The 50590-nt window shown below is 71.5% G+C and overlaps 1 protein-coding gene across 5 annotated transcripts; it reads right to left on the bottom strand.

Moving 5' to 3' along the window:
* Positions 1–1400: 1400 nt before the first annotated feature.
* Positions 1401–43641, bottom strand: PLCH2 (phospholipase C eta 2). Of its 5 annotated transcripts, XM_016144413.2 has the most exons (23): positions 22069–22246; positions 20928–21074; positions 18948–19191; positions 18716–18845; positions 16738–16908; positions 16422–16515; positions 16094–16297; positions 15750–15870; positions 14005–14176; positions 13667–13774; positions 12136–12285; positions 9805–9891; positions 9371–9453; positions 8885–8982; positions 8620–8802; positions 8229–8336; positions 7375–7499; positions 7215–7299; positions 6783–6929; positions 6407–6486; positions 3817–4579; positions 3039–3066; positions 2782–2860 (listed from the first exon to the last, which is right to left on the bottom strand). In XM_016144413.2, exons 1-22 carry the CDS (start codon positions 22190–22192, stop codon positions 3056–3058), a joined length of 3435 nt encoding a protein of 1144 aa, XP_015999899.2. In that variant the 5' UTR covers positions 22193–22246; the 3' UTR covers positions 2782–2860; positions 3039–3055. The 5 variants fall into 5 exon arrangements, with proteins under 5 accessions (XP_015999901.2, XP_015999899.2, XP_036083693.1 ...); XM_016144415.2 differs by lacking the exon at positions 3039–3066 and having other exon boundaries at positions 1401–2860; positions 4282–4579; XM_036227800.1 differs by lacking the exons at positions 2782–2860; positions 3039–3066; positions 22069–22246 and adding an exon at positions 43612–43641 and having other exon boundaries at positions 3367–4579.
* Positions 43642–50590: the final 6949 nt, after the last annotated feature.

Below are 50590 nucleotides of genomic sequence, written 5' to 3'. Positions count from 1 at the left end.
GCCCAGGTGCCACTGCCAACTGCCTTCCATGTTCTCGTGTGGGGCCATGGCCGGTTCTGTAGCCTGCCAGACCCCCTCCTGGTGACCCGTGTGTCACGCCCCTGCTCCCACACCCACAGACCCCAACATGACCCCGCAGCCGCTGCTCAGGCGGCAGAGCAGGAGCCTGGCACTGCCTCAGGCAGCCACCAGGGGGCGCAGCCAGCCCGAGGCCCGGCCAGGCAGCCTCTGCCCAGGGTCTGGCCTGCACCGTGCCCCGCCCGCACCTCCACACGGCTCAACCTCGTGGCCGCCTTGTGGAGCCTCTCTGGCCCCTCCTCGCCCACCTGCCTTTTGTCCTCTGCTCCCCGGTGGTGGAGGGGTGCTGGCCTGCTGCGTCTTGGGGCTCCCAGTGTGGAGGGGCCCAGCCCAGCCCCGTGTCACGAGGCCCCATGGGGCTTCCTAGCTGCCCGGCCTGGCCCTTGTGAGGGAGCCGCACCACCGCGCCCCTGAGCATCGGCTGGGCAGGCCGGGGTGCCCGTGGCTCTGAGCACCGACTCCTGCACGGTCCTCCCCCACAGCCCCCTCCCGTGACAGACCCTTGTCCCTTATCCAGCCAGAGCAGAAGGATGCTGAGAACGGCCCCCGGGAGGTAGCTGTGTGGCAGGAGGCAGCGTCCGCCGAGGGGTGGACGAGGGTGGATCCCCATTTCTTAGGAGGCGGGGGACCATCCTGGGAGGCCCGGTAGCCAGGCCCCCAGCTGAGGACCCGCCCCCCGCCCCCTGTGGTCAGCACCCCACCCCTTTACTGCATCTGAGTCTAGGAGCACGCCCCACGCAGGTGCTCCCAGACCCCAGGAGGAAGGAGGGCCTGGCGGGTCCTGGGAGGCAATGGGTGAGCAACACCCCTCAGGCCTTCACCGAGTCCTCCCACAGTGAGGGAGAGCACCCCAGAACACCCCCACCAGCCACCCCCCGGCCACCGTGCCCCGAGAGGGGGTGCTTCTCCTGGCGGGGCCTGGGGCTGCCCCTTGTGGCCCAGCCAACACCCCAGATTCTCCTGGAACGTACGTTGGGACGAGTGGGGTCGTGGGTAGGGGGTCCCCGGCCAGGGCCAAGTTCTGCTCCTAAGAGTGGGGACTGGAAGGAGCAGGGGTTGTACGTGGGGGCCGCGGCTCCATCGAGGGGGGCCGGTCCGGCTGAGCCCTCTGCGAGCAGGTCAGGGCTCCCTCGGGGCCTTTCCGACACCAGGGACGCTTTGCACGAGGCCACGGACGGACGGGCGGGCGGGGGCCCCACACAGCGCAGGAAGAGCGTGCGCATCGGATTCACATTCGGGCGTTTACAGAGTGCGACGCACACGCGGCCCCCCGCACGCAGCCCTGTGGCTGGAGACCAAAGACTCACTCCTGCGACTCGGCACCGCTTTAATGTAGAAGTGTTGTCTCTAAAAATTTAAACGTCTATGTCTTAAAACACTGTGACGCGCCCAGCCACGGGGACGCACTGTGGTCCTCCCAGGAGGCAGCGCGGGGCAGAGAGCAGGGGTGCCCAGGACACGCAGCTCCGGGGACCAGCGCGCCCCACATCCTGAGCAAGCAGTGGGCCCCCCGGGGAGGGCACCCGTCAGAGTCTGAGCAGGAGGCCAGCCGCAGTCCTGGTGGGGGCGGGCGCGTCCCCGAAGCCGTCCTGGCCCTCTGAGCAGGCTCCCTCAGGGGCGCCGCGCTCCTCCGGGGGCCCCCACGGGCCTTGCAGCCGCTGCTGCCGCTCCTGGGCCTGGCGGGCCCGGCTGGCGATGGCCCGCACGCGGCTCCGGCTGCGGGAGGAGGAGCTGTGCGGGAAGCCCGGGCCCCCCGCCAAGTCCCCCACCTGGCCCCCACCCGGGCCCAGGCTGGTGGGCGACGTGATGTCTCCGGCCTGCTGGAACCCCGTGAGCCAGCGCAGCTGCTCAGTGAGGGCGTCCCGCCGCGGCCCCCGCCCCACCGGCCCCTGCCCCGTTGGGCCCAGGTGGCGGCCCAGGCGGCGGCCCAGGCCCTCATTTCGGGGGGCAAAGTCGTCTGCGGTCAGGTCCCCCAGGCTCTTGGACTTGGCGGCCACCGTGCAGTCCTGGAGGCTTGCCAGGGGGAGGCATTTGCAGGGCGGCCTAGGGGCCAGGGGCCGGGGCCGAGGCCCGGAGGAGGCCACAGGCGCAGGGCCCGCAGCCCGCAGGTTGGGGTTGGACTGGCTCTTGGTCACGGGGAGCAGGTCCGGCTGGGCGGCTGAGGCCAGGCAGGGCCGCAGCGACAGGCGTCCAGCCAGGGCCCCCGAGAGGCTCTTGCGGCCCAGGTTCAGGCCAGGCAGAGAGAGGTCAATGACCGTGTCACTGGACGACAGGCTGGAGGACGAGGACACGCTGCCGCCGTGGCCGCCTGGCTCCAGAGGCTGCCATAGCGGGTCCCCGCTGGTGGCGTCCAAATACCTGGCTGGCGGGGGCCTGGCCAGGGTCTGCCGCACACCCAGGGGTTCAGAGGGCACCAGCCCCTCACTCAAGGCCACTCTGACCATGGGCGGGTGGCCCTGGGCCCGGGGGTGGCCCCTGCTGTCCGTCTGGCTGCTGGGGGTGCCCTCGCACACCCCACTGGGGACCCCGCCATTGCACACCTGCTGCCTGCTGTTGGGGACCGGTTCAGTGTCTCTGCGGCTCCCGGTCCTGAGCTGGAGGAGCCCGGAGGCTCCCCGTGCCAACCCTGGAGGGCTCGGGGCTTCGGCATCGTGTCCCGGGCAGGGGCTAGGCGGGGCGGCCAGCAGAGGCTGGGGGCTGGGGCCCAGGGCTGGCTCCTCCACAGTGGTCTCTAGGCTGCACAGCGGGGGGGCCGACCTCTGCGTGGAGGAGGGGCGGGCAGCTGTGGGCAGAGGGCGGGGAGCGAGTCAGGGCCCCGCGCCCACACGGCTGCCCTGCACCCTGCCCGCCGGCCCCCCTGCTGCTCTGCCACAGGGCCCCGGGGCCCCGGTGACGGGCCAGGCCCGGGCCCTCCTGGGGCCGGGGGCGGCATTGGGCACACAGGGGCCGGGCCCCGTTACCTGGCACTTGGCTGCTCTCAGTTCCTAACTACGGAGGCAGCGTGGGGACAGAGAGAACAGGGTGGTCAGTGTGGGGGTGGGGCTGGCGGACGGACGGACGGACGGACAGCGAGGCTGGGCGGGGTGCAGCGGGGGAGCATGAGGAGGACGGCTCAGCTTCCACCCCTCCCCCCGGTCTGCGGTCCGCTCCCCATGGCGAGGCGCTCTGGGCTTCGGGAGCGGGGCTGCTCAGCGCCATTCAGGCCGTAAACGAGTCCCCGGAGCCGACATCAAGGGTCTGAGCACCGTGCACAGGTCTGGGCCAGCGGGGCCGTCCAGCGGGGAACCACCGACTACGGCCAACGTCCCGGAGGACTGCGGTGCAGGGCCAGGGGCCAGGACCCCCGTTGCTGGCCCTGGAGGGAGGCTGGGGGTGCCGGGGACAGGGGGAGAGCCGGGGTGAGGGCTGGGGGGGAGGGGACAGGGCACCAGAGCTGGTGTCCCCGGCTACTCTCTGCGCTCAAGTGTCAGGGGGCACAGCCTGGCCCCAGCCTCCACCGGGGTGGGGGTCCAGGGTGCCGTGACGGTGGCCAGACCTGCTCCCCCATCTCTGGCCCCAGCGGAGTCAGCTGAGGTCAGGTGGGAGCTGGGGCCGGGGCCCGAGAGGCAAGCCGACGGGGCAAAGGAGGATGCAGGTGACAGGCACACGGGGCTCCGGACACGGAGGTGCAGCGGGGACCTTGGCCAGGCCATGCCGAGGGACAGCGCGGGGGGCGCGGGGACGGGCGCCCGGTCTTACCGGTGGAGAGCACGGGAGATTTACTCCTGATCTCCTCCAGCTTTTGAACGAACAAGGCATTCATCTCCCTCTGCAGGGCCCCCGCCTGCCTGCGGGCGCCCTCGGGCCAGCGGGGGGCCACCTCGGGGCTGCCCGGGCTGCCGGAGTCCGAGGACGCGGAGCCGCTGCCGCCCGGACCCTGCCGCCGGGCCCCCGGGCCCTGGGGGGTCCCTCTGCTTCCCCCGGGGGCCGCCGGGGGGGCCCCCAGCAAGCCTGCCTGGGCACGGGGCTGCTGGCTGATGGCCGCGTGCCGGCCCTCGGGGCCCGGGCTGGGCGGCCGGCCCCTCTGCAGGCCCTCGGCGTCCTCACCGGTGCAGGAGGCCACCACGCACTTCATGCAGGTGGCGGCCACCCCGGCAGGCCCAGGGCCCTCGGGGGCACGAGGGAGCCGCCCCTGCACCGGGCTCCCATCCACCGGCGCCTTACCTCGGGGGCTGCGGCCTCCAGGCTCCTCCTGGGCCAGGGCCTCCGGAGCGGGGCAGGGGCTGGGGGGGTCCATGGCGCGGGCTTCGTCCTCAGAGCCCACGTCCTGCGTGCCCAGGGCCAGCTCCGGGAAGGCCTGGCGGCCTGGCTTCTGGCTCTTGGTCGGGGCGCTGGCCGTGCGCCTCAGGAGCCGCTGGCTAACGGAGGGCCGGGCCAGGGGCCGCCCAGCAGCATGACTGTCCAGGGAGCCGGGCTTTGAGCCGCGGGGAAATAAGCCCTTTAGGCCCAGAGCCTGCTTGACCTGCAAGAGAAGAAGCCCACGTAGCCGGCGGCCAGCACCGGGGTCCAGCGACCGCCCAGCCCAGTCCGCCAGCTGAGGTCCCCAACGGGCACGTTGGGGTCGGGCCGCTCAAGGCTGTGCGTAGGGACGACGGTCTCCAGGGTGCCAGGGGCAGCGGCCGCTACGCCCCTGGACGCACCCGGAGCGCACCCTGCCTGCACGGGCCAGAGCAGCGAGCAGGCGCGGGCAGGCGTCCGGCGGGCCCCCCGGGGTTCCCCCAAGCAGAGGCCTTGACACCTGGGCCCTGGGCCCCCACGCTGCCCCTGCCGCACCCCCACGGCCGCCAGCTCTGGCAGGTGGTGCCCACGGGGCAGTGCTGGTGTGCAGAGAACCAGGCGGACACGACCCCGCTCAGCTCACGGTGCCCGCCCTGGCACTGCGGGCATGGGCGGCGGTCTGCGGTCCATGCTGTGCCCGGCCCGGGCCCTGGGGCGCTGCCTTCTCAGACTCCCGCCAGGCAGTCTCCCCCAGCCTCACCCCACTGCCCAGGGGCAGGACCCATGCCAGCGGACGCCCCCGAGCCACGGCTGGCCCAGGGCCTTCCCGGACAGCGGGGCCCAGGCCATCCCTGTGACAGCTCTTCTAGCGGCCTCCCTGCCCGAGAAGGGCGGCCAGGCGGCCCCGGACCAGCTGGGGGTGCCGGGTCGGGCCGGAGGGGCCAGCAGCTGCACCTCCAGCGCGCAGAGGCCCGAAGGGCCCTCACATGCAGAGACCCCGGCAGCAGCCACCGCTCCCCGGGCCTGCGCTTGAATCGGCTGATTCAAGATCTCCAAGGCAGAGCGACTGGGTCAAAGTCGGCCGGAAAGTCATTTAGAAGAAGGTCCAGGATTCAAGCTCGGAGCTACTGGCCCCTGGGACCTCCCCACCCAGCAGTGGTAATCGGGGCACAGACGGAGTCAGAGGGTTGCGTGGGGGTGTGGATGGGGGAGGAGGGGAGTCGGGGTGCAGGGAAGGCGTGCAGCTCCCGGCGGACACGGGGGTGGGGTGAGGTGGGCACGCGGGAGGCCTGGACCTGCTTCATAAATGCTGCCCTGGGCCCGAGCACCCCATGTCACGTGAGCGGACAGTCTCCACGATGCTGCCAGGAGTCACGGATGCTGACGGGCAGGCCCGAGCATGCAGGCGCGGCCGGCGGCGACACCGCCCGGCACCGGGGTACCTGTGAGCCCCTAACGGGGCCGTGCTGCTAAGGGCGGACGTAGGGCAGGGGGAAGCCCACTGCAAGACCAAAGAGACAGAGCGGGCGTGAGGCGCCGAGGGTGGGGTGCGGGGCCCGTGGAGGCCGCAGACACACGGCAGGCAGACGGGAGGCCGCCGGACGGCAGAGAGCCTGGAGGCCAGCGGGGCCGCAGTCTGGCCGGGAGCTCCGCGCGGAGCGTGGCAGGAGACAGGCGGTCAGTGCAGGGCCCCGCTCGGGAGCCCGTGTGAGCCTCGCGGACTCCCAGGGGCTGGCCCTGCCCGGGCCCGACAGAGCCAGGGACCCCTGGGCCCTGCAGACTGGAGAAGTGGAGGGAGACGCCCCTCTTGGGGCAGCCACGGGGGTGCAGTGGGGCAAAGCCAGGCAGATGCCGTCGGAGGAGGCTGGGAAGTAGGGGGGGGGCGGGCTCAGGGGAGAGTCGGGGGCGGCCAGGGCGCCCGGGAAGGGCCGGACGTGCGTGTCCTGGTGCTCTGTCAGGAGGCCCCGCCGCTCAGTGCGCAGGCGCACGAGGGGGGGGGGGGCGGAGAAACAGGCCCCGCGAGGAAACCAGCAGGCGTCAGGGCCCTGGGGGCGGGGCGGGCGGCACTCACCTTACCACTGACGTCCCTGAGGGCGACGTGGACGAAGATGGAGGCCTCTTCCATCCCCTCCAGGTACACGTGCCGGTAGCCTGGGACGGTCGGGGTCACGGCTCACCCCAGCCCCCCACACTGCTCAGAGGTCTCAAGGCCCTGAGCATAACCCATAAGCCGGGTCCTGGGGACTCTTCCGCCTCCAGGAAGCCTCCCAGCAATGCTCTGGCCCACAGGGACCTCCTCCCCTTCCTGGGGGCCCTGCCGCCTGACACCCCACCCTGGACACAAAGTGCCCATGGCCTCGGCCCACCCCCGGCAGACGCCCCGCCCTGCCATGGACCCCTCGGCTGGCCCGCGGGGACGCTGCTCTCTGCAGGGGCCCCGAGCCCACCTGGCATCATGCTGCTGAGGGCCAGCGTCCTCTGGCCAATGAAGTCCCTCCCGATGGGGTCGTGGTCCCAGACGAGGAAGCGCACGAGGGCCAGCTCCGGCATGTGCACCATGAACACCAGCGTCTCCTCCCACATGGGGTTGAAGCCTGGGGGCCGGCGCAAGGGGTGTCGCCTCGCGCCCGGCTCCGGCCCGGAGGCCCCCCAGGCCCACACCCCGTCCTGGCGTCTCCCCCCCCCCTGCTGGCAGCCTGGCCACGGGGAGCAATGCCTGGGGGCCGGGGGCTGTCCCTGGGGGGCGTGGCCCAGACAGTGAGCCGGGGCGTGGGGGGTGGCCCTCGCCCCCTTCCCTGCCTGGACAGGCTGCTCGGCCAGTGTGGCAGCTGCGACGTGGCCCTGGGCACGGGGGCACGGGGGTCCGCTGGCCGCCTCACCGTTGTCGTCCACCACGCGGGTCTGCTCCTTGCCGCAGTCCACGGGGAGCCCGATGACCTCCACCTCCACGAACGGGTCGATGATCTGCGGGCAGGGCAGGTGGCACCGGGCCCGGCGGGCACTCGGCCTGCCCCGCCCGTGCCCGGGCGGCCCCCCTACCTCCCCGCGGTCCCCCAGCATCGAGTCCCGTGGCTTGGGGAGCTGCTGCCCACTGATGATCCGCAGCACCAGCTGCTTCTTGAGCTGCCCGGGCAGGGGGTCTTCGGAGTTGGGGTTGAAGACGCCTGGGGGGCAGGAAGCGAGGCTGAGTGGGGCAGGGCGAGCCCCCCCCAGCGCGGGGCACACAGCGCACCCACCACCCCCACTTAGCGGCCGAGGCCCAGCCCAGGAGGAGGAGGGAGGCGGGGACGCAGCGTGGGGGCCTGGATGCCGGCGCCTCTGAGCCCCCTGCGGTGCGCACGGCTCCTCCCCTCGCATGGGGGGCTCCAGCCGGTGTGTGAGCCCACCCGCCTCTGGGTGGGAGCGGTGGGGCCGGGCAGGGGGTGGGTCCCCGGCGAGGGGCAGCTGGGACTCGTGCCATGGACAAAGTGCACAAGAGAAGCCACGTGGGCGTGGACAGGCGTGGACAGGCGTGGATGGGTGTGGACGGGCGTGGATGGGTGTGGATGGGCGTGGATGGGTGTGGATGGGTGTGGATAGCCATGGGTGGGCCTGAATGGTTGTGGGCAGGCGTGGACGGGTGTGGACGGGCATGGACGAGGCTTAGGTCCCCTGCGAAGAAGCCCAGGCCTCCTCAGCACATCGGGAGGAATCGAGGAACCCCGTCTGGGAACAGGAAGTGGCTCCTACAAAGGCCTTGCCCAGACAGAAGCCCAGGCCTGGGGGCCGGGCCCCTAACTCACCCCCCGCAGGTCCTTACACTGCATCCCCTGGTGACCTGCCAGGTGGCCGGCGGCCGCTGCCTCCCGCGGTCCCGGGGGCCCCAGCCCCGTGTCCCGGGCCCCGGGCCTCACCCTGGCACATGCTCTGTGGCTTCAGCACGTAGCCGCAGTTGCCGTTGGCGCTGAACTTGGCCCGGTTCAGTTGCAGCATCCGGCCCTCCGACTGGTAGTTCAGGGCGACTGCAGGCAAGGGTGTGAGGTGGCCCGGTCGGCACGCGGCCGCGTCTCCCGCCAGCCCCGCGTGAGGCCCGTGGGCCTGGCGCTCGCCTCCGTGAACGGGGGGCCCACGGCTCGCCCGCGGGCACAAGCACGGCCACGCCTCCTGGCCAGCCGTCCCGGGGCCCTGCCCGGCTGACCCCCACGCACCCAGGGACGAAGGGCCCCACCCAGGGCCGGCGGGCAGGACGCCCCGGGGAGACGGAGCGCGGGCGCGGGTGCGGGGGCCGCGGCTCTGGGCGCCCACCCATCTGGCAGCCGGCGTTCCAGAAGGGCTGCGGGTTGCAGTTGCTCGAGTCCACGCGGTAGGGCGAGGGGTAGACGCGGGTCAGCTGCCGCTGGTTGAAGCGCAGGTACTGGGCCGGCTTCTGCTGCAGCGTCTGCTGGGCCTTGGCCTCGCTGAAGGACGACACCTGCCAGCCGGACGCCACTGCGGGCGGCGGCGGCGGCGTCAGGCGGCCCCGGGCGGCCGCCCGGCCCTCCCCGCGGCCCCCGAGTCGCGGCCCCCTCACCCTCGCTGTCCACGTCGTGGGTGCCCACGGACTTGGTGTACTTCACCAGGTCCGACAGCGCCCGTGACAGCTGCATGGTCTTCTTCTGCCGGGTCGCCCTGCGGGGCGCACGGGGCCGGGGTCAGGACCTGAGGTGAGCACCCCGCCCCGCTCGGGCCTGCGCAGGTGCCCTGGTCTGAGGGGCGGGCTCCCGGTCCGGCCGGGTTCACGGATTCACGGAGAACGTGCCTCGCGCGGGTGCCCCCTCTGCCCCACGTTCCAGGAGCCTGGACGGGCGGAGCACGTGCAGGGGACCCGCCGAGAGCTGACACTGGGGGCAGGGCGGGCGCCGAGCCCACCCGAGGACGCCTGCGACGTGCCGGCCCCGGGACGAGCCGGGGACCCGCCCAGGACGAGCCGGGGACCCGCCCCGGGCCTTCGCGCTGCTGCCGCCGGCGGGACGAGGCCTCGGCACGCCCCGCACCGCTGTCCGCCCGGGGCACTGACCCTCGGCTCGGGCCGCCCTGCGCGTCCAGGTCCCCGTCCACCTCCTCCACGCTGGCCACCTTCTTCAGCTTGCTGCCCTTTTTCTGCAGGAGGCAGCGGTGTGAGGGCCTGTGGAGCCCGGCCCGGCCGCTGCAGAGGCCGCGGGCAGGTGGGCTGCCCTTCCGGGGTCCCGGCGTCCACCTTGCCCAGTGCCCTGCGCGGCCGCGGCCCCGGGTGACCTGAGCTCAGGGCAGTGGCCAGTGTGGGTCAGGGGAGGGCCTTTGAGGCACCTGCTCCATCCAGCCCCGAGCAGGCTGCAACCCCAGCCCCTGCCGCTGCCGCCGGGACCCCCAAGGAAGGTGCTGGGCGGGGGGGCCCGGGGCCCGGGGGCTGGAGGAGACCCCCGCGCCAGCGGGCACGGGGACGGCCGGTGGGGGCGGGGAGCCCAGCTGGACCTTGCGCTTGGAGAAACGGCTCCCGGGAGGCCGGCTGCTCCGTCTGCTGGCTCCTGCGCCCTCCCCGGACTCCGCGTCCTCCTCGGCCTGCGGGGAGGGATGGACGCAGGATGAGCCGGTGTCAGGCCGGGCCGGGTAGGGGCCGGCAGGCGGCCTTCCCGGAGGAGGAGAAGCCGAGCGGGGCTGGTGCGAGGCGGGCGGCGGGGGGCCCGGCTGCTGCCCCGGCCCCGCGGGAGGCTCAGTCCACGGCCCGCCTGGGGCACGGAGGCGGCAGAGGCCCGAGCGGGGCGGGCAGGGCCCTGAGGGTGACGGCCCTCGCCCGCGTCGGCTGCTCGGCTGCTCGGCTGCTCCTGACGAGTCGTGAGCTCATCAAGTTCCCCGCCTGAGTGGCTTTTCCCCCCACTACGGTGGCTGCACAGTCAGGGCCGTCTGGAACGGTCCTCGCCGGGTCTGCTTACGTAACCAGCCGCGGGAGCCTGCGGCTGCGGGGCGCCGGCCTCCCTCTCCCAGCGGCCAAGGGCTCGGAGGATGGGGGCTGCGCGCCCCACAGCGCGGCCGTCCCCTGTTCACCCTCGGGGCTGCCGTGTGGCCTCCCGCCCCGTACTCGCCCGGGGCACCCGCCCCAGCTGCACCGCCGCCTGCCCGACCAGCGCGTGCCGGCATAGTGTCCCCGAGTGGCCGTGGCCGCGGCCAGAATCCACGGTCACCCTCGCACTGCGAGCTCGGCGAGCGACAGCGCCGTCCTTGGGGGCTGCGGACGCAGGGCTGCGGGCAGCGGAGGGCCGGCGCGCGCCCCTCGGAGCCCGGCACGCAGCCCGGGGCTCACGCAGCACCCACACCTCGGACGGACTGCAGCCGGCAGGGCCTCCGGACCGAGAAGGTCCAGTCCTGGCCGCGCTGGGGTCGGGGGGCTGGGCCCCCACAGCGGACAAGGCCTGTGTGACCCCTTCCCGGCCCGTCCACCTCTGCCCCGTGGAAGCCACTCCTGTCGCGCTCCACGCACCTGGGCTGCCCCACAGGGACCCCCGCTGGGACCCAGTGAGCGGGGCCCACGGCCTCTGGCCCAATGGCAGACAGGACGGAGGACAGACAGGCACGTGGGGCGTGTCCATGGCGGCCGCGCCCCGCCCGGGCCCCTCAGATGGCTCTGTGTTCCACCCGCTGGGGAGGGGCCCGGTGCTGCAGGTGGGCTGGGCTCTCCGCCCCCAGTCCCCATGCCTGGCAGCTCAGCCGGACTTCTGTCTGCCTCCTCCCTCAAGAAGCCTTCCCTGAGTGCCTACCCGCCGCCCCGCAGAAGGCGGCTCAGACGCAAGGTCCCGGGGCCTAGCTGCCCTGCCGTGCGCCCCCAGCTGAGGGAACGCGGGACCCCACATCGCCCCTGCCTGGCTGGGCAGCGCCGCGCCGGGCACCCTGCCCGCCTGCCCACTCGCTGGAGCCTCGGGCACTCTGCTTTCTCCACTTAGATGTCTGGAGACTGAAGATAATCGACCACCTGTCGGCAAGGGGCCTGTGACGGCCACCTGCACAGAGTAGCCCTCACGTTTACGTCGCTGCCAGCTGCACCTCGTACCCCGTGGGCGGGACGCGCACACCCTCAGCTAGACACACCGTGGGGGGCCCGACCGCTCACCCCAGCCTGCCTTCCCGCATGTTCCCAGGGCTCAGACGGTAGCGAGGTCTGTGACAGGGTGGGCACCCGCCACCCGCCAGAGCCCAGCGAGGCCTGCTGGGCCGGCCTGTGCCCCGCCCGCTCCCAAGGCGACTGCCCTGCCCACCGCACGCCCCGGGGCACCGCCACTGTTCCAGCCGAGGGGCCTGTCCTTCGAGGTTTGCTGTTCCCCTCCAGGACAGACCCCGACTGCTTGGCCTCCCCGACCCAGCCTGGCAGCCCCGACTTCACATCCGTGGGGGTTCTGGGCAGCTCCCCAGGACTGGCTGGGCTCTGAGACCCTAGGTAACCGCCCCTGCTAACCCTCCCTGTGAAACGCTCCCTGTCACTCAGGAGACCCGTCAGCAGCGGGGCCTCGGGCCCCCGGCGATGCCTAAGTTCCCTTTCACAGGACCCACGGGTGGGGGGTAGACCCGACGCCCCCAGGGGACAGGCTACGGTGGCCAGCCACACACAGAGCACACCTCCGCCCGGCTATACCCCCGGGATGTGACCAAGCCGTGGGTCCCATGCAGCTCTGGGTGCAGGTGTGCGTGTGCGCACGGGTTCGTGTGCATGTCTGCACACACACGTGGACGTGTGCACACGCGTGGACAGGTGTGCACAGACATGCTCTGGAGCCCCGCCTGGCCGCCGGTGGCCCCAGGGCCCATGCTGCTCACCGTCTTGCCCTCTGCCCTGCCCCCGGGCCTCCCCAGCGTGGACACTGTGAAGTCGTTGGGGTCCTCACAGTCTCGAATCTTCGACTCCTTGATCAGGGACTCCAGTTTCCTCTTGGCGATGTGTTCCACACGCTTCCGATGGGCGGAGGCCTGCAACAGCCAGGGCCGGGCTGGCATCGGTCCCCAGCCCTGCGGGCAGCAGCAGTGACGCACCCCAGGACCTGGGGCTGGGCCGCGGGCCTGCTGGGCGCCGGGCCAGCCCCGCCCGGGGGAGCCGCCGGCTGGGCCTCTCGCAGCGGCCCTGGCTGCAGCCTCCCTCCCGCGCCCCGGGGCTGTCCTTGCACCCACACGGCCCGCCTGTGGCGCCCGCCAGGCACGCGAGTCGCCCGGGCTGCAGACAGCGCCCAGCGGGCCTGAACCCCGCGCTGGAATGCAACCCAGCTCTAATGCCTCCTTCAGCGGCTCGACGCTGCCCGGGGGGACCCCGCCGAGCACCCACAGGGTACCCGGCCCACCGGGCCAAGGGGAGGGGGTCAGTGCCCCCGGCAGCCACTCTGGACTCTGAGAGCTGCTTGCCCAGCAGCTCCGGGTCTGGGGTCCCCAGTGGCCTCGGATGGGCAGGGGCGGGACAGTACCTGGCTGGCCAGGGCTAGGCGCCGGCCAGCATCGCCTCCAGGCTCCCTTCTGCCCGGAGCAGCCCCCAGAGTGGCCCTGACGAACTTGCACCCCCAGGGCCTGGGCCTTGGGCCTCTAAGCACCCTGGGCCCAGGCTGGAGCCGGTGCACGGAAGACCTCCCAGAAGCGGTTTGCCATCCCCCGGGGCCAAGCGTGGGCACCGCGCAGCAGGAGCAATCGCTGCCTCGGGGCTTTCTAAAACGATCTGCACAATTATCTTCACATCCTACGGCCCCTCGGGGGGAAGTGCGGCCTCCACAGCCTGCTAGCCTGGGCCGCCCAGAGCAGGGCCCCGAGGGGAAGGTGCTCACTACCGAGGCCCCTCCCGTCCCCCCTCCCACAGCAGAGCTGCAGTGAGGAGGAGCCGTGCTCTGGGGAGGTGATGGCCGGGACCCCAGCCGGACCAGGCCGGCTCCGGGCCGAGGCTGGCCGGGCAGGACCGCTGGGCCACCCTGAGGGGAGCTGGAGGCCAGAAAGGGGCTGTTCCGGGTCAGAGCCCCGGCGGGCGCAGGCGTGGGCGGGGCGGTGGGGTGCGCAGGAGGGCCCCTTCCACCAGCACTGCCCCCGCTTGCTGACGGGAGCCAGAGGAGCGGGCAGGCTGAGCAAACGGAGCCCCAGGAGCTGGCTCGGAAACGGGAACCCAGCCGGACCACCAGGGACCACCAGCGCTGTGTGCCGGGTGCACCAGGGTCCAGCACGGCAGCTGCAGCTCGAGGCTCGTGTCCGGGGGGCGGGCGACGTCCTCAGGCCGAGCGTGCGCGCAGCAGCCTGGTGGCTTAGCTAGCTGCCTGGGCGTCGGCCACAGTCACGCCCCCCGCCCCGGCCCCCCGGCCCCCCACCCCCCCGCCCCGCTCACATCCCCGTCAAGCAGCTTGCAGGCCTCGTCGATCTCGTCGGCGCTGTCCTCGTCAGACACCTCGCCCTCCTCCGCGTCCTCGCTGATGTTGGCCGGGAGCTTCTTGCCCTGCGGGAGGCCGTGGCCCAGGGGAGGCGTGCTGGCAGGCGGTACCCGGGGCGGCCGCAGAGCGAGGTGCCTTTCTCAGGCCAGCCCCCGCCTCCACGCTGTGGAGGTCCCCGGGTTGAGTGGCCACCACGGAGAGACCGAGACCAGGTCAGGGCCTAGGCTGACCGCTCCAATCTGCCAGCCCGTGGCCGGCCCCACGTCGGAGGCCCCGGGCGCGGGCCAGGGCTCACCTTCACCAAGATCTTGCCCTTGAGCATCTGCGGAGACGGCAGCATGGTGGCATCCTCGCTGCTCACCGACGACAAGTCCAGCTTGTCCCCGAGGATGTCGGTCAGATACTGGGCCATCTTCTTCTGCTGGACGACGCTGCAGTGGTTCTCGATGGACAGGATCACCGGGTACCTGGCAGCCAAGGCGGGAGGAGCAGGGTGAGGCCGGGGAGGGCCCCACGCGTGTCGGACCCCGGTGAACGAGGGGCGGTCTCCGCCAGGAGCCCAGGGCAGACGCGGCCGCCGGCCACTCCGGGAGCGGGACCGCCGACGGCTTCGAGAAGCAGCCGAGTGGGCGGGAAAGCAGCCGGGGGTCTTAGGGACGGGCGGAGGAGGCGCGCGCTTCCTCCCCGAGAGGAAAAACGACGACGATTAGAAACTCCAGGAAAACAAAAGGAAACAGCAGCGCAAGTCGGCAAACCACGGTTCACCCACGGTGCGCGGCCTGGGCTGGGGCGCTGCGTGGAGCGACGGAGAGGCCGCGAGGAAGGCGACCCCGTGCACCGCGACAGCAGAGGCCCCGTCCCGGGATGGCCCCGGGGTCCCAGCACCAGCCCTGCAGCTCAGGGGGCACCGCCTGGCACGCACCGCCTGGCACGCACCACCCGGCACGCACCGCCAGGCACGCGGCATGCACCGCCTGGCACGCACCGCCTGGCACGCACCGCCAGGCACGCGGCATGCACCGCCTGGCACGCACCGCCTGGCACGCACCGCCCGGCACACACCGCCTGGCACCACCAGCCCTGCAGCGCGGGGGGCACCGCCCGGCACGCACCGCCTGGCACGCACCGCCCGGCACGCACCGCCAGGCACGCGGCATGCACCACCTGGCACGCACCGCCCGGCACGCACCGCCTGGCAGACCGTGTCCCACAGTGGGGGCTGCGGACTGGGCTTTTCCTTACACGTTCCTCGGTTAGCCACGTGCACATTTTACTTGGATTTTTTTTGCCAAAAAGCAACGTGATCCTTTCAGAAAAAGTAGGTCACTCAGACCTAAAGGACACGGACCGGAGCAAGAGATGGCCAAGCCCTGGGATGCTGCGAGGCCAAGCCGGGCTGGGACGAGGCAGGGGAGCCCGCAGCCCGGCCTGGCCCTCGGGGGGAGCCCGTGCTGCGAAGACAGCGCTGGCCCCGGGCTCCTCGGCAGCTCCGGGAAACCTGGGTGCCCCGGGCCCCTGCCCCGAGGGGGGCCTCTGCTTCTGTGCCCCCGCCAACCTCACTCTCGCCCCTCCCTCATTAATCCGCTCTGTCCTCGGCTGCAGCCTCCTCCCGCCGGGATCGAAGGTCGCTGTCATGGTTCGGGGTGGTGGTCTATGTCCAGAGACGAAATCAGATTTCTTTCAACGGCAGCTATAGCCATAGCCGAGGGACCGCAGATCGGGTCTGGACACAGAGCAGCTCCTTGGGGGTAGATAGTGCCGGGCCCGCGGGCGCAGGGGCGCTGGCACCGGGGCTGGCACCGGCGTGTGTGGGGGCTGCTCGCACGTGTGCCCCGCGCAGCCCCGCCTGTCCCATCAGGCTGTCGGCTCCTGTGCCCGCCGCCCCCTCTCCCCCGGCCCCCACCCTCAGCGGCAGGCCTCGACCCCAGTCCTCGGCCACTCCAACTGCTGCCCCCAGGACATGGGGAGGGGCAGGAAGGGCCCCGAGCCCCCTCCGTGGCCCACCCCCTGGTCCCCGCCACCTGGGTCCCCACCACTCACTCGTTCTTGACAAAGGCGTATTTGTTGATGGTCTCGATGACGTCTTTGAAGAGGATCTTGGAGGTCAGGGTGTAGCCGTGGTGCACGATGGGCTCCCCGTCGGGCCCGTCCCAACAATCCACTGCGGGGGCCAGACCTCGGTCAGGTCCGGGGCTGGCCGCCAATGCCAGAGGCCCGCGGCCGTGGACCCCACCGGAATGGGGCCTCTCGCCGGGGGGGTGGCCTGCCCAGCCGCTGCCCAGCCGGGGCAGAGACCACGCCCCGACACCTCGGGGGGCTGCCCGGGGCCACGGCGCGGGAGACGCCGCCCCCAGCTTGGCCCGCACGCCCGGCCCGCCACGCACCCTCCACGCAGCGGCAGCCGGCTTGCAGCACGCGGGCATACATGCCCGCCCGCGACTGCGACGTGAGCTGGTCGCCCGCCAGGTAGGTGTTGTGGGACGAGCTGATGAAGTAGTGGCTGAGCGGCCGCGTCATGTCCTGGTGCACGGCGTGGTGCCCCGGGTTGAAGATGTCCCCGGCCGGGCTCCGCGTGTAGTTCGTGAAGCCTGCGGGGGGTCGGTGCGGGGCGGCTCAGCCCGGGGTCTGGCCCCACTCCGGGCTCCGCGCGGGACACGGGGGGCCCCGTCCAGGCCGCCCTGGCGCAGCGGGACCGAGGCGACACCCCCTCACCGTCGATGCCCAGCACCCCCTTCCGCTTGTTCTCCGGGCAGGGCTCGAACTGCGCGATGATGTCCTGGCAGCTTTCGAGGGTCACGCCCGTCATCTAGGCCGGGGACGGGGACAGGGCGTGAGCCCAGGCCGCCAGCGCCCTTCGCCTCTGCGGCCACGGCCCCAGCCCCGGCTCCCACCAGGGCTCAGCACTGTGGGGCTGGGGCTCTGCAGAGTGTGCCCCACGCTGGGGACCCTGAATGGCAGGCCCCCTCCTTCCCCAGGCCCTCGGCCATGGCCACGAGGCGACGGCTCCGGGCGCCCGAGGCCGCATCACCTTCTGCTCCACCTCCAGGAAGCGCTGGAGGTCGGCCGCGCCCAGGTGGTCCTTGTGGTCGCTGTAGGTCAGCATGAGCAGGTAGAGGTCCCGGCGCGTGGACATCATCTTGTAGAAGGCACAGAACTCCTCGAAGCCCAGAGTGCCCTGGTGGTCGTCGGTGTCTGCCTCCTGCAATGTCCCCGTGTGTCACTGCCTCCCGGCCTGGGCCGCACGTGGTCCTCCGGGCGCACCCCGCTCCTCAGTCGCCCCCGAACCTCAGTGCACCACCCACGTCGCGGCCTCACGGCTGCTCCCCGGGACCCTCACAGCAGTGACTTCCTGGGCTCCTGCGATGCCGACCATGGCCTCGGAGTGACCCCTTAACACAGACCTGACCCCGCCCCCCCCCAGGTCTTGCAGGGTTAACCTGGCCCTGGCACAGCTCCCCACGTGGGGCAGCCCACCCTGGGCTGTGGGTGGTCAGTACAATGGCCGTCCGTGGTGAGCAGAGCCCCAGGCAGAGCCCCGAAAGCGTGTGGGGGGGTCCTGGCTCTGCCCCCCCCAGCAGAGGTGAGAGGACCCTGATCTCAGCCCTGTGTTCTTTTTGCAGATGGAGCAGCTCACTCCATACCCCAAGGAACCCCAAGAAGCAAAGCCACCGGGGCCCCAACAAGACCACGGACTCCTTCACGAACCCCCTGGCTCAGGGAGCACCCTGAGGTGTCAGACCTTGGGGACGCCCAGGGCCAAGGCGCTGCTCTGCTCCCAGGGGCCCGAGCCCAGGGACAGACCGGAGGCCTGAGGTGGGACGTGGCGTGGATGCCTGGGAATGGGCAAGAACGAGGACCTCGGCAGTGCAGGAGACAGTTCCCAGCAGGATGGGGGGCTGCGTGACCTGACCACCTGCTTGGCGGCACTCCGGGCAGCGACACACAGGCCAGCACCGTGGACAGCGCCCCTCGCCAGCCCTGCAGGCCCCCTGGGTAGTCTGTCCTTACATGGCCCCACAGTCTGGGGTGGCCGAGGTACATGCCAGGTCATGGGACCCCCTCTGAACTAACAGCATCGCCGGTGAGGCGGGTGGCCACCGCCACCCCTCCGTGCCTGTCCCCAGTGGGCGTCGGGCTCCCAGGAGAGCAGGGCCCTGCCCTGTGCCCCGGCTGCTGCCTCGCCCAGCGCTGGGGCTGGGTGCTGGGCGGGTCCCGGCAAGGCCGCGGCGTCTCCACCCAGGACCCGGGGCCCACACAGGTGAGCACGTGTGTGCCTATGTGTGCATGTGTATGTCTGTGTGTGCACGTGTGCGTGCACCTGTGTGCGCGCGCGCGTGTGTGTGTGTACGTGTGTGTGTGCCCATGTGTGTGTGCGTATGCGTGCACCTGTGTGTGCGCGTGTGTGTGCGTGCGTGTGTGTGCGTGTGCGCGTGCGTGGCCTGGCCAGGCTCTGGTGTCCCTCTTTCCAGGCTGCAGCAGGACGAGTCCCACGGGCCGGGCCGGCCACCTGCCATCGCCGCTGTCCTGTCCCTGCCCGAACCGGGACCTGCCGGCTCCGTGTCCCTCCCCCGGCCCCAGCAGGTTGCGGAAGGAGAGGAACTAACTACAGCCGATAAGGGCCTCGCCCCGCGGGCGGATGCATCTCTGTAACTTCTATGCCGGTCGGGATGGGGAGGCTGTGCAGGAGGGCTGACCAGAGCTGCCGCCCGCGAGAGGGGCGCCCGGGACCCCGCCGAGGCCAGTGCACCCCACGAAGGCGGGGAGCTACAGGGAGGGACGGGGATGGGGTGCTGTCTTCCCCCTGGGCCCAACGCCCACCCCATGGGCCTAGTGCACCCCCGAGGGCGGCTGCAGCACTGGGCACCCGGCCACGCGTGCCTCCCGGGTCCAACGCCGCCGGCCAGGCCGCGTCCACCCACCGCGGCTCCCACGGCGCCCCGCGCCCCGCCCGTCCCGGGCACCTGCGGCCCCCGGCGCCTCGCGGGTGCGGCGCGCTGCCCGCCCACCTTGAACATCTGCTTGACCCTGTGCCGGGGCAAGTTCACGTTCAGCTTGTGCAGCAGCTGCAGGACCTCGCCGATGCTCAGGCTGCCGTCCCCGTTTTTGTCCGCTTCGTCGAACGTCTGCTTCAGCCACTTCGGGGCTGAGTTAGGGGCCACCACAGGTCCGACGGGGCCCGAGCGCCCCCTCCCTCCCGCCCGCCCCGGACGCGGGGTCCGCCTCCGCGCCCAAGGATATTGGTCCCTGGTCCGCTGGCGGCGGGCCAGGCTGTCCTCGTCGCTGATGCCAGCCATGAGGTAGCGGAGGCCCGTGACCCAGGTGCGCGCCTCGTCACCGCTGGGCGACACCAGCCCCAGCGACTGGCGGTGGCTGCCGTGGTAGATGCTGAAGCAGCAGTTGGGGTCGAAGCTGCTGTCCGGGTACCGCTGGAAGACCTCCGCCTGGCGGCCCTCGCTCACCTCCTGGATGGAGTCGATGGAGACTGCGGGGGAGGGGCGGGGGGGCACCAGTCACGGCCCTCCCCGAGGCGGGCGCCCCCACCACACCGGGCACGCGCGGCGAGGCCGGTCCCGCCTGGGGCTGGGGGTGGCTGGGCAGGGGAAGGTTTCAGGGGACCCTCGGGGCGGGAGGAGGACAAAGCGTGACTGTCCCCCGGAGGTCCCCGCTCCGCCCCGCCTCGCCCGTGAAGAAGGCACCCTGGAGGGCAGCCCCGAGTCCGGCCCCGCATCTGACCGAGGCTGCGGAGTGGCCAGGCGGCTCCGGCCGGCCAGCTCGTCTCCTCGTTCTCAGAGTGCAAGTGCTGGCCGCAGGGCCGTGACCTTGTGGCCACCTCGCAACGAGCTCTGGCACCAGCAGGGGAAGGGGTGCAGCGGTCCGGGGCTGCAGCGGGGTCTGGCTCAGCAGGTGCAGCTCAGTTTCCGCTGGGGATTTCACTACCGGCCGCTCGCCTGGGCCCGGAGCCGCCAGCGAGCACCAGTCCCGGGAGCTCCGAGGGTGTGCCAGGGTCCTCGCTCGTGTGCGCGCGGCCACAGGCCACCGGCGGCCAGCAGCCCCTCCGGGAGCCAGGCACCCTGGGCTCAGCACGGCACTCCCCGCCGCACCCCCCAGAGCCCCGCCCCCCAACACCACCGGCACCCGCTCCCACCGCTCCCGTGGGGCTGTGCCCCTCCGGCTGGTGTCTGTCCAGAGCAGGACGTGGGGGGCCTCACTCCCCACCCTCTGCCCTCAGCCGCCTGGGGGCTCCCACGGCTCCTGCCCTCGGCCTTCTCCAGCCCCCTGTGTGCGCATGTGCGTGTGGTGGGCAGGTGGTTCTGGGCCTCTCCACGGGGGGGCCTGACAGTCAGGGGACAGGTGCCCCTCCCCCCTGGGAACCCTTCCAAGGCCACGGTCAGCCTGGCCTGCAGGTCCCTGCCCCCCAGGGGTCTCCGCGAGCCCCCACTGCTCCCCTCCAGTTGCCATCCTGTGCTTTTCGCGTCCTCAGCAGGACATGAGACTGACCTATGGCTGGGTGGTGGTGCCCACGCCTAGTCGAAGGACAGTTTCTTGTGGGCCAGGTCCCCAGGATGCCCAATGCCAGGAGGAGTGCCTGTCACCGAGCGGGCGCGCTGGGGCGAGGGCAAGCCCCTCCCCCAGGGCACTCTCCCAGAGGGCCCCAGGTGCGGCTCTGCCCTGGGCCAGGGTGGCCATGGTGCCCTCGGCCACCGTGGGGCTCGGGCCCACCCAGTCACGCCTGGGTCTCTCCTAGCAGCAAAGCCAGAGGAAGGGCAGTAAACCCCCTTCCTTCTCCTGGTCTCTGGGGCTCTTACGTGTCCCTTCCTGACCCCTGGGACTCACGGCCCAGTCCTCGCCATGTCCCCTCAGAGAGTGGCCCTGCCCCTCCATGCCCTGCACGAACCTTCCCCCCAGGACCCCTCCTCGCCCCCCCACGGCAGCTTCTCACACCCAGGCTGCCTGGGCCAACTCGCGGCACCAAAGTCCCGCCCTCGTGTTGGGGGACGTCCCATCTCCCCTCCAGACGCAAGGGCCTCCTGCCCCTCAGCCCACCCGCCTCCAGCACGGGGCCCCAGGGAGCTGCGGCAGGCGGCAGCGGGCCCGGCCACGTCCCGCCCTGTGCGCACAGGTCCCCGCAGAACTCCAGGGCCGGCCGAGCCCGCGCGCGAGGCCCGGAGCCCCCTGAGACGCCCGGCGCGGGGGCCCCCGCCCCGGCGCCCCACTCACTCTTGGCCTTCTCGTTCTTGCGCGAGGGCCGCCAGCGGATGCAGGAGCGATGCTCGTCCAGGAAGTAGAAGCGCACCAGGCCCTTGGAGCCGCCTCGCAGCTTCACCATCTGGGTCCCCGCCTGCATGGCGCTCATGCACCGCTCCACTGGGCGAGCCGACAGACGCACGCACAGACAGACAGCGGACGGGAGCCGGTGAGCGCCGTGGCCGCCCCGCCGCCCGCTGCAGCCCGCTCCCCACCCCGCCTGCTCCAGCGTCGGCCCCCCCAGGGCTGCCTGCGACCCCCAGGCGCTGGCCTGGGTCGCATGCCAATGTGGGACCCTGTTCAGGGGCCAGGGGCAGAGAGGAAGCGCTCTGCCCAGCCAGCTCCTGCCGCCCTCCCCGAAGGCCCTGGGGCCTGGGGCCAGGTGAGGGCCCAGGACTGGCCACCTGCCCACGCCCCGCCCCCATCTGCCACCTGGAGCGGCCCCGGCGGCCACCCCCTCAGGACGCCCAGCCTTGCTCGCTGGCCCAGCCGCAGGCCGCGCCCGAGTGCGGCACCCGGCACGGCACGTCCAGGGAACCCTCGTCCTGTGTGCGGTGGCCCCGCGTGGCAGCGGCACACCTGCAGGCCACGGGGGGCGCACAGGTCCAGGGGGCGCAGCACCAGGATCAAGCTCCAAACCCAAACCCTCTCCCCCGGCCCCCTCCGCCCTGCCCCGCCTCCGTGCGCTGGGCCCCGTCTGCAGCCCCGTGCCTCCCAGGTCCCAGGGGAGGTGGTGCCGGCCGGGACAGCCGCTCCCTGGGGCCGGGTGGTGAGGTCCAGTGTAAGGGCCCTCGTGTCCGGCACCAGCTCGCCGCTCCCGAAAGTGCCAGGGAGCCGACCGCCAAGGCCTCACAGCCGCCCGAGTGCCCAGCCGGCCCCTCCGCAGGGGCTGTGCCCTCGGCTCCGTCTTCCCGCTGCTCACCCGTGGTTCAGCCTCCCGGCCCCGAGGGCGGGCTCAGCAGAGGGGGGTGCTGCTGGAGCCACGTGACCCCCAGAGGGGAACCCCAGGGGGCAGGAGGTGCCGGTTTGCAGGGTGGGGGCGCCCGCAGGCCTTTGGCACCGAGGGCTGGGCGGGGCTCTGGCCGGGCAGGAGCAGGCTGGCCTGCCCCCTTACCTAGTGGGCCAAGCTGCCACCATGGGGACATGGCCACGCTCCCTCCGACCCACAGCAGGGCCTCTGCCAGGCAGGCCACCGTTCCCTTGGTCCGGCTGGAGGTAGACGGCCAGGAGACGGACATCCCCAGACGATGGCCGGGGCGGCTCGCGGGGCCCCCAGCCCGTCGCGGCGGAGGTCAGGCGGTGCGGGTGGCTCAGGGGCTCCGCGAGGGCCCTCCCCCACTCTGCTCCCCCTCCTCCCCCTCGGCGCCCCCGGCGGCCCCCGCGAGGCTGCTCCCAGGCTCCTCCGGCACTGGCCCGTGGTTACCTGCTATCCCAGGAGGCCCTCAGGCCGCCCACCCACCCCCGGGGCCCTGGGCAGATCCCTGAAGGACCAGCCTGGCAGGGATGGCAGCGGGGGGGCCGAGCGCCTGCCCAATCCCTGCGCTAATCCGCGCCGGGATCCAGCCCAGCTGGCCAGAGGATTTAGGCCAAGGGGACTCCCAGCTGGGACCAGGAGGGGACTGGACGGGCAGCAGTGTTGTGTGAGGCCCCAGGCCACGAGCCCCCATGTGCCGCTGGGTAATGACAGGCAGGAAGGACAGCCCCCTCCCCTGGGGACAGCCGTAAGGCCTGGGGCGACGGCCCTCACAGAGGCACCCCCTGGGGCGCACCCTCGGGCCCTGCCCGTGCGGGACGCCCAAGCCTGCCGTCCACCCTCCGTCCTCGCCTGTGCCCCCTGTCACCCCGCCCCCCCAGGGCGGCCCGGAGGTGGCGCAGGGCAGGCGCCTCTCGTGCCCCAGTGCCCAGCCCTTTGTGGGCTGGAGACTGCAGCCGAGCAGGAGCAGGGCGACCCGCCCAGGCCTGTGACTCCCGGCACAGGCTGCAGGCTGCAGGTTCCCGAGGCTGGGTCTAGCTCTCCCCGCCGGCCTCGCCCAGCTCCAGGCCCCTGGCTGGGCAGCTGCCACCCCAAAGACCAGCCCCCAGCTTGACCTTTCTGGGTGGGGGCAGCCCATTGCCCAGGGCACCTTCGTCACTGCGAACCATCCCTGGAGGCTGGGCTGGCCTGAGCCTACTGCCCTCCTCATGCCCGACTGGGCCTGGGGAAGAGTCCGGGCCCAGGGAGCCCCTGCCCATCCGCCTGCCTGCTAACCGGACACAAGGCCACACCAGCGAAGGCCCAGATGGGTAGTTTCGGGCAGCCAAGCCCAGAAGGAGCCGACCACAGGCCGGGCAGCTCTGGGCCGTGAGGAGCAGCGGGCAAGCAGGAGAGACAGAGGAGCAATGGCTTCCTGGGCTGACCGCGGAGAACCGGGGCCACCGGCCAGACTCACGTGACCGACCCGGGCAGGGCGGAGCCCACTCAGAGCCTCGCAGGAGGCAGCAGCCCTCGCGGGAGGCCGTTCCCTGGGGGGCAGGGGAAGGGCCCTGAGCCTCCGGGACGGGCAGGGGGAGCCAGGCGAGGGAACCGGAAACCGCAGGGCCCATCGGGGCCAGAGCGAGCAGGGGCTGTCCAAGGCTCGGCCTGGACAAGGCCCGAGGGACTACGCACCCACAGCCTGGGCCGGCTGACGCTCCCGCCACTCCCCGCCTGCTGACCCTGCGGCCACCCCCGACTCCGGCAGCCACCCCTCCGTGGCCCCGGGCCACTCCCTCCTGCCCACAAGCCCACAGCGCCTCAAACCCAGGTCACAAGGGGCCGTGTCTGCCACTGCCGCCCCGCGCCTAACCTCGGCCAGGGACGCTGCCCCCTCCCGGCCCCCCGAAGCTGCCGTGCTGGCCACTCCCTACCCTCCTCGGGCACGCCCTTGGGCTCTCGGCCACTAGCCGATCAGTGGTCTCCTGTCATTGGGGGTTTGGCTGCCCCCATCCGCCTGGGCAGGGCTTCGGGGATGGGTACTGACCGAGTGGGCACCCCGCGGTCCCTGGGTCTTCTTCGGCACCCAGCCTCCTGCCCTCACCCAGGCCCCCAAAGGCCCAGGTGGGCGACGCCAGCCAGCACCCCAAGCCCCCACGAGGTCACCGAGCCAGCCCCAGCCTCCACTCCCGCGGAGTCGCGCGCCAGGCCCAGGTCCCAGGGCCTGAGAGACCCCCACCCAGCGCTGCCTGAGAGCAGACGCCGCCGACCTGGAGGGAGAAGGGCCCGGCTCCCACTGCGCCATAGCGGAGTCTGGGGGCCCCTGGGCGCCTTTCACCCCAGGACCAGGCTCACACCCCCACCTGGGGCCCACCCGCACGCTGCCGGCACCGCTGACCGGATGCAGACCCTCCGCTCCACGTCTCACAGGCCCCAGGCCTCAACACGGTCAGCCCGGCGCCTCCCGCCCCTGCCCGGCCTCGGGCCCAGACACCTGCCATGGCCGCCGGGGCCTCTGCCCTGCCCCAGCCCTGAGCCGCAGGCCGCGTGGCCGGCCAGCTCTCCGGGGCTCGGCCACCACCAGGCAGCACCGGCACCTCCAGCTGCGTCCCCGAGGAGCCCGGCGCACAGGGCTGGCAGGCAGGGCTCCGAGGCCTCCGGGCCTGCCGGGCCCCGACCCACACTGACCCGCCGGAGAGCCCGGCACGACCCTCCCGGGCTCAGCCCCGGCACCGAGGCTGAGCTGCCGACCGGGACGGCCCGACGCGGCCCCCGCCCGTCCCTGTGCCTCAGTGACCCCATCCGTCAGAAGCACCCGCCCCTCGGCCCCTCCGACCCCAGCCCCGCACAGGACAGGGCAGTGGCTGCCGCATAGAGGGGCGCTCGCCACGGGGGCCGGGAGCACACGCCACCTCTGTGTCTGTGGCAGAGAGCGATCGTGTCCTGACACAGGCAGCCAGTGACCAGCAGCCAGCATCTCTGCCTGTCCCCCAGGGACAGGCAGCTGAGTCTCCCGGCAACACCCTCAGAGACGCCCACAGAGACGCCCACGGCTTCCCGGTGCGAGCGTGCCCTCCCTCAGGCGGGCCCTGGAGGTGGCAGCCCCCCCGCCATGGCATGTCCCCTCACTGAGCAAACCCGTCAGGCTGGGCGTGGGGCCCAGCCCTGGCCCTCCCCCCGGACGCCCGCTGGCCCCTGCGGCCGGCCCTGCTCGTCCAGCTCCGGCCCCTCCTCCTCCCAACCTCCTGGCCTTCTCCAAGGACCTTTAGGTGGGCACGCCCAGCAGCCCCAGGAGCCCCCCGTGACTCCCGCAGCCCTGAGCGCCCCCCTCGCCGCCGCTCAGCTCTCCGCCGGCCCCGCTCTGCACGCAGTGGGCCTGGGCGGGGAAGAGGCGGATGAGGCCCCCCTGCTCCAGCCCCGTGGGGATCCGGCCCCTCGCGGGAGGGGGCACAGGCCCACACACATATGGCCGAGATGATTTAAACGTCTGAGAGGCAGCTCACCGCCCCCCACACCCCACGTGTCTGGGCGCCGCCTCCCACCTATTTTAATTTCATCAGAGTGTGAGTCGGCTCCTCGCACCCACCCCCCGTGGGACCCCAGGGGCCCTGTGCCCAGTGCTTGGGGGCACAGGAGCCGGGGCTGGCCCAAGGGGCTCGCGCCAGGCCAGCGGGGCCTGGGGGTCGCTTGGCAGGGTCAGCGAGGCCTCGGCTGGCCCCACACGAGCCTGAGGGGGAGGAAGGCCGGGGTGGGGACTGGAAGCCGCAGGGCAGGGGGCACACGGGAGCTGCTCGCCGGTGCCCTCAGAGCCCTGGCCGCAGGCCGGTGGCTCCGGCAGGCCCCGCCCCTACCTCGCCCAGAGGGGCTGGGACTGGTCAGCCAAGCTCTGCGCTGCCCTGGGGCTGCTCCTGGCCACCTGCCATTTCGTGGCCTGTGCACTAGAGTCCAGGGAGCCAGGGACGTGTGGAGTGTGCCAGAGGGCAGGGGCGGGCTCCCCCACCGCCAGCCCCGGGCCTGAGCCTGCACCTGCCCCTCCCCACAGAGGCCCCGGGGCGTCATTTTCTGGTGGGAGGCCCAGAGGGCCATCCCCGTCCTGTGGCCCAGCAGGGGTGACGGGACAGAGACATTTGTGACGGGCACGGCTGTCCACAGCTGGCCCAGGCTCCTGCAGCACTGGCCGTGCGTGGACAGGACATTTTGGAGGTTAGGGACGTCCAGTGCCTGGGGCCCTCCCCGGAGAAGGCGCTCCCAGTGCCGTGGTCCCCACACGGTCACCAAGCCTGCCGAGCGTCACAGGGGACCTGGGTCTCCGGCACAGTGGGGCCCTGCGCCCGCCTGCGCCTGGCCCCTCACGCCGGCCTCCGCGTGGGCCCCAGCAGCCCCCAGGCCAGCCTGCGGCTCTGGCACACGGAACAGTCCTGCGGGGCAGGCCTCTATGGACAGCCATGCACGGCCTGGGCTCGCTGGGGCTCCTGGCGGGGCTCCTGCCTCCCTTCCTGCACATGCACGGAGAGGAGGCAGATGGGGCTCGCGGGACGGCTGACGCGCACCCACCTTGGCCAGGGCACGCTGGAGGGAGGTGCCTGGCCGTGTGGGGCGGGTCCAGGGAGCCCTCAGGGAGCTGGAGAGCGAGAGAGGCTCGCAGCAGCGGCCAGGTCAGGTCAGGCGCTTTCCTGAAAAGTCAGCAGATGGAGCCCGGCCCGCCTGCGGGGAGGGGAGGAACCGCCTGCCGCATGGGGCCCGCAGAGCCCGGGGTTGGGGTCCTCACCCCCCGCAGCCCGGCAGCCAGTGGGGGAGGCTGCGCGGCAGCCGCGGGCAGAGCGGGCAGGCGGGCGCCGGGTCACGGAGCAGGCAGGAAGGCTGAGCCCGCGCCGTCCTGGCCACGGCTCGCCTGCCAGGCCAGCTTCCCCCGGGCCGGCACCACGGGGCTGTTCCAGGAACACGGCCTCCAAGTTGACTTCCCGAGGTTCCCAGGCCTCCGGTGGGACCCCCCGCCCCTGCTCCCCTGCCTGGGGCTGGGCCAGCCACCAGCCCCGAGCTGAGCTGGGGTCTCCCGACTCCTGCACATGGTGTCGGGCCGCTTGCGTGCTGCCGACCGGGCGGGAGCTCGGGAGGGCCACCCAATCGCAGACAGCGGTCACCTCCACCACGGGGTCCGCACTGAGGTGAGAGTCTGCAGACAAACCAGCTCGGCTAACAGGCCGGGCGCGTGGCCCGGCCACTCTCGAGGAAGGAGATCACTAGAGCCACTCGGAGACGCGTCTGCATGTCCCCGACCCCAGGACAGTGCGGCCCAATGTCCCCGAGCTGGGGGCCCCATCACGGCTCCTAAGAATGAGCCTGCTGCTGGGGCCTCTGCTAGGCGCCCGCCTGGGTGCCGCACCCCCGGACACTGAGCCTGAGGGGGCCTCGGGCAAGGGGATGGTCAGAGCCGCATACTGTACCCTTTGGCCAGCCACCCAGCACAACGCGAGGCCCCACCCTGGGGTCCCCCACACGCGGTGCCCCAGACGGGGGTGCCCTGTGCAGGGCCGCCCAGGCGGACCACTCCCCCGCCCCAGCTTCCCAGGGCCGGAGCAAACGTCCTGTCCTGGGGGTGCCCCCTGCCCCGCCGGGGGCCATAGCCACGGGCCTTTCCCACGCAGGAAGCCGGTCCAGCCAGCAGGAGCCGCATACACACCGCCTGGAAGACGACGTCCAGAGAGAAACGGCCCCTCCACGCGACCCCCCAGCGCAGAGCGGCTGGCAACAGACACGGCCCCCTGCGCCCCCCACGCCTGCCGCAGGAGGGGGTCGCCCCGGGCGGGGGCCCGCCCCCCGGCTCTTCAGGGGGAAGGTGCCAGGAGCAGCGAGACCCCGCCATCAGCTCATTAGCTTTGCAGATGGAGAGCCGGACCCGAGACTCCGACCATCTGCTCATCGCCGCGGCGTGCCGGAGAGACCGTTCTGTCCCTGGGGGTGGGGGGGCGTGCGCTCCTCCCAGCTGATAAGGGACACTCCGCCCGCTGCCTCCTGCAGCCGGCCAGGCCCTCGGCTCAGGCTGGGGACACTGGGTGGGCTCACGGCTGCTCCCGCCACTGCCACCCCAGTCCCCTCCCCGGACCGTGGCTCCTCCCTGGCTGGCTGCAGCCCCGGGTGTCAGATCTCGCTGGACCCTGGGCCCCGGGGCCACACGGCAGCATCCAGTCCCTGCACGCGGAGAGCCCGCCCGCCCGCGGGGTCCCGGCTGGGACGGGGGCTGTGGCCGGGGCGTTGGCGCCCTTGGGCGTGGCGGGGCCACCCAGCCAAGCCCAAAGTGTCTGTGCCACCAGCCCGAGGGCCCTGCCACACGGTCCTCCATTCGTGAGCCACTGCAGTCAGGGAGGGGACAGCCATGTGGGCCAGGCACACGGGCCTTGGATGCTCGCGGCCGCCCTGTGAAGGTGGCCCCCTGCTGTCCCCGTCACGAGAGGCTCAGAGAAAGCCAGCGCATGGCCGGAGGTCACACAGCTCAGCAGCGGCATTGCCCGGAACACTTCCTGGGCCGCCAGACAGTAACGCCCCTGCTCCCCAAACACGCTCCCCCAGGCTGCCCACCCCTCCCCCATGTCGGCGCCACTCAGGAGGCAGAGGAAGCAGGTCCGGCCCCCAGACCACGGGCAAGCTCCCCCCTGGCCCTGGACCCCAGCCCCGTAGCAGGAAGTTCTGCTGTGCGTCCGGAGTGGCCCCAGCTGCAACCGCAACGCTGCCCACCCGCCGGCCCATGGCAGGAGCTGCCCCAGGGGCAGAGACCCCACCCGAGGGAGCTGTGCACCGCCTGCTCCCGTGGGACCCGCCTCCCGCCTGCGCTCCGAGGTGCCGGGCAGCCCTGGGCAGCCTCGGAAGGCTCCTGCCACCGCCGCTGACCACAGCAGTGCCCGGGCCCCCAGGTCGGGACAGCAGGACACACCTGAGCAACAAATCTCCCTCCCGGGGGCAGGTCCGGAACCCTGAGGGCTCAACAAACGCCTGTGGGCTCCTGGCCAGAGGCGGCCGCTGCCCTGTCCGTGGTGCTGACCTGAGTTCAAGCCCCACCCACCCCCCCGGATGAGGGGTGCAGGTGGGGTGCCCCAGAATCCTGCGGGCCAGAACACCCCAGACTAACCCCCTGACTGAAGCTGGGGTCCGCTGGGGGTGGCTGGAGGTGAGGGACTGTCCCCTGGGCTTAGGGGCACCTCCTCCCACCGCCCGTCAGGGTCGTCTCCACACTTAGGTGCAGACAGGGGGACGACTGGGGGTCGGGCAGGAAGGGGGCCCCCCAGAGAGCCCTGGGGGCGGGGCCGAGCGCTGCCGCGCGGTGCCTTCCTCCATCCTCTCCTGCCCCCTTACCTTGGTCCCTGCTGAGCCCACCAGGGTCCCCCGGGTCCTCCATGGCCCGCGGGTGCCACCTGCGAGGTCACCGGCGCTGTCGGAGGGGCCCGGTGGCAGGCGGGCCCCACGTGTCCCTGTGCCCCCCAAGCTGCACCCCTGCGATCCTCATCCCCACTCTGCCGGCTGCTGCTGCTGGGACCGCCTCCCGCGGGAGCCCCGCCTGCCTTAACCCTTCGCAGCCCGCTGGCGGGGCGCTCGGAGGCCAGCCCCGGGCAGCGCGCCGTCCCCACAGAGGCTCGGGCAACACCTCCTGCCCCCACATCTGCCCGCCACGCCCCCCCAGGAGCTGAATGCACCCCAGACGGCAGCTCCCTCTGGACCACCGGGCCCTCCGACCAGCGCACACACCTCCCCCCATCCCCCCCCAGGCCCCGCGGGCTGGCCAGGGGCGTGTGCACAGGGCCACCACCGGCTCCGGCAGCACCCGGCTCCTTAAGGTCCACATCCCTTCTGCTCCTGCCCTGCTGCCCTGGGGGTCCCTCAGCGAGGGCGACGCAGAACCTGCAGGGCCGGGCGGTGGGGCCTCCTGCCCCTGCGACCCGACCCACCCACCGGCCAAGCAGAGAGCAGAGCGGGGTGCGGGGCGCGTGCTGAGCAGCCCCAACCAGGCAGTCCCCAGCCACCCCTGCTTCTCGGTGGCCTTAACCTGCTGCCCCACAGAGGGAAGTAACACTCCTCAGCTCAAGGACAAGGCTCTCCACCTTGGGGGGCTGCTCCCAAATCTGCCACTTCTGCTGCAGCCCCTCTGGGGGGACCGACCTGCAGCCCAGAGGGTGGCCGGTGGGGGGGGGGCTCTGGAAACATGAGAGGCCCTCAGGGAGTGACCACCTCCTGCCAGCGAGGCCCCAGGTGTGGAGGGGGAGGGAAGCCACGTCAGCCGCCACCACGCCACCCGGGCCCTGCGCGGGGGCTGCCCCGAGGCCCGCCGCCCAGGGCAGCCGCCCCTCCGGCACTGCCCCTCACGGAGACCCGGCCCTCGGTCAGAGCGTCCACCGCCTGGGCTCAGGGGACCTGCCCTCGTGAGCCTGCACCGCAGCCCCAGCGTCCGCACAGCCGGGGTCCCCAGGCCTGTGTCCGGGGGGCAGGTGGAGATGGCGGAAGGGTGGGGCACTTAGTCCGACTGACTCTTCTGCCGTTGGCGCCCACGGGGGTCCCACAGCTCGGCGGGAAGGCCAGGGTGGGCTTTTCCAAGCCAAGGGGCCAGTGCTAGCAACGCCCCCAAGTGCCGATGCGGGAGAGGCGGCCAGAGGCAGCAGAGGGCGGTCCAGCTCCACCACCCCCGGGCTCCGCAGGTCCCCTCGGACAGCCCCTGTGGAGAGGACCAGCCGCCCCGAAGCCTCAGAGCAGGAGAAACTGGGGCAGGGAGAGGGGAGGGGAGGAGGGGAGGGGAGGGGAGACCAGAGATGAGCCGGGAGGCCGGGACTGGGGAGGGGGCGGCGTGTGCACCGCAGGGGCCTCCGGCCCCCTCCTGGCCCCCCAGAGTGGACGGGAGCCCCTGAGCCACTGTCCCCTGCACAGAGGCGGCTGAGACGCGGGTCCAGGTTCTGAGGAACGAGCCGCGAGGCGCCAGCCCCGCCTGCCCAGAGATGACTTCCGCTCCCAGCCGTGATTACAGGCGGTGATTAAGAGCCTAGAGCCGCACATGTTAATTTGCTTAAGATTCTGATCTCCCAAATCTCCTTTCTGGGCATTTAAGCAAAATTCTGTCTTTGAGAGCATTTGGCCCGGCTGGTGGTGGGCGGGGACGCACGTTGCTGGCAGGGCCCCGGGGTGCAATTCTCTTCTGGTTTGAAGAGGGGAAGAGACAGATCCCTCAGGTGACGGGGAGCAAGCCAGGCCCCTGCCCGAGCCCCTCTGGGGCGAGGAGCCCTGTCTGCCCTCCCGCCGGGCACGCCAGCCCCTGCCTCCCTGGCCTCTGCCCCACGTGCCTGCTCCCTGCTCCCGCTGCACCCACCACATGCATACCCCGCCTCGGGGCTGACGGCACGGGGGGCTGGGGTTACAGGGATGGGGCTCACCGCCCCCGGGGCGGGGATGGGGTGCCCGAGGAGGATGGAGCCGGGGCTGGCACCCTGCGTCCCCCGCCCCTGGGCCTGGGCCCCCGCCTCCCAGCCTGACGGTCTCTGCTCAGAGACCGGTCTGCGGCCGCTCGACAGCTCCCGGCTCTGCCCTTTGCTTCCCGGGGGAGGCTGTGCCCTGAGCCGTGGGACCGGCCCGGACCTTGGCGCGGGTCCCTGGCCAGGCCTGTCTCGCTCGTGGCTGTCTGTCTTCCCGCGGAGCGCTGGGAACACGGGGCGGCCCTCCCTGCCTGCTCCGGCAGCCGCGACCCGTCGGCCTCTGCACATGAAGCCGCCACCCACCCAGCGCTGGCCCCGCGGCTCTGGCCCCTCGTCGCTCACGCCGGCACCGTGCCAGCCGTCTGGCCCTGCCGCACCTGCATCCAGGTCTGCCCCAGCGCGCGACACACTGGGCAGACATCTCGGGGTGGCCGTGGGCAGAGCGTGGGCCCCGAAGCCCGGCTTCCGCGGGGCGCTTCATGACTTACTTGATGAGACACAGAGCTGCTCCGACAGCCTAGGCAGCCGCACCCTGGGGCCGGTGGGGGCACACGGCCCAGGCCCACCTCAGGCCAGGGCCCTCTCGCCTTGCGGGCACCCCAAGGGCCGGTGGGGAGGGGCCGGGAGGGGCGGCCCAGACAGCGGAGGGGCGGAGCTGCCCCATGGCTCCGCCCACATGTTCCACCCCCGGGTCCCTGCAGGGACAGACCACTCTCGTCCCTGCCTGTGGCACCTGCAGCCACAACACTCATCTGTCCACTCTGGTCCCTACAGGACGGCCAGCCCTGAAGCCTCTGCTCAGGCCAGAGAGGCCTGGCTGGGTTCATGGGGTCAGGGCCCCGCCCTGGGCTGTTGTGACCCCAATGCACGGGGTCACAGCCGCCCGCAGAAGCAGGCGCTGCCCTCACTGCCTGGCCTAGATTTCACGCCCGCGGGCGGCAGCCAGGCAGAGCCACAGCCAGCCTGGCGGAAGAACAGGCGGCCGGATTCCAGGCCCCACGCAGCCGCACAGCCACCAGCCGGCCCACCCGGGACACCCTCCCCCCGACGCCCCCAGCAAGGCCTGTTGGGAGCTGCCCGTGACCTGGCCGGGCACCCTCCCACAGCCCGGGCCACGGCCGCCAGGCCAGCTCCCAGGACCCGGGCGTCCCCTGAAGTCCGGCCAGCCTGGCCGACCCGTGTGCCATGCCACCTGGGCATGGGGCAGGCTCTGGGCAGCACACACTCCCAGAGGCTTCCTCGGGAAGCCACTGGGCCACTAGCACTGATTAAAACTACAGAAGTCCTTGACGTTAGAAGCATGTGCTTGTGAATGCATGCAATAGGCCCCTGCCTCTGGTGATCCCAGGGCTGGACAAAGGGGGCCACTCAGGCAGGCACACAGCCCCCTCCCCAGGGCCCGGCCGCCGTGTCTGGCCCCCGCGGTCAGCCAACGGTTGCTGAGCGCCTGCTGGGTGACAGACGTGCACTTGGACTGGGAGGGTGTAGTAAGCCAGTCGGAGCGGCCCCGGCCTCACGGAGCTTCTGACCTGGGGGAGCAGAGGACAGTCCCGGTCCCAGGCCCTTGGGGAGCCCCTGGTGAGGGTGGGCAGAGGAGGGGGCCCCAGGGCACCGCAGCCTTCGCGAAGCCAGAAAAGACCAGCAGGGCCTCTGGGGACAGGGTCTCTCCGACTCACAGCCCCTCCTCGGGCTGGGCCTGGAGCAGGAGGTCGGGGCTGAGACCGGCGAGGGGCCCAGGCAGGGCCGGCGCGTGCCAGCCGGTGCCCGCTCTGCCAGCCCGGGCACGTGCCCGAGGCAGGAAGGAGCCGGAGGCGAGCACCGGGCAGGGGCTGCCTGCCGGAGCCCTCCCTGGCCGCGAGCACCCCCGCCTCCCACACGGCGGGCGGCCCTCGCCCGACACCACCCGCCCTGATCCGGTCTCCCACGAAGACGCGATTCCTCAGCTCAGCCTGTCACCACTCAGATGCTGCTTGCTGGGTGTTCCCCGATGGAACGAAAATCACTTAAAGTCCTGAGTGGGAGCGTGTGAGCCCGCGGCAGCAAACCGAGCGAATGGTCAGACGGGCTCTCGTCACTGTGACTGACCGCAGACTCGTCACAGAGTCTCCACCAAGGGGAGAAGGCCGAGCCACCCCCGGAGGGGCCATGCAAGGCACGGCCCCTGGCTTCGCCCCAGCGGGGTGTCTGGGGTCTGCAGAATGGGCTGGCGCCTGCGAGGTTCCGAAACTGACCCCCTAATACCTCCCTTCCCGCAGGGACCAGGCACCCGGCAGGGGGCTTCAGGGCCAACTCTTTACGAAGGGGGGCGGGTCACTGGGAGGCAGTGGCTCAGCAAGCAGCCTGGACCCCGGGATGTCGTGTGATCCAGCCAGACACGCCGGGTACTGTGGCCGGGCAGAGGCGCCGGGCGCAGGGCAAGCAGCAGCCGCACGCGCCGCCCACCGCCGAGCCCCGGCCGTGCGCACCGCCGGGTCCCAGGCCACGCGCACCGCCAAGACCCGGCCACGCGCACCACCAAGAGCCGGCCAAGTGCACCGCCGGGTCCCAGGCCTCGTGCACCGCCCGGCCTCCGCCTGTCCCAGACTTAATCACCTTTGCGCCGGAGGAAGGATGTTGCGTAAGCTCGGATATTAAAAGCCGGCAAGGCTGCAGAATGCAAAGGGCTGACGAGTGGAAACTGGGCCTTGAGGCCGTGTGCACGAAGCTGGGTTTGTGGGACTGGGTCTGAGCTCGGGGCCCACTGTCGCCCCAGGCCACAGAGCCCCCCCTAACCCCCGCCCTGGGCACACAGCTCACTCTTGCTGACTGCTTACCGAGTGGCCCCTGGTGGCAGGGAGGGCCCCCCACGGGGCTGGGGCGCTCCCTGGTGACACCCCCACCTAAGCCACCTTCCCTGAGAGATTCGGCTGCTGAGCAGCCAAGAGAAACCGGAGGGAGCCGATTCCGGGGCATAGGGTCTGCCCCTTCCCTGCCACCAGCCCCTACCTCAGGGTGACTGCTCCCCGCCCCCGCAGACATTGGAGTCGGACCTGGTTGGGCACCTCAGGAGCTCGGGTGTGAGCTCAGGGCGGGGGACCAGAGGGACCGTGCCATTCCTCCTGAGCGGGGCGCCCACCGTCAGGGCCTGGCAGGAGGCGAGGGGAGGCCCCTCCAGATCCTGGACTGAGCATAGGGTTCAGGGCTCGGCGCATGGCAGCTGCGGGGCAGTGGGTGCCGCCCGGGAGGCCGTCAGTGCCGGGTGCCGGTTCTCCAGGGCCCCCGCTCAGCTGTCCGAGGCCGCGAGCCCGGCAGCCACCGGTCCTTTGCTTTCAGGGTTCCCGTGGACCACAGACCCGTGATGGTGACAGCCCACGCTCCCTGCCACAGGGTGACTGCCTCACGTGCCCCCGACACACACCTTCACTCACAGCCCGGGCGGACTCAGCGTGGGGGGCCCCGAGCGCCACGCCCTTGGCCCGCCAGCCCCGCCTGCAGATGGTGGGCCCCACGGCCATCCAGTGCTACTCATGGGAATGTTTATTTCTTCTTTAGGGCAAAAAAGGGAAAGGAAAGAAGAAAGAAGGGTGTCCTGTCCGGCGGCGAGTCACTGCGGATGTTCAAGCAAATGTCGAGGGGAGCAGCCCCCCTCAGCCCCCCGGCAGGACCGAGACGCCCACCTGCCCCCGGCCCACCCATGGGTGGGGAACGGGCCCTACTCCAGCTGGGGCTGGTCCTGCAGGGTCGGGGTGGACTGCGGGCCTGGGGGTCCTGCCTGAGCGGCAGGCTCCCCTCTCTCCTCCCACCAAGACCCCTGGGCAAACCAAGGCCAGAGGAAGGCCCAGCCCCCACTTCCGGAGGAGGTGGAGGTGTCGAACCAGGTCGCTAAGGAGGACCCACTAACGAGGACCGCTAACCAGGACCCGAGCCCTTGTTTCCATCCCCCTCCCACCTGCAGGGGCCAGGGGGGCCCACGGATGCTGCCCGGCCCCTCGGAGGCCACCTGCGGGGAAGGGGGGGCTGCCCGGGGGAGGGGCACTGAGGGGGGGCCAGCCACCGCAGCGACCTCGTGCGTCCCCAGGAGCAGCACCCGGTGCTGACAGCTGAGTCACCTCCCGGGGCTTTTTAAGGCACAGCTGAGTGCAAGGGGCCAATTTCGGTCTCTGACGAGACGGGAGCACGTGGCAGAGAACGCGGGATCCGGCCGAGCGCGGGCTGCGTGCCCTTCACCGCGACCCCGGGGCCCGCAGGGCTGGGGCCGCCGCGTGCGGCCGGGTCAGGCAGGAGGGCGCCGAGGGCAGACCGCCCTTCCCCGGCCCGCGGGCTGCAGCAGGCCGTTCCGGCCACATGACCGGGGTGTTGTGTCCTTGACAGGGGCTGTGACCTTTGAGGGCCTGCCTGGGAGGAGGGTCGGCAGCCACTCCGGACAGAGTAGCAGCCGGAGGAGGCGCGAAGTGGGCGCCGGCCAGGAGAAGGCACCCTAGGCCGGGTGCTGGGGTTCAGGGGCCGTGTACTGTGATCTGGCTGGGTGGCTTCATGGCTCAGCTGCAGCTAGACGCCCCGTGCCCCGAGTCCCCGGATGGCAGGGCCTGGGTCTCCTGGCCTCTGCCAGTCCCTGGGTCCCTGTCTGTCCGTCTCTCCACTCTCCCGAGGAAGCCCCCAGGAGTGCGCTTGCCCAGAGCCTGCTCTTTAGCCGTCCTGCAAGCCAGCGGGCCTCTGCAGGGCACCCCGGCCAGTGTGGCCGGGTGGGATGGGGGCAGCCCCCCCCGGGGCGCCCCCACTCTGAGCCCCGCTTCCCACACCGTGTGCTGCACCCCCAGTTCCGTCCCTCCCCACAGACGCAGAATATGCCGAGCCCAAAATAACCCCACAATGCGCCTCGTGCCGCGCCTACCCCGGAATGTAACTGAGGCAGGCGCAGCTGCAGAGCCACTTTAAAAATACTCTAAACACAAACACAGCTCCGCCCACGAGGAGGCCCGCCTCCCACGGCTGCTCCGCAGGTCTGGGGTGCAGGTGAGGCCCGGGAGAGGGGGGAGCCCAGGCAGCGGTGCAGGGGCGGCTGGACGGGCACCCCGAAGTGCTCGCGCGCGCCGCAGGCCGCTGGGTGCCCTTTGCGTCTGCAGCCAAGTCCTCCCGCCCCCGCCCCGCGACCCCGGGAACAGACTCTCCTCCGGCCTCCCAGCGGCGGGCCTGTGGGTTCCAGCTGCCCCTGGCCGGGCCCCCCACCCCGCCTGCTCCCCATGCTCCTTCCGCCAACCCAGGCAACAGCCCGGAACCGCCGAGGGACCTGCCGAGGGAGGAAGGGCACCCTCTCTGGCCCCGGGAGCTCCGGGCCTCTCCCAGGTAGGGGCACAAGGTGCCCGCTGGTCCCGGGTCCCACCCCAGAGATCTCAGTGACTGGCGGTTCCCTGCACCCCACAGCCCCGGGGGCGCACCTGGGAAGTGCTGTCCAGTGACTCTTCCTCAGAGTCAGGCCACCGCCTGCTGGCAGCCCAGCAGGGCCCAGACACGGACCCCCAAACGGCCGGAGAAGGCCGCAGGGGCTGCATCCTCCCCCTCCCCAAACCCAGGGGCCTTACTCGAGAGAGGGGTCCCAGGCCACCCCTGCTCTGCAAGACTGAGGGCCACAGCCTCGGACACCCAGAGCACCCACAAAGTCACACCAGTGCTCAGCACCCCCTCACTGAGGCCCGGGCCCCGGAGGGCGGCCACGACACACCTGGCCGAACGGGCAAGACACAGCACTGGGCCAGGGGCAGGCGGCAGGGCAGGGGGCAGTGGGCAGCGTCAAGGGCTCTGGGTCCCTGCCACCGGCAGCCCTGTCCCCCCTCTCCTGCCAGCAGCCGTCACCTTCGAGCAGAGGTGACACTCCCGTGTGGCTGCTCCCCTGCAGGTAGGGCGGGCGGAAGGGGACAGGGCCCCAGGAGGACATTTCCTCGGGGACCTCTGGTTTGCTCCGTGATGGTCCCCCTCCACAGTCCAGCACCCAGGCCTGGCCGTGCCCTGGCCCTGTCTCTGCAGAGCCCGCCATGCTCCCACGGGGGCCGTGGGGGGCGGGCCCCCCGGAGCCGCACGCCTTGGCCGAGGTTAACCGGGGCCAGCGCCGCCCCGGGGAGCCACTTTGCCTCACATGTTCTCAGCTTCGAGCTCTGATGAAGCCACAGCACGAGCCGCCGGGGTGGGGAGGCCAGGCCGGGCACCGCAGCTCGGCCCCCGACCCCGGTCAGGGCCTGGGCAGGCCTGGCGCCCCAGGCGGTGGGACCTGGGTGGTCGGATGGCACCCTGGCATGTGGAGACACTGGGCCTCATCTGTTCTAAATTAGACCCTGCATCCTGCTCCCAGGGGACTGAGCGATGGCCCCCAAGGGCCTACCCCCTGGAGCCTACTGCCCCTCACAAAGGAGGAACCCCAGCTTCTCTGGGAGTTCACCCCCTTCCAGCACATCCCTCACCTTCTCTGTGGGTTAACTCATTCACTCCACAGCCACCAGCACCCCTTTTGACAGATGGGGACCCTGAGGCTCAGAGAGGCCAGCATTTGGCCCAGGGGTCCTCAGCCTAGGAAGTGCAGGGTAGGGGTTCGGGGCCCAGGCAGGGGCTGCAGCCCACACCTGGCCTCTCGGTGGCCCTGCTCGGCGGTCCCCAGAGGGACGAGGTGCCTGCTGAGCACACGGCGAGTCCGGGAGCAGGCGCCGGGCTGGGCCAGGCTTGTGGCTGAGTCCCCGTCACGTTTTCCAGAGGCTGCGGGAGGCACCCCAGGGCCCTCGGCCTCACCGCACCGCTCAGGGAGGCAACCAGAGGCTCTGGGAAAGGTGGGGCACCTCGTGATGAGGTCACACGGAGGGCCAGCAGCGGGGTCAGGGAGCCCCACGCATGCGAAACACTTGGGAATGGGAGGCCAAGGGACGGGATCAGCACTTTGCAAATGAAGCTGCGAGCTCCTCCTCGTGGGACGGGGTCTCTGTGCGCTTAGCCTCAGAGCCGAGCCACAGGAGGGGACGAGCGCCTCTGGGCTGGCGGGGGGTGGGGCGTGACAAGCCTCGGGGCGCAGGGCCCGGCTGGGCCGGTGCCATTGTCTCCCCACCGTGTCTGGGGAGACCCAGGTGGACGCCAAGGTGCTGGGCACAGAGAAGTGCCCTTGCCCACCGTGTCCCAAGGATGTCGGGGTCCAGGAGCTGGGGAGGGACGGAGGCCGGCCTGCAGCAGCTGCCCAGCCTGGTGCCGGCCTCTCTCTGACACAGCGGAGGCCCCTGCAGCTCCAGGCACCCACGTGGCACCAGCGAGCAGGCGGGGGGCAGGGCGGGGGGGCCGGGCAGCGGCCGGCACCACGGGCCACTGGGCCACAGCCCTACGCACAGCCTGTCACTCTCCATTAGCCCATTTCACAGGGGAGGGCGTGGAGGCCCAGTTCCCTGCCCAAGGCCACACGGTGTCTGGTGGCAGCACTAGGAGCCCACCGGTCTGCCCTGGGGCGGGGACCCCGCCCCTCAGCGCGGAGGTGCCCCGAGCCTGGTCCCACTCTACACCCGCCTGGCACCCGGTGCCTCCACCGCGGCCCCCATCCAACCGACGCAGCGCCTGGGCCCTGTCTAAAAGGCACGTCTCCATGGGACGGCCCCAACCGCCTGCCGGTCCGCACCCAGGCCCCCACCAGCCACAGCCGGCCCCCCCGCCCCGCCTCCGGCGAAGGCGCCTGCTTTGACGAGGGGCGTTTGGGAGACATCGCCCGCCTTCCTCGGGGGTCCCTGACTAGTGGCTGGCAGAATCTGGAAGCAGCCATTCACTGAAGGGGTGAAGCCCCCATCCAGGACCGCCACGTGCCCCAGGAGGCCAGCACCCAGCTCCCCCCAGGAGCTCCTGGAGTCTGCGCCTGGCCCAGGGCGAGCCGGGACGGTGGGGTCCGCGGGGCAGGCGGGGTCCGCGGGGCAGGCGGGGTCCGCGGGGCAGGCACGCCCATGCAGTCCGCAGGCCCGCAGCCCGTGGGGCCCAGCGGCACGGGGTTCGGGCCCCTGGTGTTCAGGCGAGGATGCAGTGGGCCGGCAACAGGACCGTTGAGGGGGGCTGAGTGCTGGCCCCCAAGACCACATCCACACCGGAACCTACGAGGGCACCCTCATTTGGGAAAGGTCTTTGCAGACGTGACCAAGGGTGTCGCGATGAGGTCATCCCGGATTTCCGACCTAGGCCCCGAATCCGATGACAAGCGTCCTCACGAGAAAAGCCGTGGCAGAGGACTCTCTGGGCGCTGGGCCAGGCGAAGGCAGAGGCCAAGATCACCGCGACGCAGCCTAAGTCCAAGGGACCCCCGGGGCCCCGAGGAGCAGGGAGCCACGGAAGGCTCCTCCCCGGCAGGGCTCGGAGGGACTGTGGCCCCGTAACGCCTGGATCTCAGACGTCCGGCCTCTGGACCGCAAGACAGCGAGCACCTGCAGTTTTGAGTCACCCGGCCTGCCCCAGGACACGAAGGCCACCCTGCCGAGCTGGTCTGCAGGGCGCCTCCTGATGACTGGTGCCCAGGGGGCCGCCAGGGACAGGGGCCGCAGCGGCCTTCGGCCCGGGAGCCTCCCCAGGCCTGCGGAGAGCCACACACTGTGCCCCAGTGGCCTGCTCAGAACCCGCAGCTCCCGACAGGCGTACAGGGCGGGCAGCTATGCGACTGGCACGAGGTCCCACAGCTGCTAAGAGGACTGGGGGAGAAGAGGCAGAACACCGGGCGCCGAGCTTGGGTCAGAGCCCCGAGGGCCCTCCCTGCAGGACTGAGCAGCCGGACATGGCCCCCCAAGTTCCCCTTGCCTTCATGTCTCCCAGGGTCACACCTGAGCCGTAAATGGAGCCCCAGTCACAGCTCCTCCCTGGGAGCACAGGCCAGCTGCCTCCCTGCCCCCCACACCGTCCCAGCTGCCGGGCCCCATGAGCCCCTGTTAGCACCCCAGAACCTCCAGATGAGAAGTGAGAGCCCCCGTGCGCCTGCAGCATGCCCCTTCCCGCAGGCTGCCTGGGAGCGAGTGCCGAGTGTGCGTTTGTGCTGAGTGTGTGTGAGCGTGTGCTGAGTGTGCATGAATGTGCGTTGCGTGTGCATGAGCGAGTGCCGGGTCCCGCGGGGGTGGGAGGCCGTGGAGTGGGCGCCGACCCTGCGGACGTGGATGGGTCCAGCGCTTCGGGGCCCTCCCCCCCAGTCCCGGGCTATGAGAGGGCGCCCTGCGGCCTGACCTGCCCTGCTGATCGGCTGCTGCCAGCCCTGCCCCCCGGCCCAGCCCCCGCCCTGTGCGATGCAGGAGCTGAGAAGACAGGTGTGGGGCGTCTGCTTGCTCTGTGGGGGCGGAGACCCCGAATCAAGGCAGGAGGCTGAAGCAGCAGAGAAGAGGGGAAAAGAGAGCAAGAAGGACAGACCCCGGGGCGGGACAGACCACCGTGCCCGGCAGGACGGACGGACACACGCGCGCACGCACACACACGCGCACGCGCACACGCACACTCGGGACGCTCACGCGCACTCGGCACTCGCTCACACACGCTCGACACACGCTCATGCACATGCCGCACATGCACGCATGTACACGCACACGCACATGTGCGCACGCACGCACGCACGCATGCAGACACGCACACACATGCCAAGGAGCCCCAGCCAGACTCGAAGTGCGCAGCCGCCGGCCCCGCGCCCCTCTCCGCAGCCTGGCTGGCCGGCTTGTGGCTGGGCCGAGCGCTCGGGCAGCCCCCTTTGTCCCTTCGTGCTGGGCAGCGGAATGGACAAAAGCTCTGCTCCCGGCCGGCTGCTGTGGCTGGCGACGTCTCCCAGGAGCCCTTCCTCCCCGTGCAAGGATGCGGGACTGTTACACAACAGACCTAAGAATAATCCGAGGGCGGGCGGTGCAGGGGAGACAGCGTCCTGCCTCCTGGGACCCCTAAAAGCTGCGGCGGGGGATGGGCAGATGGCACGTGGGTCCTGCTCTGCCTGGGCCTGGGACCGGCTGGAGGCCCGAGGGCACCCAGGGTGCCCACCCCAGCACCTGGGAGACCCACCTGCAGGGTCCTGAGTGCCGGCCCCACCCCCGGCACCCAGGGGCTGGCCTGGCAGCTGGGAGTGGCAGCTGGGACCCGAGGGCAGGGCCATCTATGCCCCGTGGCCTCGGGGTCAAAGCCTGGCCGGGCCCGCGATGGGCCACGCGTGGGCAGCCACAGGGAAGCTGGACTTTCGGTGGGCGTGATGCCTCCGCCCCCCGGTGACTGGCCCTTCCCGGAGGCCGCCGGTCGAGGGGCCCCCAGCACACGGGGCCGGGGGCCTCAGTGGACAAAGCCCAGGCCCGAGGAGGAGGAGGCTGGCCTGGCAGGAGCAGGCGTGCCCGCTGGCAGCCGGCCCCTGCCCTGCCCCCCACTGCAGCAGGTGGCGGGCAGCCTGGGTGCCCGGCCAGACCCCTCCCTCCCAGGGAGCTGGCGGCAGGGCGGGCGCCATAGCAGCTCACGAAGTAGTCCTGTTGGGCACTGAGTAACAGAATATACACAAATTGGCCCGTAGCTCTTTATCTATTGCAGACATTAAAAATTAAAATCCAATTACAACTCGTATTGTCAAACCTGGCGGCCGCCGTGTACAACAGGGGCGCGGGTTACGTAACCCAAGCTCTCGGGTACAGCCCGAGGGCCTCCTGCCCCCGAGCCCCCCGGGGGGCCTGCAGGGGGTCTCTCCCCCCCCCACGCCCCTCTGGCCCTAGAGGACCCCACAGGCCGGGCCCGGTTGCCAGCCGAGGGGGGACCCTGGCTGGTCACCCACTGGAGGGGCCACCGCTGGCCTGCCAGGCACCCTTCCGGTGCCCCAGCGGCCCCAGCAGCAGCTGCGTCAGCTCTGCCCATGACAGGCGTGACCCCTGCAGACCTCACTCCAGCCTCGTGCTCACTGCACACCCTGGATGGGCTGGGGGTCCAACACGTCAAAGCCACCAGTGCACACCCTGGGAGGCTGCGGGCACGGGGTCAGCTCTCACCTCCTGGGGGCGGGGGCCAGGCCACGGCCACTGAGCAGCTGGACCTCAGGGAAGGGGGCTGTGGGGACCCTTCAGGCATGCCCCGCCACCCAACCCTGGGCCCCCCCGAGCTGCGGCTACGGGGTGAGTGCAGAGGGAATACGACGGGACGGGAGCCGCCAGGGGTCTTTAGAGCCAGCTTCTCCCTTTATCCCAGGCAAGGGCTGAGGCCCCGCGTCCTGAGTGAGTCTGCGGGCTGGCTCCCGTCCGTCCGCACCAAGCCCGAGAGGTGACAGTGTCTGCACCCCGCTCCCCGTTCCCACCGTGCCTGAACTCCCCTCTGTGGCCGCGGCTTTCTGATGGTGCCTGTGGGTTCAGAGGACCTAGCAAAACACAGGGCTCCCCATGAAGACATGTTTGGTCCCCTGGCCCTGGCCCAGGGGAGCTGAGTGTCACCTCTCAGAGACCTGGGCATAAAGCATCAGAGGAAATGCAAGCCAGGTACCCTCTTGTGGGTGAGGGACGGAGAAGGCCTGGCAAGAGGGCGGGCCTCAGGGGGGGTCAGCGGTCACTCGGGGCCTCAGGGGTCGTGCAGCAGGGTGGGATGGAGAGCGGGCAGGGCACGGGAGCCCGTTTCCTGGGTGTCTTCCCTCTGCCAGCTCCAGAAGTGCTGGTGGCCCTGAAGGGCGCCCCAGTGCCCCGCGTGCAGGAGCTCGGCCCGGACAGCGGTGCCCCCCGCCCCCGGCACCAGCACCCGCGGACAGCTGGGCAGTGCAGCCTCCGCAGCGCCCGCCGCGCCCCCGCCTGCTAGTGCGGGAGACGCTGGCCTGAGGCCAGCAGTGGCACCTGCTGCGCAGGCGCGCGCGCCCAGCCCTGCGCTGCCCAGTGCCCCTGCTGCACCGTCCACATCTGCAGAGGTGACCAGGGGTCCCGTCCCGGGGTTGGCGGCCTCGGTCCCAGCACAGGGTCGCAGCCCCAGCGAGAGACCCGCCCTCAGCCCGGGGAGGAAAGTTGGCAGAAGGGTGGCCCCCGGACGCCTCAGCGCGCACCTGCGGCCTCCAAGCGCGCCGCGGAGCCGCACCTGCCCCGCGACCCCGCACCCGCACCCCTGCCGCCTCCTCCGGGACGCGGCCCTCCCCCTCGGGTCTGCACCTCCAAAGCAGCGCAGCCCACCGCGCGGTCCGGGCAGCCGGGCGCGAGGGGCGCCGCGCGCGCCCCCTCCCCGCGCCGCTGCCTCCCGACCCGGCGCCCAGGGCAGCGGCGCCCCCGCGCGTCCACGAGCCCGGGCGCAGCAGCAGGAGCGGCGGCGCGGCACCTACTGTGCTTCGGCGGGGCGGCTCCCGCATCCATTGTCTCCGCGGCGGCGGCGGCGGCGGCGGCGGCGGCGGTGGCGGCGGCGCGGGGCGCAGGGCGAGCGGGGCACGGGGCGCCGTCAGCGGCTGGCATCGCGCTCGGCGGCCCGCGGCGGGCTGTGCGCGCCGACACTGCGCCCCGAGCAGGCGCCGCGCGCGGAGATCGCTGTCACTCGTGCCGCTCGCACCACACCCCCTGCCCGCCCCGCGCTAGGAGGGGGCCCGGGGCGCGAGCTCGGGGGCGTGGGGCGCACAGGGGGGCCAGGCAGACCCACTCCGCGGCCGCCTGGGCCAAAGTACTTTCCACGCAGAGGCGCTGCGGGATGGGGAGCGGGCGGGGCCAGCCGTTTGCAGAGCAGGTCGCAGTGAGACAGAGGTGTTTGCGGGGCATTACGCCCCCACCTTCCACCCACCGCCACAGTGGTGACCGGGCCACCCCTCCCCCAAGATGTGAGGCAGCACGTGCAGAAACCTGCGCAGGTGTCGGAGGGGGAGGGGGAGGGCTGGCAGCCCAGCCCCCGAGCGCGCCTCTGCTGGACACGGGCATCCGCAGGTGGCATGGGGGGGCAGCCGCCCTGCTGGGGGAAGGGCGCCCTGTGCTGCCCACGTGGCTGGTGCCTGGACAGAGCGCCCACAGCGACCTGGGAGCTGGCCTACTGCCTCCCCAGCTGGCCCAGCCCAAATCCTTTTCCCACTGCTCCAGTCCTGGAGGGCCCCCAATGCGGGAACAGAGCCAGGCCCTGGACCCTAGGGACCCTCCTTCCTGTGACCTCCTGGCTGGACGAGGCTTCCTAGGAGCCCCCCACCCTGCCTGGCAGCAGGCGGCAGCAGAGGACGGGCCACCCTGTGTCCTGCGACGCTGGCTCCCATGGCTGGCCCACGCCCACTCCCTGCAGACCACCAGGGCCCCAGCCAGCCCCTCCCCTCTCTGGGCCACCTGCCTGAGCCCTGGGCTGGTGCGGGCAGGCGGGGAGACATTCTGGGCACCTGAGTGGGCAGCACCCCCAACCTTGCCCACCAGCACACCTTTCCCAGGAGGCTCAGCTCAGGGGCAGGGGGGTGATGGCTCTTCTCACAGGACGGAGACGCCGGTCACTGCACACAGGGACATTCCAGCTGCCCACCGAGGTGCAACCCCGGGAGCAGAGGTGAACCCATTCGTGAAGTCCTCTGTGCCCAGGGGACTCTGCCAAGAGCCTGAGACCAGAGAGAGAGAGACAGAGACGAGACACCTGGCTTCCTCCTGCAGAAGCCAAAGCTGAAATGCAAATTGGAACCACGGAAAACATCTCCATTTTGAGCCAGAAACTCTAGGAATCCCGGAGGAGGGCGGAACCTCTGCGTGGGTGGGCCTGGCGCGGGCACAGTCACGGCGCATGCGTGGCCACCGCAGCCGCCAGGTCCCCTCCGCTACAGCCACCCGTGACGCAGGGACACAGGCCTCGCCACGCTGCTCCTGGCTCCACACCCTCAGGGCCTACACGCTCCCCCACCAGGCGACATCGGGCCTCAGCGCACCCAGGGGCCCCACTCATTGGCCCGCCCACCCCGGTTTCCAAAGCCTGGAGTGCAGTGCCCGCTCCGGGAAGCCTTCCCTGGTTGCCCCTCTCTCTCTCTCTCTCTCTCTCTCTCTCTCTCTCTCTCTCTCTCTCTCTCTCTCTCTCTCTCACGTCCCCTGAGACTATGCAGCGCCCATGGTCTGAGCCACTGAGCCACAGAACCTCAGTGGAGGCGTTGCCGGCCGGCCCTGCCCGTTCTCAGTCTGTGCTGCCCAGTGAGACCGAGGTCGCCGAGGCAGGGCTCCGTGCCCACGGCTCCCCCAAACACACGCCCAGCTTGGGCGGCCTCAGGAGTGTCTGCGGCCTCGGCAGGGGGGAGCCCAGCCCGACCAGCGGGCCGCCCCGGCCCTGACACTGTCCCCGTGGGTGGCGTGCCTCCAGGCGTGGCAGGCAGCGCCTGCGAGAAGCAGCTCAGAACCCTTCCTGCAGCCCGAGGCCACCGGGGAGGCCCGGACTCACGCGCGGCGGCAGCGGGCGGAGCGGTCGGCTCGCCCGGATCGCGCAGGCGCGGAACCAAACCGGCGGCCTGGTCCGGCTCATGGGCCACGGCGACCGGCCAAGCGTGGACAGTGCGTGTGTGTCACCGTCGCCGGCATCCGGTCTTGAGATGTCCCGTTCTCGATCGGGACTGACGACAGCACGTGAGGCTCCTGCTTCCTGCACACGGAGCCCGGGGCCACCCAGCCCCTGGCCTGCTGCGGGTGCCTCGGTGATGAGCCAGCGACAGCCTCGCCATGGGCCAGCCGCTGATGGCTCCTCATCTGCCCATCACTCCTTGGTCCCTTCCCCTGCAGCTGTGGACAAACACTCTGCATGTCCCCAGGGCAGCTGCCCAGGTGGCTCGGAATTCAGTGTGACCTGCCCCCTGCCCTGGAGGAAGTCACCGCCCACAAACCTACGCACCGGCTTGCCCGCCATGTACAAAGCTGCCACTGTGGACACTCAGGGACACTTGGGGACACTTGGGATTCTTGGTGCTCCTGGGGGGTGCAGGGGGAGGGGTCCTCGGCGGGCTCTGAGCTCTGCTTGGTGGGTAGAGGAAGCAGGGGGGCCAGGGCAGGGGCCAGACCGCAGAGGGTCTCAGAGATGGGAGTGAGGAGCTGGCCTCAGTTCAGGCCCAGGAGGCCACTGAGATGGCAGGTGGGGGAGGGGTGGGGAAGGGGGAATCGTGGGGACCTGAGACACTGAGGGGCGGGTGGGCCCCAGGACCTTGTGGGGGGAGGTGCTATTTGCTCAGGCTTCCTGTCGGGGCGGTGAAGAAGAATTTCAAAGCCGGGTGAGTGTGGGATTCAGGCGGTGCCATCCAGCAGGCTTGGGAGGTCCGGGTGGAGACTGGGCAGCCCAGGGGTACTCCCCCCGGGGGACTGAACCTCACGTCCCTGGAGCAGGTCACCACGTTCAGAGACAAGGGCCCTGCGCTGGGTGGAGTGCCACCTGCCTGCCGCGCCAGTCCCCTTCCCGTGGCCAGAAAAATAGCCGACCCGAGACCCGCATCCGGGGGCCCAGGTCCGGGCTCGCTGCTGCCTCCCCTGCCTGCTGGGTACAGCTTGGTGGGTGCCGACTGCCGCCCCAGCAGGAAGGCCATGGCTCCGGCTGCTGGGAGGCCCCGGAGTAGGCCCTGGGAGGGTCCCGACAGACCGCTCGCCCAGCCCCCACCAGGGCTGGGCCTCCAGGGCCCAGCCTGTCCTCATCCTGAGACCTCAAGAGAGACTGAGCCGGAGGGAACCCAACGTTCCCACCCTGGGAGTAGCTGGGCCCTCAGGCCACGCCTGCCAGCCGGCCACCCACATCACCTTGTCACCTCTTCCATCCCCCAAGGAGGGAGGGCCCGTGGCGATGGCTAAACAGACGGCAGGGGGAGGGGCCCTCGCCTCTTTCTGGGGGACTCTGGGCCAGGTCCAGGCAGCAGGCAGAGCCCCAGGGTGGGCAGAGCCGGCCAGGGCTGGGTTTCCTGCAGCGGCAGCCCGGACCCGCAGGACTCCAGGACCCGATGGCCTCGGTCACAGCTGGGCCACGTGCAGAGCCACAGGCACTAAAGCCCTGCCGGCTGTGCCCACGGCCACCTGCCCTGGCCTCCACACAGAGAAAGGTGCCACCACCCAAGGTGGCAGCATTGCCTGGGGACCCCATCACGTCCTGGGGCCCCTTCCCCAGTCCCTGCAGAGAACCTCTCCACCTGCCACCTCCCTCCCCCCCCCCATCTGTCCTCCGCCTCATGTAAACTCAAAATGGCTTCTGTCCCACGCAGGGCTGGCCCGGCACTGGTTTGCCCAGGGGAGTCCCACGCCCCAGGCCTCATGGCAGGATCGCCCCAAGACCAGCTTTCTCCATGCAAGAGGCAGCGCATAGGCCCACACTCAGTGCCCGGCCGACCTCGGCCTGGCCGCTGGGCCCAGATGACCGGCAGACCCCCTTGGGCTCCCCTCTCCCTGACGGGCGGCCCTGGGCTGCTCACTTCCCTGCAGACTGGGCAGGGTGGTCTGGGCTCCGTCTGCCTCCCCCTCTGCCAGCAAAGCCAGGCGTCTGTCCCCAGGCCCAGCACAGCGGACACACGCCAGGCTGCAGTCTGGGGACGGGGGACCTGCAAGGCCCAGATGTCCTCCCCAGAAGAAATCTCCAGGTGCAGCTTTGGGCCACAGTAAACGCTGCTTCTAAGGCCCCTCAGGCCGGGGGTGGGGGGGGGGGCCGAGGATGTGAACTGATGGCTGTGCTCACACACCCGCCCTGCCCCGGAGGCATGGCAGCGTGGAGCCCGTGCACGCGGCACCAGGGACAAGGGCCGCTGGTCACAGAGGGGACACCACGGGCAAGGGGCGGCCCTCCTCTGCCCCCAGGAGACCCCGCAGCCCGGCGCCTCTGCGGGGGAGGAGGGGGGGCCTTCCTGGAAGGAGTCCGACCCCCTCCCGGAACTGGACGCTCAGGCCGGCCGCGGCCCTTCCGGGCCAGCTGTGGGGACCGCAGCTAAGTCGGCTGGCTGAGCGCGTACCCCAGCAGGGCTCAGCGCGCCCCCTGCGCCCGACCTGCTGACTGCTGTTTCATTGCCCGAGGCAGGGTTTGCTTCACTTCCGCCCGCCAGTCGGCAGGCGGCAGGCGGCATTCTGCACACGGGAGGACAGCGCGACCCAGCCAGCCACGGCCGCGCCAGGCACCTTCCCAGGTCGCCCTGCAGGCGAGCCCGGCGTCCTGCCTCCCTGGAAGAGCCGCTGGCTCTGGGGCCAGCTCGGGAGAGGCGCAGTGAACACGTCCAGCCTCCCCACGGCGCCGCCCGCTGCTCCCGCTGCTGCTGCTCCCGCTGCTGCTCGCAGGAAGCCAGATGCTGAGCTTCAAAGAGCCCCGTGCACATCAGACGCGCTGCAGGCGCCTCGGAAGGAAGCGCGCAGAGCGCCCCGCGCCCCGCACCCCGCGCACGCACATGCGCAGAGCGCCCCGTCCGCGCACATCTGCTCCGAGGCCCGCAGAGGCATCCGCGCCAGGGCGCCAGGGTGCCGGCCGCCTCGCCGCACCCACCAGGCGTGAGGCATTGTTAAAACACCACTCCAGGGGGAACGGCAGAGGCCATAACGGAGCCCGGGCACGTCCAGGGGGACAGGATGGGGATGAGCTGGGAGCCAGCCGGGCCACCTGGAGCACGGCCAGACGCGGGGCGCACTGAGGCCCCGAGCGCGCGGGCGGCGGGTCTCACACCTCCGTGTTTTGCTGTGTTTTCAGGAGCATCTCTAAGCCAGTCTCGCTGCCAGAGTCAGGAAAAAGAGAAGCAGCAGCCAGGCTGACGCGGGGATCTGAACACAGCCTGATGCGGGGAGGCCCCGGGGTCCACCTGTCCTGTAGTGTGGATGCGCCTTCCCCGCCCCCCATCATGGCCAGCGGCTGCAGCCCCCGGGGCACCTCCAGCCCCAGCCCAACGGAAATGCAGGAACTCACTGCAGCCACCACCTGGGGAATTCTTCTCACAGGGACTGTGGGGCCCGCGAGTGACAGGCCAGGACCCGAGCCGAGCCGCCTGTGCCTCGGCCCCATGTCCACCGCGCCTCGGTAGCCTCCAGCCAAGCAGTGTCCTGGCTGCTGACCGCGTGCACCCAGAGAGGAGCTAGAGGACTCGGGCCTCAGAGGCCGGGACACCCCGGCGGGTGGCCGCCCTGCTCCGGGAGACCAGCAGCCCCAGGGGCACCCGCCGTCCACCCCCCGAGCCTCGCGTCCCTGGCCCGTCGGCCCAGCACGTCCACACTGCGCCCTGTGCTCGCCTATGAGCAACGTGCCTGCCCCTCATGGCGACTCCTCGGCCGGCCCTGGGCCACCAACACAGCAGGAGCCCTGCCGAGCCAGCGGGTCAGCGACCGCACTCTGAGTGACCGCCACCTCTGAGTGCCACCGAGCCGACTGGCCCGGGAGCAGGGAGGGTGGACCTCTCAGCGTCACTGGCTCAGCAGCTCAGATGGGGCTGTGAGGGGCTGACTAGCCGCCCGCCTGCGAGCTCGCTGGGTGGGACAGGCACCCTGAGGCCTCCGCCCCAGCCCCGTCTGTGCTGGGGGAGAGGAGGCCACCGCTCAGGGTCCCGAGGTGGAAGCTGCTGCCACCACCACCCTCTCCCCACCTGACCTGGGGTACCACACCTCTCAACGCGACGGCGTCAGGCCTGCCCCCCACCCAGCTCCTGCAGAACAGCCGCTGGGGGCCATGGACACTCTGACGCCCCACAGCCCTGCACCTCCAGAGGCGAGACCCCGGGAAGCCCCCCAAGCCCCCCAGGGGGCAGGCTATGACCTCGGGCGGCCAGCGGGGAGGCACAGGTCCCTCTCACCCTCTGAGGGGCCCAGCCCCGCTCCCGCAGGCCCCCCACCCCACGCCTTTGTCCCACACAGCCCTGCACGGCCCCGCCCTGACCCTTCCCAGAGGCAGTGTGTGTAGAGCCTGGAGGGGCGCTTTCAGAACCACAGTGGGGGATGAGGGGGGGCCCTGCCTGGGCAGCCCAGACCCCTACCATGCCAGCCAGGGAAGGACGGAGCCTCAGGCGCTGCATGTGGCGCAGCCACAGCCCACCCAGCCCTGGAGCCCCTCCCTTCTCGCCCTCGGCCCCAAACATCTGGGAGCAGCTCATTTGCATTCTCCCCCATCCCTGAGCCTGAGGAACAGGATTAAGTAGCTCCAAACAACACCCCATTCATTGTTACCACGGATACGCAGATAGGGAGCACTGTGAGAAAGGGGGAGCAAGCGCTCTGTGGGGGCGGGGCTGTCAGTGGGGCACAGAGCCTCCCCGAGTGAGCAAGCGCTGTCCCCATGCCCAGCCCCCAGCTCCACAAGGCCACGCCCGCTGCCCCGGTGGAAGGATGGGGCCGTGCCCCACTGCAGCAGGTGGCCGCTTGTCCTACAGGTGGTGGCGGCACGGG

This window comes from Rousettus aegyptiacus, unplaced genomic scaffold (assembly GCF_014176215.1).
Source record: "Rousettus aegyptiacus isolate mRouAeg1 unplaced genomic scaffold, mRouAeg1.p scaffold_m13_p_1, whole genome shotgun sequence".
NCBI lineage: Eukaryota > Metazoa > Chordata > Mammalia > Chiroptera > Pteropodidae > Rousettus > Rousettus aegyptiacus.
This window is presented reverse-complemented; position numbering and strand designations above follow the sequence as displayed.

Excerpts from the sequence above, each read along its gene's own strand:
- PLCH2 (XM_016144415.2), bottom strand. The coding sequence starts at position 22,192 with ATGTCCGTCTCCTGGCCGTCTACCTCCAGCCGGACCAAGGGAACGGTG. Across the intron at positions 9,454-9,804 it reads GCCGTTTCTCCAAGCGCAAG|AAAAAGGGCAGCAAGCTGAA; the intron begins GTCCAGCTGGGC and ends TGCCTCCTGCAG. Across the intron at positions 8,337-8,619 it reads GAACGCCGGCTGCCAGATGG|TCGCCCTGAACTACCAGTCG; the intron begins GTGGGCGCCCAG and ends CCTTGCCTGCAG.